General features: G+C 41.5%; 3 protein-coding genes across 3 annotated transcripts; 2 read left to right on the forward strand and 1 right to left on the reverse strand.

Moving 5' to 3' along the window:
• The first annotated feature begins 5,640 nt into the window (after positions 1–5,640).
• Positions 5,641–31,889, forward strand: LOC119720101. Its single transcript, XM_038189635.1, has 2 exons — positions 5,641–7,530; positions 8,065–31,889. Exons 1-2 carry the CDS (start codon positions 5,793–5,795, stop codon positions 28,494–28,496), a joined length of 22,170 nt encoding a protein of 7,389 aa, XP_038045563.1. The 5' UTR covers positions 5,641–5,792; the 3' UTR covers positions 28,497–31,889.
• Positions 31,890–40,141: 8,252 nt separating this feature from the next.
• Positions 40,142–49,661, reverse strand: LOC119720757 (TAR DNA-binding protein 43-like). Its single transcript, XM_038190588.1, has 6 exons — positions 49,269–49,661; positions 48,140–48,306; positions 45,578–45,715; positions 43,632–43,829; positions 42,618–42,717; positions 40,142–41,963 (listed from the first exon to the last, which is right to left on the reverse strand). The coding sequence occupies exons 1-6, from the start codon at positions 49,507–49,509 to the stop codon at positions 41,311–41,313; spliced, it is 1,497 nt and encodes a 498-aa protein (XP_038046516.1). The 5' UTR covers positions 49,510–49,661; the 3' UTR covers positions 40,142–41,310.
• A 907-nt stretch (positions 49,662–50,568) lies between these two features.
• On the forward strand, positions 50,569–52,601 carry LOC119719937 (macrophage migration inhibitory factor-like). Its single transcript, XM_038189421.1, has 3 exons — positions 50,569–50,684; positions 51,770–51,945; positions 52,051–52,601. Exons 1-3 carry the CDS (start codon positions 50,583–50,585, stop codon positions 52,169–52,171), a joined length of 399 nt encoding a protein of 132 aa, XP_038045349.1. The 5' UTR covers positions 50,569–50,582; the 3' UTR covers positions 52,172–52,601.
• Positions 52,602–72,089: the final 19,488 nt, after the last annotated feature.

Raw genomic sequence — 72,089 nt, forward strand, 5'->3', positions numbered from 1 at the left:
AATCAAACTTGCATCAAAGTTCGAAACCTGGGAAACTCTTGGAAGAAAGAACAATTAATGAGTTTTGTTGCCAAATGAAATGTCCAGTTTGTCAAACAGCACAGATTGAGAAGAATCGTTGTTTTGGATAATCCGCAGAAGTTTTCAAAGTCTAAACTTCTTAAGTTAGTGGAATCTTGAAACGAACTGTGTCAACGAGCGCTCAGCGAGTTTCATTTTTGTTTTCTATATTCAAATGTAATAAATTGAACAACATCTCTTATCTGTGAAGTTATTTATATATTGAGCTTCATTGTTCAAGAATAAGAACCGGCCTACCATGCATGTATCTTGTATATTTTGGGATCATTGCGGTTTTCTTTTTTTTCGTTTACCATTATACTACGTTAAAAAAAAAACATGTCCTACTTTTGATCCTCAATAACTCTGTTGTTTACCAAAGGAATTCAACCAAAATGTTCAGATCATGCAAACAAGGCGTGACAATTTTACGGAGCGAGTTCATCAGCTTTGTGCAAGAGGGTGAGATTTAAACGCCTTAAGAAGAAAATTCGCACTTTTCGATACAAAAATCACACAGCGCGCGCTGGAGACGGTAGTGGAAGGCGCGTGTTGCGGCCGAAAGCTTCTGAAGGAATGCAGGTTCACCCCTGATGTTATTGCACACCTCCTCGATTGTATGTTGCACGAAGCGATTGAGGCGGTGTGCAATGGCATCAGGGGTGATCATGCATTCCTTCAGAAGTTTTCGGCCGCAGTATACGCGCCTTCCGCCACCGTCTCCAGTGCTGTATCGGCATTGGAGGAAGCCAAGTTGAAGGTGGCAGATTCTGAAAGTGAGTATTCTTTTCGTATGCCGTTTATATCTCACCCTCTTGCACAAAGCTGATGAAACTCGCTCCATAAAATTTGTCGTTCGTTTGTTTACATGATCTGAAATTTTGGTTTAATTCCATTGGTAAACAACAGAGTTACTTAGGATCAATAGTAAGACATGTTTTTAACACGGCCTATACAGGTTGTCCCACAAAAAACCGTCGAAAACCAATTAATAAAGGTGTACTGCATGTGAGTTTTGGAACATTTTCAAATCACCAATCTACTATACACACTTCATTTAATTCAAATGGATGCATTGAAACAAACGCTATGCTATAATCGAACTCAAGGGTTGAAAACCGTCTTGGGCCACTTTCCTTGAAAGTGAGAAAGCGCAGTTACAGAAACACACAAAGGATTTATTTTTTTTGTTCAAGAGCAACTTGTGACTTATTCTACCGGCTTCTACCTGTAAAGTTAATAAATAAAAAAAGTGGCCCAAGTAGTTTTTCAAGTCCCGCATTGTGATTGCTGTGTTAAACAAAACATCCTAATGAAACCAACTAAAAAGCATTTGTAAGACCTTATTATTCTACTCAGCAATACATTAGACACGATGTTGAATACATGTACTACCCCCACTTTTCTGAAAACATGCCCGATTCGACAGTTAGTTTTTTTGTGGGACTGTATGTGCATGTTTCTCTCCTCACAATTATACATGTACCTGCAATTCAAGCGGGAGAGCCTCGGGGAGGGGACTTGGACACAACAACGATTACAAGGAAAACCGAAAAGTGCATTGGTCAGTGCCCCCTGTAACACAAATCAGTGATCTGTAAACCCATTGTCGTACGACGCAGTGAAAAAGCTCAAATACCCCAACCCAAACCCCCATCAATTCATTTGTTAATGGCTGCCGTGGTTGGGTTGTTCAGCCTTTCAACAGTTTGTTGTCCGAGCGATTTAATGGGGTCGACTCTATGGTCAGAAGAAGAATTACTGAGGGTCTTATTAACCAAACACTTGGGGCGCAAATATTTTGAAATGTAAAACTTTTCATCAGAATTCAGGCATTCTTGGCAGTTCAAAAGAGGGCGGTCACTTGTCAGATTGCTGGAAAGCTGCGTCGTGTCACTTTAGATGAAGTTGGCGTGGGCGAGGTGGTGCGTCATACATGTATACGTGTATTTGGTAGGCGCTCGGTGCAAGATTGCATGTTTGTGGAGAATGTTCACTTATAGACGCATCTGGGCAGCGATTTTTTTCCCTGGTGTACGCTATGACGTTCTGGACATTACTTCCCTTAAAAACATGAGAAAAAATATAAAATTAGAAGAAAAAAAATAATTCGAGCGTAATGAATTCGGACTTTATTTCCCTTTTAAAATAAATCCGCCTAAGCCTCAGGTTAGAAAAGAAAAATAAATCGGGTAAAAATGGTGTTTTGAACCCACGTCGCGGGGATCCCTCGCGGTACAAAATCACGACCCTGTCGACTGAGCTATCGAACTGCTCGGCAAATTCTGGAAATTCATGGTAATACCTGCTTTCGAATCATAAAATTCGCATCCGGGCACCTGGTCACTGTACAGTCACAAGGTCCCTTCAATGGCGAAACCATTGGGCACGCTATTGTACAAAGCAACTGCCCCTGATTATCTGACTGTTTTAACGCTATTATAGCACAATGCTTTCGCCATTGAAGGGGCCTTCGTGGTAAAATTGTTAGCGTGCTTGCATTTGTCTTTAGATTTTATACCTACATCTGGTCAAGTTATTAAAGTTTGTCATTTTATTGTAGGGTGCAGGATCAGAAGATAACTATCCAGTCCAACTTGTGTGCTCTGTGTTAATATATTTTGGTTTCACTTTTAGGCAATATATACATGTACTGGTATAGATTATTTTGGTTCAACACTGAGTATACAGAGTTAATACGTCGGTGAAGGGCAAAACCTAGTATTGAATCTAGTATTGAATCGTTTGTTTCAATTGGGAATATGCTCCAATAATCGAACTGAGATTTCAGAGTTTGGTACGGTGCCAAGAGACACGAACACAAGCGTTCATTTGACAGGTTTCTGAGGCCGTCTAGTAAAAGTACAAATGTATGTTCCGATCCGCCTAACAGCCGGGGTGAATGTTTACACAGGGGGCATGGATGAAATGAATTCCCACACTGAATTGTACATTCTGGATATCTAAACCTAAGCCCGCCGGTCTTATTCTTAAACTTCCAGAAGCGTATGACCAACATGGGGCAGACACAAACAATGACCCAATTGTTGTTCTATTTGGCGACTGAGATTCGTTTCACACCCAAACTCAGTGTGGGCCTACCGTACATGTACCAACGCACCGGCGTTGAAAAGAACAACTCAGGGCTTGTCAACAAGCTTCAACAATGAACCAAATCCTGCCTGAAGGCAAATATGAACTAGGTCTGTACTTTCAAAGAGACAAACTTTATCTTTTCAAAAGTGCTTACGCCTGAAACGTGACTAGTACGAAACAAATGAACTTCGAGTTCAAAGCCATCAATGCGTTACAATTTCATGGCTATGTGACGAGTTGGTAAAATGTGGACCAATAATGCAAGGCATTGAAAACGTTATACAGCACTGGTACTGTTTACTCGTACATTACAGACAAACTATATATGGACGCGTTTCTAGTGAAAAGTTAGGAATCATGACTTAAAAATATCTTTGTATGTTTCCGGCTATTTAAAACAATTTTGATTCCAATGGGCCTTATTCACGAATTGGCAATTTTTGTCGTGTTCCCTGAATGTAATTCATTAATTGTTAACTGTTGAATGGGATGGCGCCGGACTATTTATGCAGGCACAATGAAGCCTAATTATTTACCCTCTTTTTTTAATCTGGCTTTAAACATTAGGGAATGTTTAATTACAAATTTTAATTTATTCACTGAAGCAGACTGGAATTAATTAGAAATTAACTTGGTTTAATTTCTCTACACAAGTTTCAAAAATACAGATTTTACCTCACTCTCAATCCAATATGGCCGACTCGTGAATAAGGCCAATTCTCTAATTCTAATATGATTCAAATTCGTCCGAGAAGAATTTCACATGCTGTAGTATAATCAGTTTAGTCATTTACCATTCACTTTCAATTTCAAAGTTCGGCAACCTATTTAAATACTTAGTTAAGAATGTTTGTCAATACAAATATAATGACTAAGCTATTGCCAAATGACAGCATTAAGAGATTGAATTCATCGTATATTCTTAACTTTAATACTTATGATAAGTAAATTAGTCTGGGTGTGTGCTTAAACATTTTTTTTACGTGTCTTAAACACAATTCCGCACATTCGTTCGCATGATGTTACCAAATCACCAATTCTATTTCATGTATTCAAATTCGTCCGAGAAGAATTCACGTGCTTTAAGTAACCCTAACTCCTTAGGGGGCGTGCTAAATCATATTACAAATAGAGGATTCACGACTGTTAGGATAGGTAAAATCAAAGCAGTTATGTATTATTCATTTACAAAAGTTAGTCAACCTATTTCAGTACATGTGTGCCTACTTGGAATAAGAATATTCGTCAATGCCATTGTTGCCGAATGACAACATTCAGAGATCGAATTCGTCTTACATCAATCAATTTAAATCTTGTGTTCATTAAATGAGTCTGGTGTGGACGTGCTATAAGGCATTATCCTTGTGTCCTTCAGCACAATTCAGTACAGGATCGTTCGCATGAAAAGTGTAATGATTACCAAGAATAACAAAACAAATTTCTTTTGCAGCAGAAGGGTTTAAGCCGCTGAAAAGAATAAGTTTTTACTTTTTTATTTCCCTGTTCTTTTATAAATTTATGTTTTTTTATTTTATGTTTTTTTTATTTTCTGAAACATGTTATAAAATAGGCAGAAACAAATGTTACACGGGGAATCAATGGTCATAATAGTTTCTGACATTTCCTTCTGTCATTTTAACACTTAGTTTATTCATTTCTAAATGTAAAAGTGCTTTAGGTTTTGTTGCTCTTGGTAATCTTTACTCTTTTCTTTTGGTATTAAACTGTCCTCTGACTGTAGTACACCTACTGACATCATGCAAAACGAATGTGACGAATTGTGCTTGAGTACACAAGGAAAATGCTCTAGCACACACCAGACTAATATACTTAACACAGGTTTTAAATGGATTGAAATAAGATGAATTTGATCTCTAAATGCTGCCATTCGGCAAGAGCTCAGACGAATGTAATCTGTATTGACGAATATTCTCGACCAAGTGCCTAATAGGTTGACCAAACTTTCAAACTGAATGAAAAAAGACTAAATTGACATCGAAAAGACTAAAAACGGCATCTCGTATTATGCTGGGACAAATTTGAATATATGAATATGTGAATTAGAATCAAAAACGTTTAGCAAAGAAACCTATAACAAAGACTTGCCATATGTTTTACTACAAACATTGTACTTTTTTAGTTTTGCTGGAAAAAAAATAGTTTAACAAAATTACATGTACATGTGTACTTGACTAAAACGGTATAATCCTAAAAAAATACGGCTTTAACTAATAACATTTTTTGAAGGTCTTCAAATGTCCTTGTGTTTTTATTTTTGAACATTTAATTGATGTGTTAGTCACAGAATGAGCATCTGGAACTTTTACTGAAAACCCTGATTTACCCGATACACCCCATTTTGGGTCTGTCTTGTTTCTTTTGGTCTAGCTGTCAGTTGCTTAGCCACGTTTCATTTCAAGTCCAGTCCAGGCCCTTCCGCAAATAGTATTGGGTTTCCAAATAGTGTACATAACCTCTCAGTAATTTTTCTTCTTCTCTTTTTCAGATCCTTGTTGATGGTGAAACGGACTTTCCACTGCCAGTTGCTGCAATCACTGTGATAGCATGACATCAACTCCAAACTAGTGACAGTTCACGCTTTTCTGTTTGCGACAACTCCCCAAGCAACTTCCAAGATGACTTCCATAGGCAATGCGACTCCGCTGGTTTGTTTGGTGGTTCTCATTCTTGCCCTTCTTGTACCACCAGCAGCACAGCAAGGAGGAGCTAGCCCACCAATTAACTGTCCCCAAAACACAGTTAGTGTTGGGGTGCTCATTGCTGCCTGTGTGGCCGTTCTAGTTGGGACGTTAATCTTTGAAGGCCTTGCCATCCTATGCTATAGGAGGTACTGCAAGGACCGCGAGAAGCCGCAGAAGGTAGCTCATCGGTTCATGATCTCACCCGATCAGGAGCTGGTTGTGAAGGAGAATCTTGGCTACGAAAGTGATTCTGATGCTCAGGAGCGGTCGCTGAGGGAAGCAAAGGAGAAGAAACGAGCATCTATCTTCAACATCAGTGAGACTAAGGATAACATGATGTATGTACCCGCACTCTACCGTAACCCTATCACCAAGGACCGTGACACCGGCTCTGCCATCATGAATGGTTACCATGACTATGAGCCAGACTATGGCATGGACACCATGTTCACCTATAATGCCGGTTGGGGCTCCCGTGTTCCTAACATCCTCAGTGGCAAGGGCAACACTAACAGTCTTGAGTCCCTCTACACGGATGCTGATGAGTATCCCATCTTGCATACCCCACATGGAGTTGGCCCTGTGAACTTTGCATCCTCAAAATTCAGGGATGGCTTTGGCCGAAAGAGCATCGACATCCATGAAGATGATGGCGACGTAACCACCTATACATACACCACTGGTTTTGGGGGAAAGGTGCGGCGTGAGGTTGCCACGGTAACATCAGAGACAGGTGACGATATTGAGATCGAGGGAGACAGAGTCACCTGGCGGAAGTGTAAACTCCCGGACGAAGTCGTATTGGATATGGACGAGGAAGAAGCCAAGCCTGAAACACGCATTGCCATTGATGACAATTTCACAATTGGCAAACCAACATCAACCAGACGCCAAGAATACACCACAGCAGAAGTCCACAGCGATTCACAAGGAACCAGTTATGATCCATCTGGCAACTTCATCCTTCGTGCAACACCCTCCACCTCCCGCTCAGACAGCAGTGATGATGACCTATACGATTACGGAGACAGCATAGAGAGACAGCAGCAGACCCTGAACATGCCGAAGCACTCACCAGGCACAATTGGTCACGGTACATTCCGAGCAACCGTCGGTGGAATCCCCCTGGACCATGGATCTTCAGAAGAAGAATCTCCGACTGAACTTTTCAACAGCAGGTACCGATACAGCACCGGACTCAACAAAGCCAAATTGGTTGCAATGCGTGCCGCTGCTGCTGCCCATGCCCGAGAAGGAATCCTCAATGAAGAAGATCCGCCAGAAGATCAAGGCCAAGACGGCATGCCGCCAGTCATGGGTTACATCAAGCTTGTCAAACCTGATGACTCTTCCCAAGATGGAAGCAGTGAAGAACAGCAATATCATGTAATGCCAAGAAGAGATTCAGACAGTCCAAACTCAGTACGGCTGTATCCAGTTAACTCAAGAGGAAAACCAATTTCAATTCAGACCCAGTTACCCGGAGGTTTCTCTCGAGATTCATACATCAGGCACCGTCAGGAGACCTACATTGAGGTTTCAGATGCAGGAGTGCAGTGTGAGATAATTCCACGAGGTGGCAGACCTGGTCAGGAGAAGACGAGTATCTTGAGGAAAGAGCGAACATCCTATGACCAAGAGATGAATTCCGTTGATGATATTCCAACCATCGGTAAGTTTGAAATCTAATAAAAAGGTTTAACATGTACACGTATTCTAAAGATCATGTGTAAACACATATCGTCACGTCGGTGCAACAAGGTCGTATCTCCCAAAATGGTTTAAACGCAAAACACAAGTTTTAGAATGTCAAAAGGTCGTATCTCAATGTCAATGGACGCCGAGATATGACCTTGTTGCAAGGAGCATATTTGCCCGAGATACGACTTTGTTGCACTGACGCGACTATATGTACATGTATGAAATTGTATCTTTTGGACTCTTGTATGTTCAGTGTCACGAAGATAGTCTTCAGTTCAAATTGACAAATACATTGTACAGAATATTTTTACATATCATTTACAACTGAACGATCATTTCAAATTTGAAACTGTAACATCTGCATGACCACATAAATTACACAAACCTTTAATGTACTTGGCTACATATCAGAAATAGAATTGACTGGTGAGACTATTAAGGCTATGCTTGTTGTAAGTATTACAGTTATATTAAGGAGGTACGTATTTTTTTTCTTGGTTTATAGGTGTGATCCGACTGATGCATCCCAAGTCATCCAAGCATGTAAGAATAAGAGAGGATCAGACTGATTATTCAACCATGACATTCAGTGAGGAGGATCTTACCTCGGCCTCTCTTGAAGATGTCAGCTACCGCTCCACAAGCCGGTCAAATGAACGTATGTCCCCAAGACCTCGCCGTGCAAGATCAGCCCCAGCCAGAAGTGAACGTGCCCCCATGACAGAGGATGACCAGCGTCCCTTTGAAGAAGTACCAACGATTGGAGTCATTCGGCTTGTTCGTCCAGACAGTGCTTCTGACACCTCTGGTGTGGATAGTGAGGTTACAAGTGGGGAAGAGTCAGTGCCCGGAGACAGATTTCATGGACCAAGGAATGACAAGTGGACACAGCATGAAGTTCCCATTGTTCGGTTGGCTCAGCAGATACTTCAAGAAAGTGTCAATGAGAGGGGTTCATCCCAGAGGTCTCTACATCGATTAGATCAAGACATGGGTGACATACCAACTATTGGAGTTGTAAGGTTGGTGCGCCCCAAATCAACAACTCATGATGTGAGACCGATGACAAGTTCAAGAGTGGATGAGCGCTTTGATGAATCCGAAGAAACAAATAGGCAGACATCTTCCAGAGTAACTCCTGTTTCTGACATGCCAACCATTGGTGTCATCAAATTGTTGCAGCAAGAGTCCAGAAGGGAGCCTACTTCAAGGTTCCCGGTGTCAGTCATAGACAGAGGAACCCAACCCATTAATACCTGGGCGCAGTTGCTGCGTGAGATGCATAGCATGGTGGAGAGTGAAATCTTGCGCAAGATGAGCAAGAAGCAGCATGATCAACCAACCGATGAGACCGATGCTCTACCCCGTACAATCAGTGTCATCAAACTGAAGCGTGAGGAAGTACAAGTACAGCCTCAGGTTCCATATAGTTTGATGGATCAATCAACTCAGAGCAGTGCTGAAATGAGAGATGAAGCAACAATGCCAACCTTTGGCTGGTCACATCTGATCCATGAGGTTGAAGACCAGATAGAAGAACGGTATAAGCGAATGTCAGCCCCTGCTCCAAAGGAAGAATTCCAGGCTACCAAGTCAGTCCAGAAACTTGGAGTAATCCAGTTGAAAACAGCCCCAGAAAAGATCATCAGGGACAGTTTCACCCAGGTTTCTGGTCCAGACACATATGAGAAGAGCACAGGGCCTGCATGGAGCTTCAAAGAACTAGTTGAAGAAGTGGAAGAAGAGGCTGTCCAGAAATTCAAGAAAACCTTGAAACAACTTGACCGATCAGCTGAACCACAGGACTTCCATGAGCCAGTCCGTTCTGTCAGTGTAATCAAGCTGAAGAAAGAACCAGGTCAAGAAAAGCTGGTTCGAGATTCGGTAACTCAGATATCTGGACCCAACACTTATGAGAAAAGTACCGGATCCACCCTGACATTTGCAGAAATCAAAGAAGAAATAGAGGAAGAGGCTGTCAGGGAGTTCAAGAGAACCTTGAGTCAGTTAGATCGCCCGGCTGTTGTATCTCAAGATGGTCCACAACCAGTCCGATCTGTCAGTGTGATTAAACTGCAGAAGGAACCAGAGGCTGAAAAGCCAACAGTAACAAGCAGAGGGGTTCAACCAGATCTACCATGGCGGGAACTCAAAGAAGAAATTGAAGATGAGGCAATTGAGGAGTATAAAAAACAGATGCGTCGATTCCAGCCAAAAGAGGCTGTGCAACAAGTCCCAGAAACACAAGCTCCTACAGTGAGTGTTATCAAACTTAAAGGTCCGAAGACCAAACCTGCACCTGAGAAATGGGATAACATCACTCAGTGTGATTTGATCGAACCAAAACCTGTCATGGCTGATCAGGTGACCGAACCAGCACGACCATGGTCTGATGTCCTGCACAATGTACGCAGAATTTTGGAGAACGAGTACAGACGTACCATCACTGAGCTTGAAACAAGACTGACATCCTTACCCAAAGATCAGCCCATTGTCGAGACAGTTCCAACTGTTGCGGTCTTTAAACTGAAAGGACCAGATGTGCATGTGCAACCAGAGCCTGAAAAACCAAAAATGATGAATGAGAAGACACAAGCAGCACCACGCACTTCTGAGCAAGAAACTGCCCCAGAAAGACCCTGGAAGAATATCCTCACAGACGTCAGGAAAATTCTTGAAAACGAATACAGGCGAACCATTCGGGAGCTGGAAGACCAGTTGAGTGGCAGAGATGAACCTGACTCTGGGAAGACCATGGCCTATTTCAAGCTCAGTGCCCCTGAGGTGCCCAAAGTGCAGACAGTGAGTATGTACACACAAATTGATGCACCTCAAACTGGAGACCAAGGAACACTTCCCGAAAGACCATGGGGAGATCTTATTCAAGATGTTCGCAGTTCAGTTGAAAATGAGTATCGAGTCACGATCAGAGAGCTTGAATCTCAACTTGCTGAAAGACCTAAAGATGTGACTAAGGAACCTACACGCTTAGGAATCTTCAAGCTTAAAGGGCCAAAGCAACAAAAGGTGAAGAAACCAGTGCTTCATGACACTTTTACTCAACCAGCGAAGCCCTGGTTGACACTGATGAGTGAGATGGAAGAAAATGTAGAGCGGAGACTTTCAATGAAAAAGATCAAGCCAGTTGCTGTGGAACCGGAAATTGTCCAACAGACCCAACAAGTGGTGGAAATGACACCACAGATAAAGCCTACAACAGCTGATGTTATGACACAAGCTTCTCAGCCAGCAACTAGTTCTAAAGCTTCCCAGAGTGTGTCTGTTCAGAGATCCTCAATGTCCACAGAAGCTAACATCCAGCCAAATGTTACTGAGCGAAGCACATCATGTGATCTACTTAGACCAGGGATAAGTGAGCAAGTACAAGTGAAACCCATGACGGCAATAAAATCTACTGTGACTGAGGTCACCAAATCTTCCGATTTCTTCCAGCTTTTCAAGCCAGAGTTCTCCATGCAAGAGACTCAAGCTTCACCATCGAAAACATCAACAGCTACAATGCCTCAGAAGTCATTGTTGCAAGAAGTGGGTATCCAAACTCGTCCTTCAACTGAAGATCTTGAGGTTATTACAGATCTTGTGTCTACTTCTGACTTGAGCATACAGGTTGAAATGCAGTCAACTCCAGAGATTCCTATCATCACACCAACAATCATGCAGCCAGTTCATGCACCCGTAACATTCAAAGAACCAGATGTAGAGAAGATCGACTTTGCTGTTCAGGTTGTTCCTGAGAAGACCAGCAGAGCTTCAGCTACTGAGCTAAGAAAGTATGTGGACAACTTTGTCCAGGTTGCCAGTCCAAAGCCAACTCAAGAAGTATTCGGTGCTCAGGTACAGCCAGATGTCACTGATGGTCATTCGTCTATAGTGATTGAAATGAAGGATGTGGGAACTGATAATTTGCAAGTTCATTCGACTGAAAAGTCAACAGAAATTAGCATCGTAAAAGAACTGCTTGACCTCGCAGTCCAAGTTAAACCTGAAGTAAAATCCAGGGTGGCTGCTACGGACAAGAAGAAATACTCTGATGTATCTTCTCAGGCGGATGATGCACCAATTGAAGAAATGGCTGACACTCTTGACTCTTCCATTCAAGCTGTACCAAACATTAATGTGTCATTCACAAGCATGGACACTCCAAAATCGACTGATGCCTTCACACAGCTCAAACCTCTTGTAATTCAACAGGGAGACAAGTCTATTCAGGTTAATGCCAACATGGCTGAGGTGGGAACAGAGACTCCAGTGGTAAGCTATGTGGACAACAGCTCACAGATGAATATCTCGACATTAAGCCAACACGTCCAGGCACGAACACTTCAAGCAGACGCTACCACAGGAAAAGAGCTTCTAACAAATGAGATATCTACACAACCTGACATTGCCACAAAGCAGGAAGTTTCTGTACAAGTTTCCATGGAAATTGAGACAGAGCCAGCAATTATTAAAGCAGTTGTACAAAGCGAGCAGTACTCAATGCCGACCCTACCTACCCCTGCTGAAGTGACAGATTTTGCCATGCAAACCATGTCACAAACAGCAGAATTTTCCAACCAATATGTGCCTCAAACAACTGACAAATACACAGAGAAGAAAATGGATGGACACAGCTTTGCATTACAGGTTTCTCAGAACAGCACAGACTCTTCCACAGAGACTATGGAAGTTGTGCAAAAGACTGTTCCGGTACAAGTACGCCCTCGCACAGTAGACAAAGCAACAGAGTATTCTGAATCTAAACCTGATGGTATTGACATTGGCATTCAGTACAGCATTGACAGCAATGAAATTGGTGTTAGTGCAGAGCCTCAAGTGATTGACGATGGTACATTGATGGAGATCAAACTTCAGCTGGATGTTGGCACTCAGGCAGACTGTGAAATTACAGTAGAACCAGCAATTATCCAAGAAGTGATAAAAGCTCCTGAAGAGTCTGTGGCACTGATGAATTGGGATGTAGAGACATCTGATGCAGATACACAAACTATACAAGGAGAGACCACACAGCGAGGAACGTCACCAGATGGCATCAAGACTGCTGATGCAGTAGTGCAGCATGTTCAATTACGAAACATCAAAGATGGCAGCGTCCAGGCAGATCCTGATGTCACAACAACAGGTACCTTGGCGTTTACAGTAGATCACATTGTGCATGCTACCCAAGTTAAGCCACAGACTATAGACCGTGGTATGACAACAGTCATACGAGGTTCCGTGGAAAGAAGTAACATGGCCAATCTGCTTCCAAAGGCTTATGTCAAACCTCCATCTAAGGATGTGTCTGTCCAAATGCAACCGGTCTCGAACTTGAAGACACAAAGTACCTTGACAGACAAGACTGAGATGAAATCCATGCCAGTTCAGGCTTCACCAGCAACTAGCACCCATGGACAGACATCAAGACCAGATGTCATAGAGCAGTGGAGTATGACAGATGAGGCACCAGAGAAAGAAGTAATTGAGCTTATCATTCCACAAATAGAAAAACCAGTTGAGGCTCCCATTCCCATCCTGAAAGCAGAACTTCTGGACAAAACAACCCAGGTGATTTTGCCAAGCACGAATGACATGTTCTCCTCAATAGAGATATCTCAAACGCAGACTGCTACTCAGTATGATCATGACAATGATGAAATGTCCACTCAGACTGATGTGGAAGCTGAACCTGAACTTACAAGCAGCAGCACTCAAATGGATGTTCATGTGGTTGACACTACTGCCCAAACGATACCTGTCAAGAGGGAAACAATTGGCCTATCTACTGATGTCACCCAATTCAGGGCATCATTTACCCAGTATGAACCAGAACAATTTAAGTCGTCTGCCTCCAATCAAACATCTGTTAATACATGTAGCACAGGGTTCTCCCCAGAAAAGATTGTGCTTAAATCGACTGGCATTTCCCCAGAAAAGAGGGATGTGACGACATCATCAACTCAATATCAAAAAAGTGTTACTGAAGACAGCAGTATGCAAACTGAAGAGCAGGAAGAACTAGAAATCATTGAAGAAATAGTGTCCTTGGAAAAGATTGAGACACTGGAGTCTGCTCCTATATTCCCGGAGGTAGAACTGACGAATACAGACACTCAAACTGAAAGGGAAGTGTTACCGATAATGAGCGATGTTGGTTCCCAACATGAAGTCGGCATTAAAACATCTGTTGTTCAAACTATTCAAGTGAAACTTGAGTCAAAAGCTATGTCAACAACTGGGCCCCAGCTAAGGGAGTCAGTAGTCCAGTATGAGCCTGAACGTTTCAGGACAGCTGTCTCATCTCAGACAACAGTTCCAACACGCACTACCGGGTCTTCAACAGAGAAAGCATCCTTCAAGACAACTGGAGTGTCTCCTGTTAAAGTTGATGTGAAAGCTTCATCTACTCAATACCAGATTGCTGTCTTGCAGGACAACAGCATGCAGACAGAAGACCAAGAAGAACCAATTTCAATTGAAGAATTCATCACTGTTGAGCGAGCCCCAGTTGTCGAATTCATGCCTGAATACCCTGCAGTGGAGCTGGCTGATGCAGAAACACAAGCCGAATTGGTTACAACTGATAGAGCAATCCTTACTGACCCAGAGACACATATAGTCATGAAATCATCAGATGTTCAAACAGTAAAGTTACAGCTTAAAAGCAAGTTTACATCAACATTTGGCCCGCAGCTGAAGGAATCAGTTGTCCAGTATGAGCCTGAACGCTTTAGGATGGCTGCCTCGTCCCAGACAACAGTCCCAACACGTACTACAGGATCTTCCACTGAGAAGGCATACTTCAAAACAACTGGAGTGTCTCCTGATAAAGTTAATGTGAATTCTTCTTCTACTCAGTACCAGATGACTATCACCCAAGACAACAGTATGCAAACAGAAGAAAAGGAGGAACCAATTCCACTAGAAGAATTGGTAACTGTTGAACAAGCCCCAGTTGTTGAATTCATGCCTGAATACCCTGCAGTGGAGCTGGCTGATGCAGAAACACAAGCAGAGTTGGTTACAACTGATAAAGCAATCCTTACTGACCCAGAGATACATAAAGTCATGAAATCATCAGATGTTCAAACAGCAAAGTTACAGCTTGAAAGCAAGTTTACATCGACATTTGGCCCGCAGCTGAAGGAATCAGTTGTCCAGTATGAGCCTGAACGCTTTAGGATGGCTGCCTCGTCCCAGACAACAGTCCCAACACGCACTACAGGATCTTCCACTGAGAAGGCATCCTTCAAAACAACTGGAGTGTCTCCTGATAAAGTTAATGTAAAAGCTTCTTCTACTCAGTACCAGATGACGATCACCCAAGACAACAGCATGCAAACAGAAGAAAAGGAGGAACCAATTCCACTAGAAGAATTGGTAACTGTTGAACAAGCCCCAGTTGTTGAATTCATGCCTGAATACCCTGCAGTGGAGCTGGCTGATGCAGAAACACAAGCCGAGTTGGTTACAACTGATAGAGCAATCCTTACTGACCCAGAGACACATAAAGTCATGAAATCATCAGATGTTCAAACAGCAAAGTTACAGCTTGAAAGCAAGTTTACATCGACATTTGGCCCGCAGCTGAAGGAATCAGTTGTCCAGTATGAGCCTGAACGCTTTAGGATGGCTGCCTCGTCCCAGACAACAGTCCCAACACGCACTACAGGATCTTCCACTGAGAAGGCATCCTTCAAAACAACTGGAGTGTCTCCTGATAAAGTTAATGTGAAAGCTTCTTCTACTCAGTACCAGATGACTATTACCCAAGACAACAGCATGCAAACAGAAGAAAAGGAGGAACCAATTCCACTAGAAGAATTGGTAACTGTTGAACAAGCCCCAGTTGTTGAATTCATGCCTGAATACCCTGCAGTGGAGCTGGCTGATGCAGAAACACAAGCCGAGTTGGTTACAACTGATAGAGCAATCCTTACTGACCCAGAGACACATAAAGTCATGAAATCATCAGATGTTCAAACAGCAAAGTTACAGCTTGAAAGCAAGTTTACATCGACATTTGGCCCGCAGCTGAAGGAATCAGTTGTCCAGTATGAGCCTGAACGCTTTAGGATGGCTGCCTCGTCCCAGACAACAGTCCCAACACGCACTACAGGATCTTCCACTGAGAAGGCATCCTTCAAAACAACTGGAGTGTCTCCTGATAAAGTTAATGTGAAAGCTTCTTCTACTCAGTACCAGATAACTATCACCCAAGATAACAGCATGCAAACAGAAGAAAAGGAGGAACCAATTCCACTAGAAGAATTGGTAACTGTTGAACAAGCCCCAGTTGTTGAATTCATGCCCGATTTCCCACCAGTGGAGCTTGTTGATGCAGAAACACAAGCTGAACCAGTCACAACTGATAGAGCTATCCTCACCAGACCAGAGAGCCGGGAAAAAACAACTTCAACGTTTGTTAAGAAGTACACCCAGGCTTATGTGCAGAATGTTCCTAGAATGACTTCTGTAAGTCAACAGATGACAATGCAAAGGCCACAGTTAGTCTCGCAAGGCACTACCATGGTGAAGATTCAGTTGACTTCTATACCAACACAAGCCCAACCTTCCACTAGGGCATTTGGCCAGATGATGGAGCCCATGGTTAATGACCACTGGAGCATGACAGATGAAGAACCAGTTGAAGAAATGATTGCGTCTCAGGTAGCAACTGTGGTTGAAAGCATGCCAGAGTTGCCTGTAGAAACACAAGATGCGGATGTCCAAGTTGAACCCAAAACATCAAACATTGCTATAGAAACTTATCCTGAAACAGCAGAGCAAGGCAGCCTTGTTCAACCAGAAACACGCGAAGTTCCATCTCAGATGTCAATTCACCAGGCAACTGTTTCTGCACAGGCAACTGTTAAACACTCAACCATGTCTTCTCAGACTGATCAAGAGGAGAAGAAACGCTTGAAAAATTCAGGGGTTCAAACTCAGCAATATCTGGTCACAAGCAGCAGCTATGTCCCATTGAAAGAGAAGAGCTACAAGTCTGTTGAGCATATGGGCGACTTGGTGGGCATACAGCCACGTGGACCAATCAAGACACAGCATAAGAACTTGCAGGCGTCAGTTTCCACTGCTACTATGATGTCGCAGTCCACTGGACCTGAACAGACAGCAACAGGCTTCCAGACAGAGGAGATGATTGAGGTCACTGATATGGAGGTCCAAACGAACCCGGTAACCATCATAGACTTTGTTCCTGTGCTTAAGGATTCTACTGTGCAGTATGAGCCCATGTATTTCTACAGTGCATCCACACAGGCAGAAATACCCACAATGCATCAACACGTAAGTGCTGTTGTACAAAACCGAAACCAAGAAACAACCACACACATCATTAAGGTGCAACCTTCATCAAGTCAAACAGAAGCCCATCAAGGTGAGGATAACAGCTCACAGACGGATGCGATGTCTGAACCAGAACCTCTCATTGCACCCATGAAGATTGAACCAGTCCTCTTTGCTCCACCTGCACTGCTTCCCGAGACACAGGTTGCTGAATCTCAAACTGATAATGTAGTATCAACAGACCAAAGTACCTCAATAAAGCTACCTAAGCTACTACACACCTATGCTCAAGTCGGTCCTCGGATGCAGGATACCAACACCATGACACCTGTGAAGCAGTATGCTCCGGTTGCTGTACAAAATGAACCCGAAATGTTGTCTCAAATGATGCAGACCTCACCTGATGTCAGAGAGGGAATGACACTGACGGAGAAACCAGACATCACTGATCAAGCTTCCCAGCATGACACTGCCTCTATGCATATATCATCACAGGCAGCCCCAGAGTCCTATGATGCCTCAACCTCCTTTGATCTGGTTGTTCAGGAATTGATCGAAGCTGGAACACAGCACATCATAGAACTGAGAAATTTTGAAACTCAGACACACACAGACAAACGTGATCAAGCCTCATTCGTTGACATTCAGATGCAAGAATCTGACTGCCAGACAGAACTGACAATAGAGGACCTGGAAGAAATGCTGGCAACTCTGAAGCAGAAACTTGATGAAAAGCCCATGGTGCAGGAATTCATCATTCCTGAACAACTCAATCCTGTTGAGTCTCCCATGAGTTTCCCTATTGATACAGAGGACTCTGGAATCCAAACCTTCCTAGAAACTGTCCAAAGGAGCACATCACCCATTCTCCTGGAGGTTAAGCATGCCATTACCCAGTATGAAGCAGAACTGAAGGAGTTTGGTGTACAAGTGAAGCCTGATGTCATTGACAAAGAAATAGAGACCTTTATAGTCAAAGTACATGATGCAGCGATTCAGTATGCTTCGCTATATGGCAAGGACAAACCTACACAATTTTCCCCAGACGTCAATGATGCTGAGTCACTCACAGATCAGAAAGAATATCAGCACAGTTATACAAATACCAAGTCAATTTCACTTTCATCAAAAACAATGCAGGCTAACCCACAGAACATGGACAAGGCAACAACTCCTACATTACAGCAGTACGACAAAAGAGCAACCCAGACATCAGCTGCTGAAACGGTTACCAGAGGGACGCAGAGAGAGTATGCTCCGGTTGCTGAACAAAATGAACCCGAAATGTTGTCTCAAATGATGCAGACCTCACCTGATGTCAGAGAGGGAATGACACTGACGGAGAAACCAGACATCACTGATCAAGCTTCCCAGCATGACACTGCCTCTATGCATGTATCATCACAGGCAGCCCCAGAGTCCTATGATGCCTCAACCTCCTTTGATCTGGTTGTTCAGGAATTGATCGAAGCTGGAACACAGCACATCATAGAACTGAGAAATTTTGAAACTCAGACACACACAGACAAACGTGATCAAGCCTCATTCGTTGACATTCAGATGCAAGAATCTGACTGCCAGACAGAACTGACAATAGAGGACCTGGAAGAAATGCTGGCAACTCTGAAGCAGAAACTTGATGGAAAGCCCATGGTGCAGGAATTCATCATTCCTGAACAACTCAATCCTGTTGAGTCTCCCATGAGTTTCCCTATTGATACAGAGGACTCTGGAGTCCAAACCTTCCTAGAAACTGTCCAAAGGAGCACATCACCCATTCTCCTGGAGGTTAAGCATGCCATTACCCAGTATGAAGCAGAGCTGAAGGAGTTTGGTGTACAAGTGAAGCCTGATGTCATTGACAAAGAAATGGAGACCTTTATAGTCAAAGTACATGATGCAGCGATTCAGTATGCTTCGCTATATGGCAAGGACAAACCTACACAATTTTCCCCAGACGTCAATGATGCTGGGTCACTCACAGATCAGAAAGAATATCAGCACAGTTATACAAATACCAAGTCAATTTCACTTTCATCAAAAACAATGCAGGCTAACCCACAGAACATGGACAAGGCAACAACTCCTACATTACAGCAGTACGACAAAAGAGCAACCCAGACATCAGCTGCTGAAATGGTTACCAGATGGACGCAGAGAGAAATCTTATGGGCTGATGCTCCTATTCAGGTCAGACCTGTTCTTGATGATGCCACATCTCAAACGGATACAATAATAAAAGAGGATATTGCAGCCATTCTGAAACCAATAGAGAAGAAAGAAGTAAGACTAGAGATGAAGTCATTCAAGGAGACCAACACAGTCGAAATTCAAACAGATCCTGTCATCATCAAATCTGCTAGACCTGATGATGATGATGAATCATGGCTCGACAGTGGAATTGACACAGATGTTCAAACAGATCCAGTTGTCATTCTTTCTGATTTGGATTCTGAGATTGAATTGATGGATGAGGACAGTCAGACATGTCCAATTGACATGATTGATGCTGATATCCAGGTTGAGACCAGAAAGGAGGTAAATGATACAACTTCGCAAACCTCTCCTCAGCCACAGGTCGACAAAACAGTACAGACGATGCCAAAGCAGATTTCTTATGCTAGTACTGTAACAACAACTCCCATGGTTAGACCAATCTCCTCTCAAACTTTCCCCACCAAAACAGCAACAAAGGGATTCCAGTTTGAACCAGTGCCATATTTGACCAACGAAGACATTGACACTCAAACTCCAGGAACTCTGACCAAGGAACAAGGGACACACGCACTGGAAAGCCAGGTGGAGACTTCAACTACACAAACTGATGAGATGCCAGTAATTGAACCTGAGATTATTCATGTCGCCAACCTCCAACCTGTTGAAGCACAAATGACTTTCTCTGCTCCAGAAGCAGAAGTCATAGATACCGGAGTGCAGGCAAGTACTGAAGTAACTGACGAAGATTCACAAACAACTAGAGTCTTCACAACAGACAGACCCTCTTCACCAGGAATCAGTTATGCTGTAGCTGAATCACAGACTGTCTCTCCAGCCCATCGGACGAAAGATACACAGTATGAACCAAATGCAGCACAGAAGAAAACTCAGACAGAAGCAACGGTTACTGTTAGCATGGGTACTGCCACTTATCAGGTGATTTCACAAGATATTTGCCTCCAGACTTTCTTGGAAACCAAGCCAGAGATTGTTGACAGATCAATGCAGCATGCTGCCGTGGTCTTCACAGGATACTCTCAGACTGAGGAGACTCAGCATCAGCATGAAGAAACACAAACAGATCAGGTTGATGAAGAAATCCAATTCATCACTCCATCTCCAGAATTCCTTGAAGCTTTCACACAGACAACTGACAAGAGGTCCAATGCAGGAGCTCAAACAGAGGGTCTACATGTTGTGGAGAGTGGCACTAACGCACCTTTAACAAAAAAGCAAGTTGGGGTGACCCAGACACTAAGGACGAGTACATGGAGCGAGGGCACAGTAACAGAACCATTGAAGTCTGTAAGTATGGCAGTGCAGACAGATGCCATTCCAGTTCGTGTTGTGGATGAACACATCTCTCCAGTACACCTGCAACCAGTACATGCACCTCTGAAACTTCCTGAGTACAAACCAGAGCTAAAGGATGCCTCTATCCAGGCTGATGTAAAGACTAATGAAAGGTCAATGCAACATGAGAGTGAAAACACTCAATTCAACATCTTTTCAACGAGAGTGGTCAAGGGAGAAGTGAAACCAACGGTCCTGAGTGAATTTTCAATGACACCACAAAAGAAACACTTCATCAGTCATCTTGAATCATCTGCATACCCGAAGGAAGAAACGCTTACTTACAAACATTTTGTTCATGCACACACTCAAGTCAAACCGGAGGTGGATGAGGTACCAGTCCAAGTGCAGCCTCTTCAGGATGACCGTTCAACAGCTACAGAGGAACAAATCTTCACCAGTACTGAGGTGCAGACAGAGTTTGCTGAAGAACCGATGAAGGAAGTCATCAGAGTTAGTCAGGTTCCTCTGCAACAAACACCCTTCCTTGACTTGGGTCCGATTCTCATGGATTCTGGCGTACAAGTTAAACCAAAGACAACTGACCATGGTATGTCTCCCATTGAACTTGAACGTGGACCGATGCTACTTGACACCGCTGCCCAGCACGAGATTTATTCAGAAAATGCTTTCAGCCAGACCTTTACCTATCAGCAGGAAAAAAGTACATACACCAGCATTGATGTCCGACAGGAAAGCTCGCAAGCAACAACAGAGAAGAAAGATTCTGGAGTGCAAGCTAAGACTCCCAAGCATTTTGTTCATGCACGGACACAAGTCAAACCAGATGTCGATGACATACCAGTCCAGGTACAGCCTATTCAGGATGACCAATCAACAGCTACTGAGGAAATTATCTTCACCAGTATTGAGGTACAGACAGAATTTGCTGAAGAACCGATGGAGGAAGTCATCAGAATAAGTCATGTGCCTGAACAACAAACACCATTCCTTGATTTGGGTCCAATTCTTATAGATACTGGCACACAAGTTGAGCCAAAGACAAGTGATCAAGGTATGTCTGCCGTTGATCCCGGACCAGTGTTGCTTGATGCTACTGCTCAGCATGAGATCTATCTTGAACATGCTGTCAGCCAGACCTTCATTGATCAGCAAGAAAAGAGTACCTACACCACAGTTAATGTAAGACAGGAGAGCTCACAAGCAACAACAGAGAAGAGAGATGCAGGGGTACAAGCCAAAACAGAAAGAGAGGTTAGCCTGATGACATCGGGCATCCAGACTGTTGTCATCCATGAAGAAAAACCACAAATGATTGACATGGCAATGCAGTTCAGGCCGCTAAACACCGACCAGGCTACTCTGACAAGCATCGTTGCGACAACCAGCTCTCTCAGCAACACTGAACCTGTCAATATGAGGCAGGCCATGGTCCAAGTTGGAATTAAACCAGATACAGAATCCAGAGCTACCCTGACTACACCTAAGTACGTAAGAAACATCACCACTCAGGCAGAGACAAAATGTTATGATGCATGTGTCCAACATGATGATCTCCCTGATTTGGCTGACAAGGGTCTTCAGATCAAGCCAGTGATGGTTGATGATACATCAGAGACGGTTCAATCAAGGCATGTCGATAGGCCAACCCAAGTCGACATGGATGGCATGAAACCAGAAACAACTGATGTCTCCATTCAGCATGGTGAGGAAAAGGATATGAGAGACAAAATCTCCCAAGTTAAGCCGATATCAACCGAGGCGGGAGTGTTGACAGAAGTTTTCACAAAAGACAAAGGCAACCAGGCTAATTTTGCTCCAGAAGTTTATGAAATCATTCGTCCTGATGTCACAGAGCTACAGCACGCTCCTGTTCCATTCCCTGAAGTCATGACAACAGACAAGTCCATTCAACATCAACCTTCAGTTGATATACAGACTGTGCAGACCAGCATCGATGTCAGTGAGCGAGCATCATCCCCAGTTGGTCCTGATTACAGTGATGTCTCATCTCAGACTCGAACAGACGCCTCTAACATAGGACTGCAGACAAACTTCCAAGAAACCTCAACAGCTGAGGTTCAGGCTGTAATGTCCTATTTCAGTGAGGAGTCTTACAAGATGGAGTCTGTTGAGGAAGACTTGATTAGTGCACAGGTAGTCACAGAAGAACAGCACATTGCACCTTTACCAACAGTGCAGTATCAAGATGCCGAAATGCAGTATAACCCAACCACTGAGGATTCAACAACAGAAACTGTATCAACTGGAATCGATTTCGCGAACCAGTCACAACCTCTGACCATTGAGCAAGGAACAACTACTGACATCACTAAGCACTCCCAGGCTGAGGTTCAAGTTGATATTGGAAACAGCTCGGTTATAACTCATGAAACAGCAGTACAGCATGAGAGGATGTTTAAGCCAGTGGATGTGTTTACACAAGCTCATCCTCTGACTGTGGAGGAAGGAACATCCACAATGCCACTGAAGAAAACTGAAGTGTCTGTTCAGTACATTGCACCATCAGACAAAAGGCCATCCTCTCCACGGATTGTCACGCAAACTTCTGACAAAGGAACATTAGCTCAGTATGTAACATCCCAATCTTCAACACAGACAATCCTGTTCAAATCGGATGTCGGTATACAGTCTAAACCAAACACCAAGTCGGAGCTGACTCATGCTGCCATCAAACCTGATTCTCACGACCAATCTACAGCGACCAAACCTGATGTGCGAGTATTTGAAACCCAAACATTCTTCCCGAAGAAGAGTGAGGGCTCCCAGTGTGACCAAACTACTCTTGTGCACAACACCTCTCAGTATGAAAGAATGTTTGTTGAGGACAACTCTGTCCAAGTCAAGCCGGTCATCAGAGAGCAAGCAAACTCTCCTATCTTCAAGAGGAAAGAGGTTGACAATGCTTCTTCCCAGACAGACACTCTACCAGAGGACATGGACAGCTCCATCGAAGATCTCATCAGATCAGCTCCACATCAACCCTTCAAACCACAGGCTGACAGTGACTTCATGCACGACTACTCAGACCGACTCTGTGAGTACCTCGACCGAGATGAACAAATGCCAGTCCATGTTGAGCATCCCATCGAAAGGATCAAGGAATTATCTCAATTTGTACCACGCCAGGAAAATTCCTCACCTATATGGGACTACGCTGGTGATTTCTCCAGCCGCCTGTATGATACTGAAATGACTGAAAGTATAGACATCATTGACAGACTTTTCACATCAAATCAGAGCACCTTCGAATTGGAGGAACCTATTGCAAAAGATGAGACTGACCAACAGCTGTCTGCACCCAAATATTACATTGAGTCTGCTGTTCAGACTGGTCCCCTGCGAACCAAGGAAAGGAGCACATCACCCCTGTTTCCTCCAACAAAGGAAGCCCAGAGCCAGTTTGATAAAGACATTGGCCACACAGACACCAATGTCCAAGCTAGCCCAATTACAGCCAGTGAATCCAGCTACACTGCCCCAGTGTTCAGTCAAGATGTCTCTGCACAAGTTGACTTTGACATTGAAGAGGTTCCAACCAGTGATGCAGCAACACAGCATTACACACTTGGCCAGGATATCTCTGCTCAAGTTGAACCACTGATGACAGATGCTGGCATGACTTGCAAGGTAGACAGCACACCTACTTCCACTCAAGCCAAACCTGAAACATTGGAACAAGGGACATCAACTCTGAAACAATCAACACCAACTTCAGACATGCAGACTCAGGCAAAGCCAGATGCAGTTGCTAAAACGACCTCGCCACTGGCCATCCGAAAGAACCAAATGGCAGTGCAAACAAAGGTCGACCAACGTCACATCCCAACTCAGTATGACAGGGTGAGCTCTGCTGATGCAGTTGTTCAGATGAGCCCACAGTCCCTGGAGAAGGGGACATCAACCAAGCCTGAGAACAGGGATGTATCAATCTACGTCATTCCTACCCAGCGCCATGAGTCTACACAATACGAGCAGAGCATCAAAACTATGGACTTCATGGTACAGTATCGTGCCCAGCATCTTGACATCTCAACGCAGTCTATTGAATTCAAAGCTACATGTCTAGATCGGGCCAGCTCCCCAATTAACATGACACCTGAAAAGATTCTTCAGGACATCAGCCCCATCACAGAATCTCCAATCCAGCCAGTGATGGTCCAGCAGGTTTCCGCATCTCCAACACGATTGCAACCTTTCAGTCGAGTTGATGATACAGAGCTCCGTCAAGAAATCCGAAATGAAATCAGGATGAAAGTGATACATGAAATACGAGAGGAGATACGGGAGGAGGTACGAGAAGAAGTACGAAAGAACCAGATGGCAGTGCAAACAAAGGTTGACCAACATTACATTCCCACTCAGTATGACAGGGTGAGCTCTGCTGATAAAGTTGTTCAGATGAGCCCACAGTCTCTTGAAAAGGGTACATCAACCAAGCCTCAAAACAGGGATGTATCCATCCATGTCATTCCTACCCAGCGCCATGAGACTACACAGTACGAGCAGAGCATCAAAACTATGGACTTTATGGTACAGTATCGTGCCCAGCATCTTGACATCTCAACTCAGTCTATTGAGTCCAAAGCTGCATGTCTTGATCGGGCAAGCTCCCCCATCAACATGGCACCTGAAAAGATTCTTCAGGACACAAGCCCCATCGCAGAATCTCCAATAAAGCCAGTTTTGGTCCAGCAGGTTTCAGCATCCCCAACACGGTTGCAGCCTTTCAGTCCAATTGATGATACAGAAGTCCGTCAAGAAATCCGAAACGAAATCAGGATGGAAGTGATACGTGAAATACGAGAGGAGATACGGGAGGAGGTGCGACAGGAGATATGGGAGGAGGTACGAGAGGAACTTCTGCATGAAGTCCAACATGAGGTAAATTCAAGGGTTGAGATGGAGGTACGCGATGAACTGAGGACAGAGCTTGAGATCACAGTTCGTGAAGAGCTCCGGGAGGAGTTCATTGAAGAATACAAGGAAGAAATCCTGATTGAGATCAAAGAAGAATTAAAGGTTGAGTTTGAATCTCGAATAAGGCTCGAATTTGAAGAACGTACAAGAGATGACTTGGAGTTTAAGATCAGAAGAGAAATTGAGCCTCGGGTACGAAGTGATTTAGAGCCAATAATTCGCAGAGAGCTGGAACAAGAGTACATCAAGGAAACAATCCATGAGGTAAGGACCGAGGCACCTGTGATGTACCAGCCTTCTGAGTATAAGGCAGAACCAGTCAAGCCACTAATGCTGGACCGTGGAACCTCCCCAGTCATGAAAAACCTACATGATGCTCCTACTCAAGTAAGCACAGTTACTAAAGATAGATCGTCACAGTATGATAAACCAAGCAAACCGGTTGATGGCATCACACAGACCAAGGTGTACACAGTTGAGTGTGGAACTACGCCAGACAATGTTCGAACTTCAGATGCCCCAGTGCAAGCCCAGCCAAGCATGACCCATCGTGGGACAACACCAAGTGAAAAGCCAAGTCGTGAGTCTGGAATTCAAGTTGTGGTGCAGAAGATGGACAAGTGCGATCAGTACGAAGCCAAACCAAGCCAGTCAGATGTGTCTGTCCAGTTCTCTCATGATCCTCAGACAGTTGGATTTCTGTGCCAGGTACAACCAGACACTGATGAGCAAGGTACATCGATGGAAGTCACGAAGATACATCAAACATATGTACAGACACAAAATCCCCTCATAAGATCTGAGAATACACAAACTGTCACCGATCAGATGGATGCAACCTGCCAGTCTGAACCTGTATTCCACAGAGACACTACAATGCAAGTCAAGCCTGTGACTTTTGATAAGAGCACTTCTACTCAACCTCAAGAGACAGGTGATTATTCAACTCAGGTGGAACTCATTGAACCGTATGAAACCACTCAGAAGATCTCTGTCAAGCAGCAAGACAGTTCAGTACAATACGAGCGAAGCATGGACGTGACAGACAGGAGACTCCAGGCCAAACCAGTGGTTAGAGAGCAGGCCAATTCTCCATTGTCATTCCTCACATTTGATATAATCAGCCCTCAAAGGCAAGATCCAGTCCATGCACCATTTTACACAGTCCAAACGAGAGATGCACCTAATGAGCGTGCTTACATTACAGAAATAATAACAGGAGAGAAGGTTCCACCAGCAGAGCAAACACTACCAATGTTCACCTCGCCCAATACTTCAGCAGAACCCACAAGTTCCAAATTCTCATACAGCTTCAATGATAGACCAGGCTCCACTCATCAAGCCAAGAGTCCTTTAGAACCACTGGTTGCAAGGTTGGACTATGTCCCCATGAAGTCAACAGACCTGGACGCAATCAGACCAACTGTGTCAAGGACCTCATACAGGAGCTCCTATGAGTCATCGTACGAGTCAAGTAGTCGATTCACGAGAGACGTCCTACAATCCATGCCACCAAGGTGTGGGATGATTCTGCTCCAAACAACTGCAGCTGGTACAACCTACACCAGTGCGTTCAGGACATCAACACCAACGACTCGTGTTTCAGATCCTTCCACATCACTCTTTTCTCGCACAAGCATTCTAGAGCAAGGGAAACCTGTAGAATCCACACCCCCAATCACATCTCCAATCTTGTCAGACACCGAATCTGACAGTTTACCAGAAATGTCAGAGCTGGAGAAGATTCGTCGTGACCTCCGACTTTCCAAGGTGATTGTGACAGATGACCAGGCTACTTTGGTTGGCTACTTTGTAAACAGGGATGATGAACCTCAGACACCAGACCTACCAAATGGTTCACCATTCAGCCCACCGGAATATGCTCATCAGTCCTCCAGGTTTGAATACTCCAGCCACTCAAAATTTAGCCACATTCCACAAAGCCCTCATAGAGGTCGTCAACACTTCATGAATCTTGAGCATACACCAACAGAAAGCATTCCAAATATTATAATGGATGATGAAGATTTCCCAACACCAACTGAGGAAGGTGATTGGTTCAAGCGGGAGACCTCAGCATACAGGCTGAATGTTCCATATGACAAGAAGGGATCACCAAGACCTGGTGCCCGCATTGTCCATTCTTTATCTCCATCACAATCCCCATCACACACACCTGGTAGGATGTCACCAGTTTTCCTGTCCTCTGAGGATGGTCATCCTGTTGAATTGCTACCAATACCACGAGGTATGGTAACCCGTCTCTCTGATCTTCTGTCAGATGGGATCCCAAGTGATGACGAATCTGTACTGCCAATGAGCAGACTGTCGGAGATGATCGAGAAGCATCGTGAACTGAGCCAACCGCCAAAGTGGTCCCCGAGAAGTGACCTATCAACATCCACATCCCAGGATCCTGAGTCTGAAGTAGACACAACTGATTCAGACTCTGACACTGAATCATTCAGTGCTGTGATGGATTTCACTGATCCATTCCTGCACGAGAATCCAAACTTCTGGCGAGGAGGTCCCACCGACTTCACAACTTCATCTACCAACTCTGATGTCAGCTCTGATGACGACGATGTCACTGTGTATGGGGACTGCGATGTCTACTCATTTGACCTGCCCTTTTTTGCACCTTCCAAGCCAAGTAGGTCCCCACAAGATGCATCCTGGATGCCTGGTGAGCCACCTCGCAAGAGGCACTCAGTCATCAAAATCGACCGTCAGCGAGTCAGGGAAGAGTTGAGTATGTCTGAAGTCGTCCTCCCCGATGGGCCCCCTCGTCTCACTGGCTACAGAATTAACATGGACGATGGCAATTGGCAACGAGACAGGTACAGCAATCGGCTTTCAAGATCGGAGCCGGATCTCTACAGATCCACCACCAGCAATACCACTGTCACATCGCCGCCATCTTACTCAACTGCATATCCCTACACCAAGCTGGGGAGCAGCAGAAGACACCCTGCTCCGGAACAGCTGATGGTGGATGCTGGATCCATGCCAGCTCTCTCGGCAGAGATCAGGTATGCCAAGCTGGTGAAGAAGCAAGAAATCAGCCACACCCAGCAGTCCAAGTACAGCAGGCTTTCACACTCAGACCCTGACTTGGCCTCATGGCAAGAAGAGCTCTTTGATGTTGGGCACTTTTAGATGGACAAAAAGAACTGATTTGAGTATTTAATACTCCAAGCAGCATGTAGTTTATTGCTGCTAGTTTCAAGTAGGCAGTTGCCTCCAAAAATGTGCACTTTATAACAGCAAAATGATAGAGCCATTGGCAATGCGATTGATAATCCATCTTTATGCACCTGAAAAAAAGTTCAGGATCGTTGTGCCCTTGTATATATTGTTAACATGATTTGAAAGTTGTACTTAGTTAACTAAAAAACCTTAACAAACTACCAGACTGTTTTTGTTTAGAATTGTGTTTAAAATGGTAAATGATTTCCATTTAGGTAGTATTGCCATCTCAAGAACTGGCTTAAAAAGTTTATTGAATCACTGCAAATTTGTAAATGTAAGTGCCCCTTTTGTAAATTAGAAATTACTTTTTATATTAAGGTTGAGTGGTTTCGCTGTATATATATATATTTGTACTTCATATGTGTAATGAGTAACTAAATCACAAAGTACATATACTTTTACCGACTTTGTAACAAAAACTGTAGATTTATATCACAAAAGTAATTCACAGGGAAATCGTCAACATACATAGCCAGCTATATTGTAACGTTGTATTTAAGTATAGATATTTCTATAATAGGCATACAAAAATTGGTGCAAGTTTTTTTTATAGAGATATCATTGAAGCAAAGTGGCTATAAGCATGACTGTGTAGTTAACTTTTTCAAATACAGTTTTAAGGTAACAAATGTAAGTATCTATGCATTGTACATGTAATTTGGAAGCGATTTCAATTAAAAAAAAAAATAGGGCTATTCCAGCTTGCATGCCAGATTCACAAAACTCCACTTACAAACTATGGTAGTGTACAATGTACACAACCAGTGGGGCCATAGAATGTGAAATTATTACACCGATTTCTGTAAAAAAAATATTATAATGCAGGTAAAAGCACTAGCCAGAACCGAATATAGTGGACATTTAGAGTGTGATTGTAATTAAGTATGCGAATGAAATATGTAGCATTATCTGTTGAAGTGGCGTAGGATATAAAGCAAATTAAAGTAATTCATATGTCTGTGATTCAACTGTAAAATTTTGTTTATGGGAAAGTTACTAGGTTGATCTTGTATTATTTTTTGGAGAAAACACAGCCCAACTTGTAATTTTCAGATTTGTATATTTCAAACAATAAGTAATCATTTATATACTGAACTGAGGAAACATAAACTTTTGAAGGTTATGGTGCATTTGACAAAAAACTATAGGCCTAAAAAATATATATTTTTGAAGTATTGCTTTGCAGTTAGTTTTTACTTTTATATCTCTTCATAATGTATGTAAGGTTTTTATTATTTACTCACTTAGTAACTTGTGCAAAGTATGAGAAAGGTGCTTGAATCTTAATATTTTTAGGGAACAATCTTGATTTTACTCTGTAATTAATGTTGTTAGGGACAACATATGACAGATTCACTCAGCATGTATTTGATGTCAGATTTAGGTAATGCTTTGTCTTTGTTAATGTTTTCTGTATGTGTAACAACACTGAATCTCTGCTTAGGTTATTACGTCTGTTTGTACATAAATTCTTCCAATAATTATCTGCAGCTGCCTCATGTATTGTTAACACTCTGACTAAACATTGCATCTTTCTGTATTAATCTCTCCTTTATATTCAATGCACATGTATACTTCTATAGCATCTCAAACACAAATTGGGCGTTTTTTTTTGGTGTAAAGTAAGTAAGTTACAGATTTGTTATCAATTATATGTATAGGTGTATTTATTGAGTTGTATTGGAGTATGTATTTATGTGACCAGTTCTTGTATGTAACACAAGTTGAAAATCTTACTTGTTTGAGCACAACTTTGAAACAAGACATGAAAAAGGGAAAGCTAAGGAAAGTCAGTCTTTTATTCCACAATGAAACCTGTTAATATTCTTTGAATGCCTTTTGAAGGTATCCCAAACACATACACTCATTTTCTAAGATCTGGTTAAATATATAAGCAATGAACTATTACTTTATTTTGAAAATGATTAGAGTGATCATATAAATGAAATGATGTAATCAAGGTAGTAAGGGGAACAAATAAGTATTCAGGAGATATGTTTTTTTTAATAGAATTTGTTTATAAGTATGCACAATAGTGGTGTTTATAAGAGTGGGTAGAAGTGATGTCACATGGGATGGGTTACAAGTTGTCACTAATTGTATAGACCATGTCACATTTGTTTACAAATATGCAAACTTACAAATATACAAACTTACTGCATCTATATCAATTGAAGTGTCGGTGGTTTTTCAGTACTGATGCTCACTGTACAATAGGACGAAAACAGCATGAGAAAGTTGCTGGGGTAATTGTGATGACTATTTGTGCCAAGGTGACATGACAGAGAGATCATGTGACCTCGGCCAATTCCGATGGCGGTGCCGAATCATAAAGCCTTTTTCACACCCGTCTTGCCTGCCCATGTTGAAATCAACATGGGCCCACCATAAGTGGGGGCCACCTGCACTGCATACGTGGCATACCTGCATTCACCCTTAGGTGCTTGGGACTTTACAAATTACCTTGTTATAACAGGTACCTTGTATTATTCAGTAATGGAAAACAAAGGAAAACAAAGACTTGGGACCTAACATTTTTGCTTGTTATAAGCAGTGTATTGTATTATAATTTGCTTGTATTAACAGTGGTCTTCTTATCAGGGTTCGACTGTACAAGGGTCAGCTAAAGATTTTGTTTTATATCCACGTAGAGCCTCTCAACTATGGTCTTGACCAGGGTTTGATTTTACTCGTGTACAAAGCCTGACCTGTGTTCAAGCCATGTTTTGGATTCTTTCTCATGTACATGTACAAAGGGTTCCCAAAACCTGTGTTGGACCCAGAACACAGAGATTTTAGATAGTGTGAAAGGCATGTCTACAAAGGTCAAAATAATACAAAGTCTCTCCCCATATATGGCGTAATGAACAGGGGTAATAATTGTCATGATTGTAAAGCGGTTGGATACTTTGGTATAAAAGTGCTATCTATAAACATCACGTTATTGTTACAGGGGTTCAAAACGAAGTACATGTATACAATGACATCTATAGCAATGTGCACATTTTTGTTTTTAATATAACATTACTAGTCTGCATTATATATGACTTGAAGCTTTGCATGGCGGATGAGATAAATTAAAAAATGTGCGTGTAGTAACACCATTGGGAAAGATATCTCTTCTTGGAAGAAGTGTGGTTCTGAAAAGAACCGGTTCTTTTCAGAACCACACTTCTTTCAACAAGAAATATCTTCCACATGGTGTTACCCACAAATTTTATAATTTAGTCTGCATTACTAGTCTGCTGGCAAAGGAAATTGCTCTTGAGGAAGAAAGCGTAGTTTTTTTATATTTTGTTTTTAAATCCAACCCCCAACTATAGACTTTGTTTTTAAATTCATGTACCTGGATTTTTAAATAATATGTTTCCTAGTTTTCAGTGAAGGGCTAACAAATACAGCTTAATCCTTTCTCAATTTTAGTTTGGGACAACTTTGTTACGTGAAGTATATGCAACATTAATTTTAATTATGATATAACATGCATATTTAAGTCAGTGTATTGCCGGCTATATTCATTTATTAAGTATGTATTTGGTATTAATTAATGCAGGGAATTAAAACAATAGCAACGTAATATGAGAAATAATTCTGTCATTTGATGTCGATAGCTAAGTTATTTGCCAACAATCAGTATCAAGGTCCATTCTTTGGTGATTGCTAACAATTTTCAAATAATACTGAGCTTTAATAGCTCACTGTCGCATCATGTGCAAATTGAAGTACATGTGTATTGAATTTCCGGATATTGGCATATCTCCCAACATTTTGCCAATTTTAGTTATGTTTTAAAGGGAATGTACATCATTGGCTTTTGCTGTAATTTTCAGAAATGAACTATTTGAGGGGTTAGCATAATAGATCAAATATTATTTAACTGACATGTTTGAAGTTTTGCGTTCGAAAATGCTTGAAAACCAAGAAAAACACAACTGTTTATGTAGTCTGGTTCCCTGACTCCACTAAAGATAAAATGGATCAATTATATATGTCGGAAAATTTTAAGATAAGGGAACCAGTCTAGCTTGCCTGCACCCGTTCATGAACATGTAACCAATAGCAAACAAAATTTGGACTGAAAAAAAGTGTAAATTTGAAGCTGTAGTTGAAAAATAGTTAGGTTTTTCCAACGGTGGTCGGCTGACCACCGTTGGAAATGTATAGAAAAATATCATTTTCTTGAAAATGACTCGACACCAAGTGCCATAATTTTACAGGTGCCATAATGCTTTAGACTGTCATTTACCAACATCCTAGTAAGGTATTTCGTAAAAACTTTGTACTTTTATTTTTTTTTGTTTGCAAATGTTGTATATTCCCTTTAAGGAACAAAAGTGCAAGCACAACTGCCACTAGTGCTTTCAACCAATTACACTGTATATGCAACATTTTGCATTTTCCACACACACACAACCTGGATATGCCCTTGGTCACAGTTAAAGTTAATGTAAAACATTTGTAAACATTAAACGAAAAAAAAACTACCAAATTGTTATGAAATACTTTAGTTGACTGTAAGTGAATCTCAAGCATCCTGTGAAAATCCTGGCGCCTGGTGTGCTGTCATTTTCAAGAACAGTGGAAGTTTTGTATCAATTTCCAATGATGGTCTGGTGGCATATGTTGGAAAAAAGTACTGCCCCCAATTAACCAAATTTAGTTAGTCCACATTTTGTTTGCAATCTGTTACACATCAGTGAACGAGTGCAAGCCAGCTAGTCTGATTCCCTAACCTGACAATTCCCCGCTGTCTATAAATTGCTCCGTTTCGTCCGAAGTAGGATCAGGGAACCAGACTACAAGAACAGCATTTTTTGTGTGGCTTTTCCAGCAGACATGAACACAAAACTTTAAAACGGGTCAGTTTAACGATAATTGCTATAACACACTAACCCCAAAATCCATCCATTTTTGAAAATGATAGCAAAAGCAAATGTTGTACATGGTGTTTATTACCTTTAAACAAATTTTTTCAAAAGTCCCCCCCCCCCCAACAAGAAGAAAAAAAATAGTAAATCTAATAAAATACAAAGTCGCCATCACCAGTGTTATTGCATTTGGTACTTGGAAACATGTTGGTGAACAAATTGAACAGTTTTGAACAGATTGAGCTCCCATTCTATTTAAAGTTGCTCTTTCAGTGCTCTCCCAATGCTATTTTTGTCTTTCCCTTAAGCAAGTAGACGTTGTTTAAAAATTGCCATTTTCTAGCAATAGAAAAAAAAAAGTGATTCACTTTTGAATGCGACATCGAAAAAAAAATCCACTTATGTTTAGCTTTGGATATTTACATTACGCATTTTGAATTATTTGCAGCACAACAGACATATACCTTTCTCTGCGCGTTAGTGGACGCAAAGCACCCCAAAATAAACACATACTTTCAGATAGAAATTGAAACCAGTGATCCCGCGGATCGCACGTGTCGCCTTTCTTCGCGGTAGATCCCTATGTTTTGTGTTCTTTATAAAGTCACATTATCTGCATTTTTAAACAATGACCTCAATTGACCCCTAGATGACCTTTGACATCCAATTTTGGAAGAGTTGTCATGAACCCCCACCCAAGGATCACTCCATCCAAGTGACCTTAATATCCATCGAATTCTGTAGAAATGTTTGAAGCATATTTGAACAATGACCCCCACGTGACATTTGACCTCTGCAATCCGATGAAGAATTGTGTCTTCACACCGTGCACCCAAGGGTCACTGCATCCAAGTTTCACGGACATCCCAGCAGATGGACAATTTCGTGGCAAGAGCATGTTGTCCTTTTGTCCCCATATCTAAAGATTTCACTTGCGGGGTACCTCTACCTTTGTTCGACTCCCCCGCAAGTGGTCCATGGTAAGCACACGTAAGAGATACGGTCATATAGAATTTAGGACTGATGTCCCCCCCCCCCCCCTCCAAAAAAAACCCCTTCATTTAGGTGACACAAAAAGTAGCTTTTTCCATATAATACATAACAAATTGAAAAGTTGTTGGGGAAAATATGTTGAAGAGAATGGGAAGAGAACTTTAATCCGATTTCATCTGACTTAATAGTACATTAGGTCTAGCATGACAAAACAGGTTCAAACATTCTGACTTTGAGAATAAATAAAAACAAAACAATTTCCTTCAATTTTGATTCTTTTTTTTTTTATTCTTCATTTAAAATGAGACCTGCCAGTCTTATCAAACAGAAAAAGAAAAGGAAATTGACTGCAATATTTGCCAGTCCATGCCAAAACCAGGCACTTCCCAGCTAACAATCGTCTACTTCACTCTTTTGTTGTAAATTAAAGTTATGACATTATAAGTTTGATTACACAATCATACAGAGAAGACATGGTAAAATCTGACATTTGACATTATGAATGAGTTCTTAAAATTTGTGGGCTGCAGTTGAATGTTATTTCAACGATTCCAAGAACAGCCTAGTTTTGCCATGAACATCACATAAAACTCACTTTTAAGACTTTTGAGCAGAAAGAGCTTACTGCACAGAATTTCCATTTTTCATCCAACAATTTTCTCACACTTTTTTGGCATACAGTAGGAAAACTGTCTTCCAACTTTCTCTGTTCAGTTTTCCATTCAATAAAATATTTAGAAAAAGGGCATTTCTTATATGAAGACTGCATCACATACAATGTACAATACCATCAATATTAAAATTCATTATTCTTTGAAGAAAATGAACAGTCCTAAACCTTCTGAGAAATAAGAAATATTAGGCAAAAAAAAAAAAATATTCGGTCTCTGGGCAGACCAAAGTTCCGGAATTGACGCGGCCACGCGGCTTTTTTTTTTTTTTTTTCCTTTTTTTTTTTTTTCTTCAAGCTCGGATTGTACAGACAAGGTGGGTACTATTTTGCTTTTTTGGTGTCCTCATGTACATTGGTGTCCTCCATAATTTGCCTTGGTGCTTTCGATCATTTGCCTTGGTGCAATTTCCCATTCCTTGGTGCTCTTTGGTAAAAAAAAATTGAGGTGCGGAAATAGAGGGCGCTGTTGGAGCTACCGCGGAACATTTTTGAAAAAAAAAATCGACGCGCATGATTAAAATCGACGCGCGCGCTGACCAGAGACCGACTTCTTATTTTTTTTGGCCTTACAATGAAAATTTCACATAAAATATAAATACATAAAATATAAATATATAACATTTATTTAATAAAGACAAAAACAGAGAAATGAACTTACCTGTAGTCTGCTACCTGAAAACAAAAGCTTACATTCGAAAGTTAAAACCAAATCACCAACGATTAAAGCAATTCCACATCCTGTACATTGTATATCAAGAATAAAATAAAAAAAAATTTCACTCCTTTCGAGTATGGCAAAAACACTGTAAACTGAAACGTTGCTCGCAGAATCCCACAGCTCCAACCCTTGAATACTCACTTGATGCTCATGCAGTTCTTCACTCTAATCGGTCATCGAAGCTCCTTCACACCTAACCTCAAATCCAAAATCCTTTATTTCTTTACCACACTGGAAATCGCCTCAAAACCAGAAAATACTGAATCGCACACTAATAACACAAACTCGCAGTAATGGTCACATGACAGCGTCGCACTGATTTTATTGGTCATCCACACTGACAGCATGGCTTTCTAGTTCAGACATGTTAACACTGAAGCGAAAATTGAAATACATTCTTTACGGATGCTTCTCACTATTGCAAGCAGGCTTTACTAACACATCAACTACAATTCTGACAAACTCATCCACAGCCTTTTGATTTAAAATGGCAGTTTCTAGTACATTGTGTACACAACACAGACTTTTAAGGCTGAGCAAGTTTTTTGGGGGAGAAAACTCAAACGAGGCAAAAAATCTCCAGTGCACAAATCCATACCCTGCAGAAGCGTCAGGCTCACGTCCTCAACAACGGTTCACGCTAGGGCTGTGCCAAATATACTGAGTACCCCAGTACTGGATCATCCACCGAATATCTGAATTAGCATTTATTTGATAAAAATGTGAGCTGTCTCGAGAAGCTGATAATAAAATGTTAGTGATGTAATTTTGCTTGTGTATTACAGACAAATGGTTTTATTGTTTGTCAAGTGCCACGTTTGTGGACAGCCTCTTTACATGCATGATTTGAGAGCTCCAGTGAGCTGAGGAATATTGGCTTGAATTTGCATCTTTAAAATCTTTCAAAAATCAGTCAGTAAGCGATCTTGGAAAAACAAATATCAATACATACACGACAGTTTTGGAGATAAAAATATAATGTAAATTAATTTTTTGGCCTGGATAGTTTCTGATGTGTGTACAAAAGCCTGTGTGTATGCCTGTGAGCACGCTCCTGCCCGGGCCAGAATGACCAGCCATAAATCTGTCTAGAAGTCAGATTTTCCAGGAACATTTTTACATGGTTAAACAGCTGGATAGTAGGGCAATCTCGATTCAACAATCCCCAAGTTTCTAGACCAAACAGTTTAACACACATGATCACTTTCTCAAATTAGTACCTGAAAATGGTTAAGCACATTGCAGCAGACTGCCAACGCACAAGTTAAAACCACAGTTGAACTTAGTTTCTTATCCCAGAGGTCATTCAAAACAATCATAAAACCTGGGTTTACAACCGCCATAGCGATACACTGTGTTCATGTGGGCCATTGCAGTGCGTGTTGAATTATGGTTGCACCGAGCTGGCCTGTGTATGTGTGAAGTCGTGTCTTTGACACATATTGGCAAATTCCAGCTCACATCCCTTTACAGATACTTTCAGTGTATACGGAAATACCTTTGATGAGACACAGGCTGAGCATTAACATACACGAGATTTCTTTTTCACCCTCTTTCGAAAACTGTCCTATTGTTTTCAACAGGACAGGCCGGAATGGTCAAATAAAGGCAACGTCCATTTCCATACATACATGTACGTGAGGCAGTGGCTATTGAAAATATATTTCATGATTCGTTAAATTTTGCACATGGTCTCTCACTGATCAGGAAGTATTAAATGCACCAACCCTCAGAATGCTACACTATCTACACTTATGACAGCTGCATAAGAACCCTATCAGAACCACGGAGGGAAAGGGGGGGGGGGGCGGTGGTGGTGGTGGGGGAGGGGGAGGTGGTGGTGGGGGAGGGGGAGGTGGTGTTGGGGGGGGGGGTTGTGGTAATGGAGGGGGGTGGCAGTGGGGGTGGTGGAGGGGGTTGGCGGTGATGGTGGAGGGGGAGGGGAGGTGGTGGTGGTTGGGGGGGGGGGGGGAGCATGATGTGCCTCCTCCGAAACTTTTTGTAATAGCTTTCAAATGCTCTAGGCTCGTCGCTGCAGCACAATCAATTGACGTACTGGCTAGGCAACATTCCTGTTAAATTTTAGGAAAATTGGCCGAAGCATATCAAACTTAAGATGTGTACATTGTGCTCCCTCCCCTTCCAAGAGACCCTAAATATGCCGGTCCTAATAGGGTTAAGAGCCTTTTTACACTCATTTGATACATCCTTTTTTGAGTGAACAGTGCTGAATCTTTCTCTTTTTATAGCTTTGTTTCCAGACAGAAATGATGAAAAGGCTCAAACTAACACACACTACGAGCACCTGTTCAACATGGAAGATTAAACAAGCGGTAACAATGGGTTGAATCTTGATGTTACCGCCTTTTAAGTCACATTCTTTCATTAGTGTTTTGGACGCAACAGTTTTCACAGCTTACGTGTATATAATACTTGATGAGCACACACAACCATTTATTCACTGCCCTGGCTAGAAGGTTCTGTCCGAGCGAGATTCTTTCTCTGGAAGTGAACTTCACTGAAATCATCCAGCAATGATCATTCCACATACTACATAATCCCACAGTGTTATGCATAATACCACTTTGCACTCAGTGCCAAGATACATGTTCATGTAAAACTGACAATCTTCACATATAAAATTCTGGCGTGACAGCTTGGCTCTCGCTTTCAAGGCATTCCCATTGTCCCATCATTTCAAGTAAAACATTCAGTACCTTGATTCCGGATAACTTTCAGTTCCTTGAATCTGCATTAAGGCAATTCCACGGTTACTCACGTTACATTTTTGATGTACTTTTGAGATTCCTTGGGCTGTAATTACCTTACTGAAAAGGTTTAAGAACTGTTATCCCCATGGTAGATAGAGTAGACCTAGACCTACCTAAGCACCAAAGATGACATCCAGAAAAATGTGTTCTGTATGATAAACAAGACGCACAAAATCGGTTACTCACGTTATGAAAATGTAACTTGAGTAACCGATTTTGTGCGTCTTGTTTATCATACATAACACATTTTTCTGGATGTCATCTTTGGTGCTTAGGTAGGTCTAGGTCTACTCTATCTATCATGGGAATATAACGGCTCTCAAACCTTTTCAGTAAGGTAATTACAGCCCAAGGAAACTCAAAAGTACATCAAAAATGTAACGTGAGTAACCGTGGAATTGCCCATTACATTTTTCCCCATTACTTACAACAAGTTACATGAATGCAATTCCTCACCAATACATCTGCTAGTCAATCTTCAATCCATTAACTCTTAACCTATCACAATCTATGTGCCTCATACATACATACACCAATGTACATTCCGGTCCTTTACAATACAAGAGTTAGTGGGAAGATCATTTGAAATATGCCACGTCTCTCTGGTTGCCTTTTCATTAGCCCTCTTAACTTCCTTTTATTCTTGTCACTGTTTTTATCAGACCTCTTACTGGTTGTTTCTCACTTTCTAGATTACTCCTATCATCCATTCCACTATCTGCAAATGATTTCTGCCATCTCTTTATACAGTTATAGCGGAACACGTACCAGTACTGCATTCCTTGATAGCACACATTTCTACAGAACAAATACGTAATTAGACGGCATAATTTATATTATGTTAAAGTTAACGCGTGTAACATGGTACTGACCACAAGACATTAAATACATGCATCGCCGCCAACCCACCCCAATCCAGTGTGCAGAATCCCCCCCCCCCCCCCAAAAAAAAACCCACTACTACCGGTACCCAACCCACAGTCCCTGCTCTAATAGACCTTATTCAAAAGGACGCCATGCATTTTTGATTGTGTTCCCAGAACTTGATTTTCACATACGCAATTTTGTCGCGTGTTAATGTCACGCGTATTTATATACACGCACAAAATGAAGAGCACCTTTACATCTATGCGATGAAGTCGTGCTACGTATCATGCTAATTGCAAAAATCGCGCAACTTATCACTTATATGTTCGTGACATTACTGCGCGACACAGTTGTATCGCGCATGTGTTAATAGGCCTGGGTGAATGGGATGGTGCCAGACTATTTATGCGGTCCAAGCCTCGCTTTGAATATTTTTTAAAATGTGGTTTAAAAACATTAGCGTATTATTAATCACAATTTTTCTATAATTCACCAGAGTAGACTGGTATTAATTTGTAATTAACTGTATTTCATTACTTTGATTTCTATTCGCAAGTTCCAAAAATGAAAATTTTTCCTTGCTTTCAATTTAATATGGCCGACTCATGAATAAAGCCTATTAACCCCAATTTAGCCCCCTTCAGTTTCCCTCAAACCCCCCCCCCCTCCTTTCCCCTTCCACTCCCACCCTTATCTCCAGCAAATAAGATGCCATGAAAGATGAAACGCTACTTTTTGCCAAACATTGATAATATTTACAATTGTATTTACAACAATGTAGGTTTGAGTGTTACACTGCCCGATCGATATCAAAATAGAATGGTGCCTTTGCTGTCATTTGACACGTACAGTGAAGGTGCTGTTTGAAGGTACATTCCGACCTTCAAAATTCAGCGATCGTATTAACATTACATTTCAAAATTAGTTGTGCTACATGCTTTACAAGAACTTCATTGATTTCAATAGAGATCACTAACCTGAGTGTGTGTTTTAATCGCGAATTAACTAATAGCACAAAGCACCAAAGTAAGATGGCAAGATGCATGGGAAAAGTCTTCTGAGTTGTCTTTTTGGGATCGTTCATACAAGTAGTCTTGGTTTCAGACAGCTTTGGATCTGATTCTCCTAATGCTGCAGCACCCTGACTAATTTGGTCAAGTGAGACGCAGCAGTAGAAAGTACATTCAACTAGAGGAATCACATTCAGTCTTGGGAACTTTGGCGCCCGCACCCACGAAATTCACAGCATACCTTACATGCCATATATTTAACCCTTACCTTCCCAAAATGCTCCGTAATCCTCTTTGCAAAATGGCAAAAAAGTACGGCTGATTTTGGAGGATGCACTGTGTCAAGGTCTTGGGCCGGACCTTGTGTTGTTTATGCTCAGCCGTGCATAAATTTAGGCCCACATTGTACTTGAAATCCTCCGCACTGCACCGGGATGTCACTGGCTCTGCCTCAACATATTGACAGTGACTAATGGAGGATTCTGCAGCATTGAGGCAGTGGGCACCCCTCCAAGGACCACATTTAAAAAAATAACGGATGATATTAGAAGATTGAGGCTGTATGCAATTTTGCATGGAGGAACTTGGAGGATTTTGCAGGAATTGAGGTTGCATCCTAACAAAAATGCAAGGGAGGTTAGGGTTAATCTAATGTGTGCATGAGGTATGCTCAGAATTTGTTTGGTTCCCGGTGCCAAAGTTTCCAAGACTTTGTCCTCTGCCACCGCACAAACTGTACCATGCTTGCCAAGGATCTGACCAGCAGCATTCAGAGAAACAGAATCCAAATCCAGTCTTGGACCATGACTTCTGGTACCTCTCTACCAACCACTGCCTCCACTCTTACTTTCCCCCATTAAGTAACCAGGACTTCCTGTCTCCCCTACGCTAGACTGACTAGACCCCCATCCTAAGGATTGCTGCCCGGACCCGTACCCGCCGCTACTGTTTGGTGTCTGCATCACTTGATTTGACACTTGCGAGGACTGACTGCCTTGCGACAAGGAACCCTGAGATGGCTGTGACTGCTGCTGCGGCTGCTGCTGCGGGGGCTGGTTCCCCTGCTGCTGTTGCTGCTGCTGCTGCTGTTGCTGCTGCTGCATGCCTTGCTGCATACCCTGCGCCAGCATATTGCTCATCATGCCCCAGCCTGCCTGGCTCAGCGCAGCCAACATTGCCTGATTCCACGGAAAGTTGCCCATTTGTCCTGGACCTTGCCCGCCTGGGTTACCCCCCATACCACCCCCCATGCCCCCACCCATACCCCCACCCATGCCCCCACCCATGCCCCCTCCCATACCCCCGCCAACATTGGACGTATTGACCTGGTTCCCTGGTCCCCCTATACTACCTTGGTCTCGGTCCCGGTACCCGTCTCCGCCTCGTGGGACAATCTTGCCACCTCCCCGTCCTCGGCCCCGCCCACTCTGGGGGTAGTCCCCTCGGGAGTAGTATCTGCCTTGGTCCGAATATCCTTGAAGGGAAAAGAGACAGAAATCTGAGATCAGTTCTATTTTCCTTGAAATTCTTGCAATGAACCTTCCCAAGTCCACCGCCCCGTTGGTGATTTTAGTAGTAAGGTCAGTCTCAAGTTAATATAAGTCCCAAGCTGAAATGGAAATTATTTAATAATGCTGGATAACGAGAGCAACTGGGGTAATGTAGCTTGCCCAAGGACACAACATACGGTCAGCGGCTGGATTTGCATCCCTGAACCTCTGATTATGTGTCACAAACAGAACCATTAGCCCCACCCCTCCCCCATGACCTGGGTACACCCCATGCTGTTTAGATATTAAAAAGTACTACTGGGTTAACTGCCTCCTCTTCCCATACCCATGTCTTCAGTATCGCCCATGTTGCTTGGGGTATTGACAAGTACCTACATGTACTGGGTTACCTACCCCCACTTTTCCGTACCCATTTCCTGGGTAAAGCCGATGTTGCTTGGGTATTCAGGAGTATCTAATGGATTACCTACCTCCCCCTCCTCCATGTCCAAGTCCTGGGTATAACCCATGCCACTTGGGTATTCATGAGTATCTACTGTGTTACGTACCCCCTCCTCCATGTACCCATTTCCTGGGCACAGCCCATGCTGCTTCGGTATTCAGTAAGGAGTACCTACCTCCCCCTCCTCCGTACCCATAACTTGGGTAATGGTCATCTCCTTGCATTCTGATCTTAGGATTCTTGGGCTCAGCGCGATTCACTTGTAGACTGGTACCCTACACGCATTAAAAAATGGGGTCAGAATAAAACGGAGTTAAACCAGGGCCCAACTTCATGACAGAAAATTCTACTGAGAATATTTTTGTCACTCAGCAAAAATGAGCAGAGAAACAGTATGCGCAAATACGCATTGCCTGACATACAGTAGAGGCTGGTTTATCAGTTACTCCCTTTACTGCCCGAAACGCCCAGCACCGCATAGTTTAACCCTAACGATCCCCAACCAGCCAAACTCCAACACCAGGGTTTGTTGGGATCTGTTAGGATGAGTACTGCACTAGTAAACTGACTGTGCTTTATGTGGGGTTAGGCATACCACACATAAACAGAGTCCAACTGTTGATGTGCACAGTTTACCATATGGTGTTGGGATTTGCAAGGATGAGGAAGGTTCCTAGTAAATCACCCTAGGGAGTTAGGGTTAATGGATTCTTCAGGTTCGTACATGTACATTGTTTGGGTTAATTTCTGTTTTGCAAACCTTTCCACTACCATGTGGGGAGTCAGGTTGGCGTAGCGTTACTTTCCTCGCCTTCCACCGCTGTGACCGGGGTTCGAATCCCGCCTGCGTCAATATGTGGATTGGGTTTTCAGTCCCTACCTGATTCCGTGGGTTTTCCTCAGAATACTCTTCTGGGCTTTTCCTCCCACCTCTAAAACTGTAATTTCTTCACATTGTCTTCTCTTTACTGGGACTCATGGGAGATCAGTGGATTCCACTGAATGGGCTACCCAGTTAAAATAAGAATTGAATACATAAACTCTGCAATTTGCTTTTGCTCAGCAACAGATCCACAAAATTGGCCCAAGCACAATGTGTGTTTCCTCAAAGGTAAATGTCATATCTACAGTCTAAAAAAGATCAATACATATCCAAAGTTAGGAAAAGCAAAAATAAAAACTAATTTACCTTGTAAATGTGGTCTTCACTGGCAACAACTGTTGCCACATCAGACCTTAAGAATGTCACAAACCCGAAACAGCGATACGGCTTTGGGATGTAGACATCTGTGACTTCACCATACTTAGAGAAGTAGTTATACAGGTCTTCCTTGGTCATGTCTTGCGGCATGCGTCCAACAAACATCTTCTTGGAGTCTTGGGAATTCTAAAACAAAGAAAAAAGACTCAAGGACTCAATTATACCAATTTGAAGAGTGAATGGCAGTGGGAGGTACAGTGATTCTGGTGGTGACGATTGTGGTAATGAATGCTGGTGATTTTGAGGATGATTGGAGAAGTAGCTGCAATGATCTGGGTGATAGTTGCTATGGTGGTGATTACTGTGATGATGAATGGGGTGATAGTTGTTATGGTAGAGATCATGGTGATGATGATTTGACAGAGAGTTGTAACTGTGCAGCTGATGATATTGATAATAATTTGGGTGATACTTGCTACGGTGATGATCATGATGACAATTGGTGAAACTAGCTATGGATGAGTTAATGCCAGTGATTGAGATGATAGTGGTGATTCTAATGGTGATGATTGAGATAATGGCTATAGTGTTGATGAAGTTTTGATATTAATAATAGGGCTGTCTGGAATATATCGAATATTCAAATATTCAATTATCAACCGAGTATTCAAATAGCTTTTGCTGGTTCAAATATTCAAAACATTAAAAACTATGCATCTAAACACATGACCAAGATGTTATTTTAATCATTTCATTGTCAGATGCCACATTTTGTTGACAGTAACTTTTTTGGTCGATGGCATCGTATCTATCCTTTTAGCAGGTTAAAACCACTGACAGTTATAAAATACTGACTGCAAAACTCTCCTGCAGCCCAAAACATGGATCAGACCCCGCGCAAATTTTAACCGATGCGCTTTGCGCGTGCAGCTTTTGACAGGTGCCGCCTGCAGCTGCAGCTGGCATGTGTAAATTTGAGAGTCGAGTTTTGAATATTCGGATATTCGGTCCAACATAGTTTCGAATAATTGAATACTAAATTATTCGAAAATGGACAGCCCTAGATGATTATGGTGATTGTTGTGATGGTGGTGATCTTGGTGATGATAATGATTTGGCTAATTGTTGTGATAGTGGTTACGATGGTATACAAACAGTGAATGTTTGTGAGTGCAATGGTAAGAATAATTGCATCTGTCACCGAATGAAATTATTCTTTCCATTGCACAAACGTGAAACATTCATTATTTGTTTAATATAACACCTGAATAAATCCCCGTCATCTGATTGGCTGACTTTGGATAGCCAATTTATTCAAGTTTAAAACTGTTTAAAAGTTCGACAAGTCCCAAGCCATCATATTTAATTTATGTAAACTGTTCAACAGGTTGAAAACTATCATATTCAATTTATCTCAATTTAAAAGCTGTTCCACAAGTTCAGAACTCAAACAGGTCAACAAGTTCAGAACTTTTATATCCAATTTATGCAAGTTTTAAAGCTGTTCCACTGCGCCACCAACGGCAGCAGTCAAACCATGCAATGGAAGTTCTATTTACAGTGCAATACAACTTCCATTGCACTGTGCACTGAGCGCCGCAAGCGCGCTGTGCGTTGTGATGAATAATTCAATGACATATGATCAACGACCCACCAATCAGATGACGGGGATTTATTCAGGTGTTGTATAATAATGACTGCAATGATACATGTACATGTTTCTGCAATGGTGATCATAGTGATGATGACTGGGTGATAGTTGTTATGGTGGTGAAGGGGTGATAACGATTGGGTTGATAACGTTGTCTGAGTTGATGGTAGTGACGACATGGACGATGGTAAAAGTGACAATGCTATTAGAATAATTGTTAAAATGAAGACAAGGATTGTTCTATTAGGAAGACTCTCATCAATGAAGATACTCTGGTTCTTACCTTCGAGTCTGGTATTTTGACGTCACAGTATCTACCATCAATGTTGTGCCTCTGTGATACCACTGAGCTTTGCACTTTGTAATCCTTGAATCTCACAAAACCAAAACCTTTGGATTGGTTCTCCAGATTCTTCTTGATCTGAAACAAGAAAAAAAAAATCTTCAATGAAAAGTTGTTTTGAATCAATGCGTCTACCCAGGTTCAAATCTGACACACTGTATGTGGAGGATTTCAAGTATAATCTAAGTTTAAATGTATGCATGGCTGAGCATAAACAACAAAAATGGTCTGGCCCAAGACCTTGACACAGTGCATCCTCCAAAATCAGCCACACACTTTGCAATATAGCCTCAATCCTGCAAAATCTTCCAATTTGTAAAGAGGATTTAGAAGGTTAGGAAGTAACCTTGTCACACAGAGAGTTACTGAACAAGAAAAAATAGCACTGTGGAGAGCAGTGAAGCGTGACCCAATCTGCCTGATTGGGCTGAGCTTAGCTCTACAGAATTTGTGCAGGAAGTGTTAAGTCCGCCACACACCTTTTCACATTTTACCAGATCACCAATACTTTTATTTTTTAACCATTGCGGAGACTGCAACGCTACCCACACACATGCCCAATTCTATTCTATAATCGGTCACATGATGACCAGTCACATGATGACCAGTCACATGATGACAAAATGGCAGCCATCAATTGTGAATCATGTGAATGCCTTCGTAAATTTATCTGAATTGCTAAGATAAATATCGCGTCCGGTGAAATCGGAGTGCTGCCCGCACACTTTTCCGGTGAAATCAGATGTGAAAGAATCAAACATGTTTGATTTCATCAGGTCGCCCAGTGTACGGTCAAATCAGTCTGACTTTTTAGCACACACCTTTCCGATCTGTATGTGCGATAGCCTAATGAGCAGTGTACCAGTAGAATTGGAAATCTGTGCTGTGGGCTTTATCCATGCTTCACAGAAGATAACCTCAAATGAATATGAAGTGTGGGGCTAACTCTATTGGCAAAAGTGGTTCTGAAAAAATTTGAAGGATTGTTTAGAAGACTGTTGTGTACAAAAAATGTAGCTTTAGGCCTAGTGTTCATGAACAGAGTCAGCAGGCTTTACATTTTGCCAGCTAAAACAATGTTGCATTAACCCAAACATTCATTCTGTGCCAAGTGGTCCTTTCAGTCAAAATCAAACAAGTGATTGTTTTCAACAGTTAAGAATTCCATAAAAGCAGGATTGACTAGCTCGGACTATTTATTAATAACTTGATACAGCTATGCTTTGACTCCAGGTGAATGATAAAACAGCTGTGACCACAACTTGCAGGGGTCCGCTCATAAGTCCGACACCTCATAGCTCCGACGCCTCATAGCTCCGACGCCTCATAGCTCCGACGCCTCATTGCTCCGACGCCTCATAGCTCCGACGCCTCATAGCTCCGACGCCTCATAGCTCCGACGCCTCATACATGTAGCTCCGACACTTCATACCCCCCTTTTTCCGACGTCGTACTTACGAGGCGTCGGACTTATTAGGTGTCGGACCAATGAGGCCGAATAATTCAATTGTAAGCCTCATAAGTCAGACGCCTCATAAGTCCGAAACAGGTGTCGGACCTATGACGCGTCGGACTTATGATACGACCCCAACTTGCCTGCTTTGTCCCAGTTTGACTAGTCACAGTGCTTGCTTGACATATGATCTGACTGCTGGTGACTAGCTTTTGTTAAAACGTATGGAAGTGAAAGTGAATTTTCGACTGTCTGTGACTGCTTAGAAGGAGGAAGGTTAAGCAAGAGTGGTATTAAAAAGTATGTCACTTTGGGAGCAGGATTAGGAGTTGCCTAACCCTGACATAACCCACAGACCATCATCATGTCAACCTTTCCCAGGTATGTTTGTGCCTTCCACTTAGTTTGTCTATTGTGCCCAGGTATCCCACTCGACGCCATCAGCCTTTGTCCCTTAATAAGGCTTCAATGCGGCATGGCATAATCAGTCTTTTCTTACTCTAATTTTTGTTTCAATAGGTCTATTGATGCTCCATATTCAAATGATGTAGTAGTCTTTTCGTAGCAGTGATTTTCGTTGATTAAGATGTTTATTTTGTTTTCCTTAAAAATCTGAGTTTTTAGGAATAAGGGAGACCTATGGAAGTGAAGCCAGCAATGTCAAAATTCCTGTCCAGTTGGTAAATAGATAGCTACATTTTTTTTTTATTCACAATTATTGATTTGCTCTTTATCAGTATGATTCGGGTTCAATTTTCATGGCAAATAGAAAGCAACGAATATTCCTTTGAAAAAATGTAGCCCAGTTGATTATATGGTGAGTTTTATTGGAATCTTATTTTGAGTATATCTTTTCGGGGTTTAACTTTGGGAAAACTCACATAAGGGAAATTTTGGACATTTTATGCCACCATAGCGCCAGAGTATGTTGGTAACATGCGAAGACTAGTGGATGTCTCACACTGAGCATGTGCAGCAAGTAACCCCCAAGTGACTACACCGGCAATAGGCTATGAATGTATACGTGTTTCCACACAACATGCACATACCTCACACATGAGAACTTCACCGAAATTCTTCTCAAAGTATTCCCTCATGCTGGCTACCGTTGTCTTCCAAGCCAACCCGAGCACTATCAAGTCCACTGTTTTATTCTCTACGCGGCGGGTCTTAGCTGAGTTGTTCTCACTGCTGTCATCTCCTTTGCGCTTGTTGTCTGTGAATACCAGAAAAAAAACAAAGTCAGTATTCAGAATAAATGCAACACACACTCTTTTATTATGAGGTATTCTTGGCAAAAGTGCTTGTTTGTATACAGGTGTGACATACATGTAGTCCACCCAAACTGACAACTTTTAACGACACAGCGCAGCGTATTCAGCGCGCCAAAATGACATACATCATGATGTACATACATGTACAGGTACTGTTTCGCAATGCAAAGTTTACAATCTTCCCTCTATCCCAAATGGTCGAGCCGAATGTGGAGTTGACCTGCTGAGGTCACGCGAAGATCAGCGCAACGTACGTAAACACACATGAACATGACCGCTGCATTCGTTGGATCAGCAACGCAAGGCTGGTGAGTACAAATTCAGATTTTCCATCCCAAATGTTTTGTCCCATGATCCAAATGTCAATCGTTCTAAAACATTTCAGAGTTAAAGATCAACCAGTTCAACTTTTTGGTGGATTTGTGCTTCAGAAAGTGGAATTTCAGACAAAGGTATTTCATCTAGTAAAGGGCATTTCCAAAAACCATAGAGTGCTGACCCCCGAAAAATCACCATGCTAGAAGGCTGATGGAGAGAAGCCTTCTAATTCTAGAACTTAACGGAAAGAAGCCTTCTAATTCCAAAAGTAGTCCCCACCCTGTTCATCATGTTCATAATCATTCATCTTAATCAAAGAAATATTCAGGCATCAGTATTTTGTTTTTTGGTTACATGTTCTCAAATGTTTAACTTGTCTTTTAAATTTCGTTTACCTTGAGAAACATTTTCAAGGATAGGTTTATATTGTGATAAAACAAAGTAGCATTTAGGCTGTGTTCCCTTTCTCAACGACATTTAATTTCTGTTCATGTCTTGACTGTTTTGGTTTTAAAAATAAAAATAAATTTATAAAAGGAAAAAAATAAAGCAAGTTGAAAAAATGAAGATAGGTAGGTGGTCCTACCTTTGGGGAAGACTGCTATATAAAGGTGGTCTCCCCACACATCATCAGGCGGTTGTATTCTTCCCTCCACGACCCGTAGTCCCCTCAGACTCCGTGTACCGGGGTTGCGGTACTTGAGGCCCGAGGCGCAGGGGAACTGCGCCGTCAGCGTGCTCAGCAACATCGTGCCATCCGGCTCGACCGGCAGCTCGATCACTTCGGGGTCCAACTCGTCCTCAACGACACGGATATATGCCGCCATATCTAGGAATTTTACAACCAAGGGTTGCTATAAACATTCACAATTTATCCTCACCATGTAATTACATTGAAAAACGGGAAAAAGTGAAGAAATTAAGATTTTCTTGGCGACTTTGTCAGTCATTCATTTTTACAAATTTTGTTTTGATAGCTAGGTGCAATATTTTTTACTATGTGGACAACAGACTGCTTAAGTCAAGGCACCAGACTTAACTTCCACTGTTGAGGGCGCTCTATTCAATTTACGATAATCAGAGAACACTACATACACTGAACATTATCAGCCGCGTTGATGGTTTCATTTCAAAAAGAGGAGGATGAGGGCCTTTTTATTTTTTTATTTTTATTGAAAAAATAGGCAAAATAAATATTCATATTGAGCTGACACGATATGTGCCTTAAAGAGGAGGAGGTCCTTTATATTTTATAGTTCTAGGTAGTTAATGTCTGCTCACAACTTGAACATTCAGTAAAGCTATTCAGAAGCATCTGAACTTCTGAAACATCTTTTATAAAAAACCTGTTGCCTTAAATAAAAAAAAGCGGGGATGATCAACTAGCACTATTTTTTACTTGGCCTTAGTTTAGAGGCTCATCAAATTACTAATAAAACATATTGACAGTCCTAATCAGATAAAAATTTCATCGTACTAAGCCATGTCATAGTTTTTACTTTTTTTGGGTTAAAGTAGTGAGCACCTGATAGCTTGAGTAACTTTTTTGAATAAGATGGTGCATACCTTTAATTATTATAAATGATGGTCCAAGTGCAGGTTCACTGCTACACTGCTGGACCCACCCACCCGACTCGCTTCCCGACTGATTATTGATGATAACGGCCATCCCGATCGGGCTCGTGTTTGTTTATAACCAGCAGAATTGAAATTTAGCCTTGCATTTCCTTTTTGTTATCTTTACGATGTTTTCTTACGCTACAAAGTGTTACTGAGGCCGGGTGATTATCATAACGTGTTTTTCTTTCTAGTCACAAACTGAAACCGTACAGACCGTCTTCAAAGTAGAAAATCGAAGTTTAATTAATCGGCGATTAATTAGATGCAACTCGGGTGTAATATGCCGCTGTGTGACATACAAACCAACATCGACAATGGAGATATTAGTAAGGAGTTTGTGCTTCAATTAGGACACATTATATCACACCACACCTCTGGAAAGGTAAGACGGGATCGCAGTCGAAACTGCACGCAGTTATAGGCTTGCTCGCACCGCGCGCAGCGGAGCGAGTCGGCTACTGTCTACACTGTAACAACAGACAAAATGGGTTGATACGCAGACCAACTGGTCAGTATATCAACAGGTTAAACTCTTGGGCAAATTCTTCCCAATAGTTGGAAAATGTTTACTCAAATTAGGTTATTTCAAACCAATGTTGGATAAAATTATGTTGCCCAACAGTGTTTTTACCCATCATTTTTTTTACAGTGTGGCTACAGTGATGATGTAGATCGAGGAGGGGCTTGCACCCCCCACCACGTTTAGCCGCTGAATATATGTTATACTAGTAAAAAGGGGCCAAAAATAACAAATGGAATGATAAACCGGTTCCTAAATTTTATCTTAAAATAGCCTTAGAATACAAGAGAAAGCATCGCACAAGGCTGGGGCATGCCCCGGATATAGCAGGGCACGGGGGTACGCCTTCAATCGATCCCCCCCATTCATATCACCCCACCCCACCCCACCCCGCCCCGCCCCACCCCAGCCCACCTCAGCCCACCCCACCCACTTTCCTGAAAGCCCCCGAGTTGTTTACTAACCATAATTGTTTCCGACTATGATGAAAATGCACCATAATGTCTTACATTATGGAGAAAAAGTGTGTACAAGCATTACATACGCTGTGTGGACTTCCGAACAAAAGAGGTCCACATAAATAGCAGCGACGTTGCGTGGACTTGCCCACGTCTACACAGTGTTTCCCCATTTCTGGAAAACCGGTTTAGAGGCATTTTTGGGTTACGTTTATGTGTGGCAGAATGAAGAGAAACACTATGTAGAGTGACTGCCTATCCATGCGTATAATATACTGATATTATCAGACACAACAGCAGTCCTCCAATGTGACGTCAAATGCAAGGAGTCTATTTTCCTAAAAGCCATCAAATGATGAGATAAAACCGTAATTTAGAGCCAAAATACTTTGATATGTCAAAAAGCTGCAGCTGTTAATTTACACAAGGTTCAGTGTACGTGTATGACCATTCTATTGTTTTATATTTTGTATTTTTTGATCCACCAAGGCGTCTACAGTACGTGTCCGAGCAGGAGTGAGGATGTTCATGGGTGCTGGACCGACCTCAGCTCCCCTCATGTTGATTCAACTTCACGGAGGATTCACTGATGGTGACACCAACAAACAGATCTGCGAGGCCATCATCCAGTGTTCAACTAAGGAACTCGGCATCCGTGAAGACCGGTAAGATTCTCTGCATCTAGATCTGCCGAACTATAGAAGCGCCCTCATTGAAAAAAAATTGACCAATTATTAATGACTGCACTTTTATTAATTTCTTCTTTTCAGGATTAGTTTGGTGTTTCACTACCTACCCCCAACTCACGTAGGCTGGTCTGGGGGCCGACTGGTGGCAGATGTTTTGCCGGAAACCAGACTGAGGCAGCTAATGGGCGGTGCAGACTCCTGAACACTCAGTAGCAAGATGAACAGAGTACAGATGTCATGCATACAAACGACAACTTCATGGCAGCAAGGGACGTTAAAAAAAAATAAAGGAGACCCTCTATTATAAAAGTAGACATAGTGTACCATGGGCCTCTGGGTCATACTTTTCCTATTGGAATGAAAAACAAAAATAATATGGCCCCTTCTCGCTTTCTTTTATCAAATAACACCCTATCCCATCGACTTCGTTTTCGGCCGCGGCTTTAAGACTGTGAGCATTCGCTTTAACTGCCGCTGCAGAGAATCGCGTCGATCAAACATATTTCGAAGACATTTCATTAGAATACAATATATTAAGTTCGACGTTTGAAACAATAATAACGACCCTGCGCGAGCAGTTGCATAGGGGTCATTCCATGTCAGACCAACGCACTTTTTTACCTCATGTCATCCGATTTTGATAAAAATTGCTGTGCTTGTAGGTCCTGATGAGCAATGAATGCACACCAATTTTTAGCCCGATCCGACCTACCATGTGCAAGGGCGGATCCGGGGGGGGGGGGGGGGGGGGGGGGGGCAAAGGGGGCCATGCCCCCCCCCCAAAAAACGAAACCAATTTTTTTTTCATTTGTATGTAACATCGCAATAAAGACAGGCAATGAGTACACCACCATCTTTTCCTCAAAAAAACATTGGTTAAAGTGGTCAGAAATTGCCTCAGATCGCACCACAGAGCATCTAGAATCCACATTTTTTTCGGGGCCCTAAGCGGGCCCCGAACCCCACGCCGTAATTTGTTTGACCCACTTTTTTGGGGGACCATTTTTTTGGGGGCCCCCCCCCAAATATTGTGTTCTGGATCCGCCCTTGACCATGTGGTCAGGGCAGAAACCATGAAAAATTGACATTTTTAGAGTAAAATACCACCCTTTTGGTAGAAATATGTCAAAACCATGTCAATTTTCATCGAATATATGCAAATTTGGTATCAAAATAATAAGAATTGCATGCTCAAATGAACTCTTTTGTCAAAATTAAATTTTGTGAAAAGGAGGTCACTTGACCTTTAATATGTTATCATGACCTTTGACCCAATTTATGTACTAATGTATCATTCCAAAAATCAACGAAATGAAAATGACTTGATAGAGCATGTCTTCCTCCATCAGAATCTACTAAAAATCAATTGGGGTCTTCAAAATTTACAACTTTATGACTATTTTTGTACAGTTGGTGGGTTACAAATGGGTCAATTTATAGACTTTACATTAGTAATCTACCCACACAACTTACTATTCTGTTTCTAAAGCTACTTAAATTAATCTTGCTTTGCGAATTTCTCATGTTTAGGGCTGATGAGGTCTAACCAGACTCATAATATAAATTATCAGCAGTGGCCCATCCAGGATTTTGCTTTTTGTGTGTGTGTATGTGTGTGTGTGGTGGGGGGGGGGTGCCTCATAATTTGTTTGGTTTCAAATTTCTGTAGAAGATTGGAAAAAAGAATTACCCAAAAATCAAACAAAAAAATTGGCATTGGCAACCTTGGAGGGGGGGGGGGAGGGGTGGGTTCCAGCCCCTTGAGCCCCCCCCCCCCTCCCTGGTGCCACTGATAATTAGTTATCCCACGAGCACGCTTGGAATATGAAACAATGCAATGCTACTGTGACCCATATGCCACCCGACGCACTACGTTATTCCGTGTTCCACAAGCGCAAGTGGGCTAACGAATTTATCTTCAAGCAAACTTGACGTCGAATGCTTGAGAGTCGATTGTCATTAGCAGTTACTGTTTAGGGTACGCAACAGCTCTATGCTTTCTATCCAGACCCAGTACAGCGGACACACATCCAGGTGAAATTTGACTCGAAGGAAAAAATTGCCAAGTCTGTGAGACTCATTAAATTTCAAGAAGCGCAGTGATGAATGAGTAAGGTAACTTTGATTGCGATATTGAGTATTATCTTCAAGCAAACTTGAATCCTAGACCCTGATTAGTCCATCTATAGCAACGACAGTGTGATTTGATATAATATTGCACAGCTATATTGCACCCCAGATATCGAATGTATATGTACATGTATGTATTGTGTTCTTTTTATTTGCTGCTGAACGGTCCGATACACTATGCACCTACATCCCTCACCACGTACAATGTACGCATTCGACGTCAAGTTTGCTTGAAGAAAAATTCGTTATGGCTCGTGGAACACGGAATATTGTAGTGCGTCGGGTGGCATATGGGTCACAGCAGCATTGCATTGTTTCATATTCCAATATTCCAAGCGCGCTTGTGGGATAACTAATTATTAGTGGCACCGGGGGGGGGGGGGGGGGGGGGTCGAGGGGGTGGAACCCAACCCCTCCAAGGTTTTCAATTTGTTTGTTTGATTTTTTTTTCAATCTTCGCCAAAATAAGTAGTACTAGTAATTACAATCCCTCCTTCATCAAGACTAAACAAGATGCTGAAAATAACATCCAACTTAATAACAGCAATGATAGTGTTATTAATGAGCCTTTTAACATTGACGAGGTAAACCATGCCATCGATGCTTCTATGTGCACCACCCCTGGTAAAGACGGAATTAGTAATATGGTCATTAAACATCTCCCCATCAAAGTTCGTGAATACCTACTTATTATATTCAATATGGTTTGGCACACTTCCCAATGTCCCGTGCAATGGAAAGAAACTATTCTCATCCCAATTCTCAAACCAGGGAAAGATCCTGTCAACCCTTCATCCCACCGACCTATAGCCCTCACCTCCACCTTTTGTAAACTGATGGAACGAATGATTAATTGCCGTCTTCTCTGGTACATTGAAACACATGATCTTTTCAGCCAACATCAGAGTGGATTTAGAAAAGGCCTCAGCACCAAAGACCACATTATCAATCTGGAGTCATCGATAAATAAAGCCCGGGCGAACAAAGAAAGCACCCTTGCGGTTTTCCTAGACGTCGAAAAGGCCTACGATATGCTATGGCGCAAAGGGGTCATCATCAAACTTCAAGCCATGGGCGTATATGGTCGCGTTATCTGCTGGATTAACAACTTCCTCAGCGACAGGAAAATTCAAGTAAAAACTAATGACACCCTCTCCTCAGAAAGAATTCAAGAACATGGCGTCCCTCAAGGCAGTGTCATCAGCCCCCTTTTGTTCAATATTGCAGTTAACGATCTTTCCCACCACATACCAGATGTTCACATGTCCAAATATGCCGACGATATAGCGATCTGGAAGTCAAACAGAAACATCCCATTCATTCAAAAGAAAATCCAAAAAAGTCTCAACAATATCCTTTCATGGTGCGGAAAATGGGGATTCAAGCTCTCTCAACCCAAAACGATAGCGATCCTCTTCACAAACAAACAGAAATCTAATATTTCTCTCCTCCTTCACCATAATATTCAAATCCTCCAATCAGCTAAATTCCTGGGTGTCACCTTTGACAGCAAGTTAACCCGGAAGCACCACACTAACAATATTGTCACTAAATGTAAGAGAAAACTTAACCTTTTGCGTTGCATTAGCGGAACTACATGGGGCGCTGACTGTAAGACACTTTTCCAGTTATATAATGCCCTTATTAAACCGATCCTTGAATATGGTTGCGAAGCTTTTGATTCAGCTTCAGCCACTATCAAACAGAAGTTGGACAGTATCCAATACCAGTCACTAAAAATCTGCACTGGAGCCCTCCAATGTTCACCTTTGTATAAACTTCAACTTGAATGTGGCGACCCCCCACTGAATCTTCGTCGCCAATTCCTAAGTAATCTGCACAATATCAAAATAAATGCCCATAAAAAACATCCTAACCACCATCTCCAACAGGACAATTGGCAGAAAAACTACTTTACAGAGAAATGGAGACTAACTGCTCATAAAACCCCTTTGAAGCTAGAATTACTCAATACCCTATTGAAACGTTTCCTTTAATCAACCCTTTCCCATATTGGCATTATTATAAACCTAGTATATCTACAGAAATTGTCGCCCAGGTCTCGCATATAAATGATATCAACATCAGAGGCAGTATTAGCAAAGAAATTATTAACACTGTCCGGAACAATTCACTCCAAATCTATACTGATGGTTCCTTTAACCCCGATTTCAATACTGTTGGCTGTGGCCTTTATATTCCTCAACTCAAGTATTCCAAAAGCATCAGACTTAATAATGGCATCTCCATATTCACAGCTGAACTTTTTGCTATTCTTCTAGCTCTAGAATGGATTGAAGATGTCAAACCCATTCATGCATGTGTGCTCAGTGACTGTCTCAGTGCAATTCAAGCCATCTCGAGCCCCATTCCTCAGAATAAAATTATCTGTGACATTCGCCATACCCTCATAAATATACAGCACCAAGGCAACATTGTTGTCTTCGAATGGGTCCCTGGCCACTGTGGAATTCCTGGTAACGAAAAAGTTGACAAAGTTGCTAAATCTGGCGCAAAAAAGCCAAATGTCGATCACAATATCCCCTTTTCTGATACCGAAATCAAAAGATGCCTTAAAAATGACCTTATAGACCAATGGACGAAAATTGTCCCAAACCTCGATCTGACTAAACATTTCAAACTTAAACCCTCTTTCACCTTCACCAATTGGGGTAAAAGACGCCAACAAGAAATCCCCCTTCACAGACTTCGGCTGGGAACTTGCAAAGGACTTAATACCTTCCTGCATAACATTGGTCAACACCCCGACAAACTCTGCGTTACATGTGGATGCACGGATGACGTCGAACACTTCATGGTTAAGTGCACAAATTACAAAGTCCAAAGACAGTCACTCCAGAAGGCACTTGGATACTCTGATGCTCAAATGACACTCGAACAACTTCTAGGTCAGAAACATAACTGTGACGAAATTCTACGATATATCCACAAATGCAACATTAACATCTAATTGTTTTGCCACGCCTCCATTACAACTCTATTCTATTCTGCTTAGCCACGCCTCCTTGATATTGTAGATTTTGCGCACGTGCGGGAGAGGGGAGCGTCGACGGTTGGCTGGACACAGTGTTGCCCTCATCACCTGAAGGCGTTGCGGACCTGCGACGAACCCGGCGGGGCCCGGGCCCTCAAATTGCATGGTGAACGGTCTGGCCTTGCAGGGCACCAGCGACACTGCATGTTCGGCGGATCATTGGCGCTCCCCCCACTCCTGCCTCCATGCTTTACCGAACTGTCACTGCTTGGTTGTTTTTTTGGCATTTCCTTCTTTTTATCTCTCGCAGCTCTCACGAAGTGTCTTTGTTTTTCATGTCGTACGTCTTTTTTTGCTGATTAGCCTACTGTTCTGTAACGCAGAAGTATTGCTTATGGCACAAAGGGCACTAGTTTGCCGAACGTGCCATTACATTAACATCAACAACAACAACAATCTTCTACAGAAATTTGACAACAAAAAGCTATGACCCCCCCCCCCCAAAAAAAAAGCAAATTCCTGGATGGGCCACTGCTGATAATTTATATTATGAGTCTGGTTAGACCTCATCAGCCCTAAACATGAGAAATTCGCAAACCAAGATTAATTTAAGTAGCTTTAGAAACAGAATAGTAAGTTGTGTGGGTGGATTTCTAATGTAAAGTCTATAAATTGACCCATTTGTAACCCACCAACTGTACAAAAATAGTCATAAAGTTGTAAATTTTGAAGATCCCAATTGATTTTTAGTAGATTCTGATAGAGGAAGACATGCTCTATCAAGTCATTTTCATTTCGTTGATTTTCGGAATGATACATTAGTACATAAATTGGGTCAAAGGTCATAATAACATATTAAAGGTCACGTGACCTCCTTTTCACAACATTTAATTTTGACAAAAGAGTTCATTTGAGCATGCAATTCTTATTATTTTAATACCAAATTCGCATATATTCGATGAAAATTCACATGGTTTTGACATATTTCTACCGAAAGGGTGGTATTTTACTCTAAAAATGTCCGTTTTTTGTGGTTTCTGCCCTGACCACATGGTAGGTCGGATCGGGCTAAAAATTGGTGTGCATTCATTGCTCATCAGGACCTACAAGCACAGCAATTTTTATCAAAATCAGAAGACATGAGGTAAAAAAGTGCGTTGGTCTGACATGGAATGACCCATAGCCAGGAATGTTTTCGGGGTGTGTGTGTGGGTGGGGGGGGGGGGGGGGGGGGGAGTAGGAACCAGCAAATGTTTCGGTCGGAACCAAGGGCGGATGCACAACAAAATATTTAAAAAAAAAATGGCGACTGGCCAGGTAGTTGCTGCAAATTCGGGTGGGGAGATGGGGGGGGGGGGAGGGTCCGTCCAGAATTCAGTTGACGCTAGGGTATGGCACGCCAAAGCGGAATTTATTCAACCCGGCACGGCAGCTGCCAACATTATAAAATACATCACAACTTTTTTTTAAAGTATGTCAACATTGTAAAAATATGTCAACATTTTAAAAAATATTTCAACATTGTAAACAATATGTCAACATTGCAAAAACGTATGTCAACATTTAAAAAATATATGTCAACATTTCAAAAACGTATGTCAACATTTTAAAAATATATGTCAACATTTCAAAAATATACGTCAACATTTTAAAAAAATATGTCAACATTTAAAAATAAATTATGTCAACATTTTAAAAAATATGTCAACATTGTAAACAATATGTCAACATTTAAAAAATATGTCAACATTTCAAAAACGTATGTCAACATTTCAAAAATATATGTCAACATTTAACAAATATTTGTCAACATTTTAAAAAAATATATGTCAACATTTCAAATCTTATGTCACATTTAAAAAATATATGTCAACATTTTAAAACAATATGTCAACATTTAAACAAAAATATTTGTTCTGATTAATTAACTAGAAATTACATGTCAACATTTGCCAAAACTACCAACTACTTGTTGACAAATATATGTGTCAACCCATCCTGCGACAAAGTTCACTTAAAATACGTGTCAACATTTCGTCCAAAAATATGTGTCAACACTACCCGATGAAAAATATATGCCAACATTCACGTGACCGCCACGACGGAGTACATGCGCGAAGTATGCTGCGCTAGCACCCGGTGTCACGGTCTCACTTCTCCGGCGTACTGGATTCTCCGGGTGAATGCGGCGGATAATTGAGCACTTTACAGTGCACGTTACATGAGCACGATACATGCTCATGTGTCCGCTGTGCTTACTTTTCCTCGGGCGGTGCTATGGAGTCTACCAAATCCACCCAAGAGGGTGCAGTGAACTAATTCAAGTGAGAATTTCTACGCGAGCTGATTAGCATAAAAAAGTGACCCCACAGTTTCCTTTGAAAACGGAGACCGTTTGGCTTAAAAAACGGTGGAATTGTGTAAATGTAGCCAAGGATCAACTCTCTGGTTTTTGGGCTTCCATCTGAGGGCAGGCTTGATAAAATTACGGTTGAAAAATGGGTCCTATTTGCCTGAGAAAGTGGAAGGATGCCACTTGTAAAACGGCTACATGCAAGCTTGGGAACTATGACTTTTCGGGAGGTGATTTTGTACGGCGCTCCATGAGTGCCTTCCACTTCTTTATTTACTCCGACATATCGCCGAGAGTAAGGCGATTTAATCACATAATTGTATCGCCCATTCGACTTACCGAAGTCAACTTGTCCAGATGCATTATCCCTCTAAGTCGACTTCCAGAAGTCGACATGACGACTTTTCCAGAGGCATTATCTCATTTTCTCTCCAAGTCGTCTTCCATAAGTCGACATGAAGACTTGTCCTGATGTATTATTTCGTCAAGTTGACTTCTCGAAGTCGAGATGACGACTTGTCCAGATGTATTATCTCGCCAAGTTGACTTCTCGAAGTCGAGATGACGACTTGTCGAGATAAATTATCTTGCCAAGTCGACATACGATGTGAAGATGATGACATGCAAAAATCTCGTTCTGCATGGATATCCCGTTTTTTGAAGCATTGTCGTAAATTCTTTCTTGTTCGTCGGTGCTTTTGAGGTTTTCCCCACCCGTTCTTATATGAACAATAAACTGGCAAAGGAACAAGAGATAAACTGTAGGGTATTGATTTGATCTGGGTCGAAGTTGATTTGTGTTTTTTTATTTTCATCTTGTTTTAAATTACTCCCAGCTTCGTAGGAAATCACACCTCTGCCTTGTTTTCCCCTATTTATCCCGTTGAAAAGTAATTCACTTCACGTTAAACATTAACAATCATAAAGTCTTTATTGACAGGTTGCATAAAACTTGTTGCTTTCTTAAATGACACTAACAAATGCAAGATTTGCTTTTAATCATATTTAGATCATATTTAAGATAAAACGACTCTCATGGCTTAAATTGTACGGCGCTCCATGAGTGCCATCCACTTTATTATTTACTCAGATAATTTATCACGTCATGTTGACATATCGCCGAGAGTAAGGCGACTTAATCACATAATTGTATCGCTAAGTCGACTTACCGTAGTCAACTTGGTGACTTGTCCAGATGCATTATCTCTCCAAGTCGACTTTCCGAAGTCGAGATGACGACTTGTCCAGATGCATTATCTCTCCAAGTCGACTTTCCCAAGTCGAGATAACGACTTGTCCAGATGAAATATCTCGCTAAGTCGACTTCCTGAAGTCGAGATGACAACTTGTCGAGATAAATTATCTCACCAAGTCGACTAACGATGTGGAGCTGATGACATGCAAAAATCTCGTTCTGCCTGGATATCCCGTTGTTGAAGCACTGTCGTGGATTCTTTCTTGTTCGTCGGTGCATTTGAGGTTTTCCCCACCCGTTCTTATATGAACAATAAACTGGCAGAGGAACAAGAGATAAACTGTAGGGTATTGATTTGATATGGGTCGAAGTTGATTTGTGTTTTTTATTTTCATCTTGTTTTAAATTACTCCCCCATGCTTCGTAGGAAATCACACCTCTGCCTTGTTTCCCCCTATTTATCCCGTTGAAAAGTAATTCACTTCACGTAAAACATTAACAATCGTAAATTCACAAAAATGTCTTTATTGACAGGTTGCCTAAAAATGACACTTACAAATCCAAGATTTGCTTTAAATCATATTGAGATCATATTTAAGATAAAACGACTCTCACGGCTTAAATTGGAATATCGGTAATTTAGCAAAACTCTTGTCTGATATATTTAATAAAAAGTCACTATAAAAGCTCTTATTGCCAACATCAAATCTGGGGCACTAAAGACAAAGACACATTTGTGTTAATTTCAAGATTTTAAATGGGGAGCGCCGGGGGCATTTGTTGCAGGACATTATATTCTTTTACATTTCGTTCGGAAAAGAAAAATCGAAATTTTGAAAAAGCACGTATATAATTATACCAACAATAACCTTTCAAATTCCCAAAACTATACAATCATGCCGTTGCATGTTCGTCAAGCTTAATAGCTTCTCCATAGATGATAATACCCAAACGCTTTGCATCAAAGCAACAATACCTTTTCAATGAAAACAACTCTAATGACATCATTAATCATCCGTCTCTGAGCCGCTTTATGTGTGGAAAGGAAATAGACGAGCACATGGGTGCACACAATTTGTAATGGGGCACTGAAGGCAAATGACAGTTTTTTGTTCATTTCAAGATTTTAAACGGGGAGCGCCGGGCGGGGGGGGGGGGGGGGGGGGATGGCACGGACATTTGTTGGGGGGGGGGGCACAACCCAGTTACGCCACTGATAGCACCGGTATGTTTTACCTTTTTTCAAGAAATGAAAAGAATTATAACTGTAAATATATGTCAGCATGTTTTTTTTAATATCCTTCCTTTATCACCATGCAAACGCCGGTCATATTTTACAGCGTAACCGGCTAATTCGACAATATTATACTTTTATCACACCTGCCTGTGAGTTGCGCAAAAGGAGCGTTTTCCCTTTGGAATGTTGTTGTCAGTCTCTCTTTTTGGAAAAGCCGAATATATTGGTTAATAGGACATGATGCAAACCGCCATGCGAGTGGTCGGTCGGTTTCAGAGTACAGGTTACTGATGAGGCTACCGTGTATACAACCATGCATGCGGTGCTCAATCGATACCGATTCGCAAGGCTTTCTACCGGCTTCTTCTTGCAGGGGAGTCAAAAAAGAAAATGACTGAATTTGAAAATATTTAAAAATATTCGGCTTGCTCAATTTCATTATGAAAAAATGATAAAGTACATCTTATTGACTTTTAACTGTGAAAATTTCACGTCATTTGCATACTTTATTCCCTCGTTATGTCTAAAACAAGATAAGTTTGCGGTAGCACCATGTGAATAACTCTCTTTTGTGAGTATGTGTGGTTCTGAAAAGAACCGAGGGACTCAACGTTTCGAGCAGTATGCTCTGCCCGTCGTCAAGAGAATGTTATTCACATGGTGCTACCGCAAACCTTTCTTGTCTTAGTATCTTTCCACCATGCAAACCTTCAAATCTCACGTTATGTCTATTTGAATAAAAAAACTCGGCTGTCCACCTCTGATAATTCTACGAACTGGTTAATACACATTGAGTATTATGAAACATGGACGTTTTCCCACCTCGATGAATGAACGAGAACTTACAAAGGATTTTTATATCGTTAACAACATTTCAGAAGAAAAAGAGTTGACTTGTTCTTCATATGCAAACCATTACAACTGACAGTAAAAACAATGGTTTTGATTTCAATTATTAATATCTCATTTTAATGAATGCTTATGTGTATTATCACTACGCTCAATGGCACTCCAAGGAGAGCTATAAAAATGCTTTCTTTAAGTAAAACATGCATAACTTCTGTTGGCATAGATCAATATCAGTAACAGCTTTTTTCAGATGAGTGGAAGAACATGCTCTTATTAGACATACTTCATTGTATCAAATTTGTGTATCATATTTGATTGCATTTTGAATCACCTTGTAGACAAATATAATTGCCGTATATGCACAACAACAATCGGGGGTGGAACCAGGAATTTTTGTGGAGTGGTGGTGGTGGGGGGGGGGGGGGTTCATCAGCAAATCAATGCTAAAATGTAGACAGGTTTTTTTGTCCGGACACTTGGCTCCTTAAAATCAATAGGGGGGGTGGGGGTGGCTCGTACCATTCTTTCAAAGCGGTCGCTGTTCAAATCCGAAGATTATTAACAATATATTACGGGATATGTAAAAATACCCCCTAACCCAGCAGGTTCTGTTCGTATGTTGGGGAAAGGCGTATAGTACCAGTATAATTTCTCGGGGTGTCAGAGTAGGGGCGCTGGGCAGTACTATTGTACAGGAATACCCCGTAACGTCACACGAATGGGCTATTGTGTACACAGATGCATGCAAAAGCCTCAATTGAATAGCCATTCGGAACCAGTTGAACATAATTTTTTATGATTTGGGAAAAGCTTGGCTAGGCTTGACTTGTCTTTTTTATTGCCACAAGAACATTTAGTTTTACCTCAAAATAAGTCATCAACTATTATTTACATGTACATCATTATGATGTTATCAAAATATAAAACAACAAACCCAAAAAATCGACGAAATTTATTTCTTTGTAGATTGTGTTTATCCAGCTTACAAACTCATGGGGCATCGAACCGGGGACATCTGTGGTTTAGTCGAGTAAACACACACAAAAACATGTAAACTTAGAACTAAAGGAAAGTTGAGTGTCAATACGTTTGTGGTACATTTTGAAACGTGTAAATTATTTTCGCAAACGGGCTTGATATTTCTTAATTATTAAATATCATTCCTAGAAACTAATACCCGACGACACCGAGACTGAAAATTTGATCAAAATGCGGCGTGCAGAGGCAACTAATGGTTGTGTCTCTTTTGTTGATGTTCATTAAAAATGCAAAACGTTTGCTCGTCTATTTCCTTTCCACACATAAAGCGGCACAGAGACGGATGATTAATGATGTCATTAGAGTTGTTTTCATTGAAAAGGTACTGTTGCTTTGATGCAAAGCGTTTGAGTATTATCATCTATGGAGAAGCTATTAAGCTTGACGAACATGCAACGCATGATTGTATAGTTTTGGGAATTTGGAAGGTTATTGTTGGTATAATTATATACGTGCTTTTTCAAAATTTCGATTTTTCTTTTCCGAAAGAAATGTAAAAGAATATAATGTCATGCAACAAATGCCCCCCCCCGGCGCTCCCCATTTAAAATCTTGAAATTAACACAAATTTGTCTTTGTCTTCAGTGCCCCAGATTTAGTGTTGGCAATAAGAGCTTTTATAGTGACTTTTTATTAAATATATCAGACAAGAGTTTTGCTAAATTTCCGATATTCCGATTTAAGCCGTGAGAGTCGTTTTATCTTAAATATGATCTCAATATGATTTAAAGCAAATCTTGAATTTGTAAGTGTCATTTTTAGGCAACCTGTCAATAAAGACATTTTTGTGAATTTACGATTGTTAATGTTTTACGTGAAGTGAATTACTTTTCAACGGGATAAATAGGGGAAAACAAGGCAGAGGTGTGATTTCCTACGAAGCTTGGGGGAGTAATTTAAAACAAGATGAAAATAAAAAAACACAAATCAACTTCGACTCAGATCAAATCAATACCCTACAGTTTATCTCTTGTTCCTCTGCCAGTTTATTGTTCATATAAGAACGGGTGGGGAAAACCTCAAATGCACCGACGAACAAGAAAGAATCCACGATAGTGCTTCAACAACGGGATATCCATACAGAATGAGATTTTTGCATGTCATCATCTCCACATCGTAAGTCGACTTGACAAGATAATTTATCTCGACAAGTTGTCATCTTGACTTCAGGAAGTTGACCTAGCGAGATATTTCATCTGGACAAGTCGTTATCTCGACTTTGAGAAGTCAACTTGGCGAGATAATACATCTGGACAAGTCGTCATCTCGACTTCGGAAAGTCGACTTGGAGAGATAATGCATCTGGACAAGTCGTCAAGTTGACTACGGTAAGTCGACTTAGCGATACAATTATGTGATTAAGTCGCCTTACTCTCGGCGATATGTCAACATGACGTGATAAATTATCTGAGTAAATAAAGAAGTGGATGGCACTAATGGAGCGCCGTAATTTTGTTTTGGTGTGAATATTTAAAAATGTAATCGGCTAGTCTACCCAAAATCGAAAAGAAATGAAAAGATGAAGTACAAGACAATAATTTAATTTTTGTTTGAGAAACTCCAGTGATGTCGGCTTGCATGTTATTTGGCCCTGAACTTTGTTGATTTTACACTGTTTTCAATGGGGCTTGAATTGGTTCAGTGCACCCCTAAGCAGTGTTGTAGGTCTCGAGACCGGTCTCGGTCTCGGTCTCGGTCTCGAGACCACTTTTTGCCGGCCTCGGTCTCGGTCTCGGTCTCGGTCTCGGGAGCTGTGGTCTCGGTCTTGGTCTTGGTCTCGGTCCCCTTTGGTCTCGATATTTTGGCTGGTCTCGACTCGAGACCAGCCAAAATAAGAGAGGGGGCGGATTCCGCCCCCGGCGCTTTTAGGGTTAAGTAAAGAATCAGTTTAGGGCAAATGTGACTGCAGTGTGATGCTAATGGACATGTCTCTCTTCACTTTCTAGTGAGTGAGGCATAGTCCAATAACCATTGCTCCTCTTCTTATTTCTCGTTTTTATTGTGGGATGATCTATTGAAACAAGCACTTCATAGCCATCCTCATTGATTCCAAATACCACTGAGATTTAAATCTTATGAATCAAGACTGAAACATTATTTTTACAGTCAGATTTTGTATTTTGAATATGGGGAACAATTCAACTCTTTTTCCCCAGAAATATTGGTGATTTTTTTTTCTATTTTCCTTTTCAATTTTTCCTTGATAATTATATTTATTAATGGATATTCATCAATTCGTAGACCGTTAAATTGGTATTAGTGGTGGACAGCTGAATTTTGTGATCTCTTTATTAAAATAGACACGACTTGGGAATAGAGTATGCAAATTACGTGAAATGTTCACAGTTACTAGTCAATAACATGTTCTTTATCCCAATTATATTTTTTACAAAAAGGAGCGTGCCATTTTTTTTTGATCATACGGTCACTTTCTTTTTGACTCGCCATGTATTCATCTTTTCATCTGTGATAAACACAAATTGAGCTACTGCCATAGTCACGAAAAAATAGAGTCTAATTGCCTGCCTCGTCTCCTTCCTAAATTTCAATTAGATTGGCATTAGTCGAGAAGAATTGTATTCCATTAATCGCTATATGCTGTTTACGGCCTTCACAATAAACTATTAAAATATTGGCAATATGTCGTACTTGTTAATCACTAAAATATTCAAGTAAATTGCCCAGCAAAGTAGCTGATGCGGGCGATACGATGGCACGGTACAAAACACATAGAGGCGTGGGCACTGAGTCGTGAATCCTAAAAGTACATCTCGCCCACCACATTCAGTTTGTGACAGCGCCCTTCTATTGTGTCGGCCATATTCTCAAATAGGCTAATGACGATGATGACGGCGGGCAATTAACAGAAGATAGATCAGGCAAATATGGTTCATCAATCTTCTATAGTATATGTAACGTTATTGACATCAAACAAAAATAAAGTGGCATTACATTTCAGCCTTAGCCAGGCCTTCTTCAGAGGTAAATGACAGAGGAACAAGAAACAAACATGTAGGGGACACACAAACATGCAGGGTTGGAAGGAGAATCACAAAGAGGGATGGGGGGGGGGGGCAAACCAATCCATATCTGGCTACCATCTCTCAATTTTTTGGTCTACATGTACTATGTACAAATCTATATTCCATGACTGAAATTTTAAAAAATAAATCAATATTTTCTTGCTCCGATTTTTTTTCGAGTCAGGTTTACAAGGAGGTCCAATGTAAAATTAAAGTTGCATTTAAATATCCGTTAGTGGTCATTGCTGAAACCAAGGGGTGGCTGTGGAGTTTAGGGTCCAAGTTCCTATAACAGATGAAACATCCACCTTTAACTTTTTACTTTTGTCAAGTTTCAACATGTTCAGGTTTTGCAAAAACTAGTACAAATTGTCGTACTCCTAAGTTAGAGTTTCTTCATCAGATTTACACTTTATAGTAGTTAAACAATATAAAAAAAAAATATTGAAAAAAAAGTGGCAAAAATATAGAAGTTCATCAAATAAGGTTTTCCCCTTCTTTAAATTAGGTTGTTTCAAAATTTGTAATTGATTGTGACAATAACAAATTCTGTTGCCATGTTGTAATTTATGGCATGAAGTAAACACGAAGAGCACTCGCATGACACAATTAAGCAGGTACAAGTGATTCCTAACCTTCAATCACTTCCTTCACATCCCCATGAACATCAACATCTCAAGGACAGACTTGTTTATTTAGATTATTGTTATTTATTATCCGCGGTCTCGGTCTCGGTCTCGGTCTCGGTCCGCCTTGAGGGGCTGGTCTCGGTTTCGGTCCCGGTCTCGCAACTTCAGGTCTCGGTCTTGGTCTCGGTCTCGGACTATCCGGTCTCGACTACAACACTGACACCCACTCACACCACGGAACAGGTGTTCCGTGGGTCACACAGTTTCAGTCAGCGAAATCACGCGAATCGGCCACGCACAAACTTTTTCCTCCATTCATATAAGCTAAATAATAATAATAGACCAATAAAAATTCCTTGAAATCAGTGGCGTAGCCACGGCGGGCGTGGGGGGGGGGGGGGGGGGGGTGGCCCCCCAAGTCGCCCCCCACTGAGATGTTGAGTTTCTAAAAAAATTATCATTGATCTACATGACGCCGTGGGCGTCAATCCTGGGGGGAGTTTTTGAAGGGTGGGGGACACGATATCAAATGTCCCCCCCCCAGATTTTTGAACTCGTGTTTCATTTACCGGGCCCTATTATGTACTACAATGTATCTTTTGTTTAGAAAATATTGGTTAAAGTGGTCAGAAATTGCATCAGATAGCACCACAGAGCATTGAGAATCCAAAATTTTTCGGGACCCTTAAGCGGGCCCCGAACCCCACGCCTAGAGCTCAGAATTCTGGTAGCTGATTCAATGACTCCAACCTCGAAAACAATGTTCAAAATTTTTTCTTAATGCCTTTAGCTGAGAAAACCTCGAAAATTATGTTTAAATTATTATCTTTTGTGCTAAGATAATTATTGGTTAAAGTGGTAAGAAATTGCCTCAGATCACACCACAGAGCATCGAGAATCCAATTTTTTTCGGGGCCCTTAAGCGGGCCCCGAACCCCACGCTGTAAGGGATTCGCGCTTCCCGCTTGCATCAGTTCTGATCAAGGTATGCCCCCCCCACTTTTGAGAAGCGATTGACGCCCCTACATGACGCCCCCATGAAATGTTCCAGCCCCTCACTGAAAAATTCCTGGCTACGCCACTGGATCACACCATAGACAATGGTATACAAAGCACACACTGTCCAGGAGTGATAAAAGAGAACGCACCAGTAGTGTTGCAGCAGTCGATGCCGTTCACGTTATCACGTCAGGTTCACGCTTTGGACTCCCTTTGATTTTGGGTTCAGCTTCTTCGGACTTGAGCTCGATTGTAAAAGTTGAGCGCACCTGGATTGGACAAGTTTCACTGGAGGATATTCGGATCACACCTCGTCCGGACCAGAGGCCATTTGGACTTCGCTTTTTAGAGGACAATTGAGAGATTCTGAGGAGGGCTTGGACATCCAACTAAGCACTTTGTTTTGTAAGGTAAGTCTACATTTTTTTTTTTACATTTCGTAGTTAATCATTGCTAGAGTGAAGGTTGTCAAATTGGCATTCGACTGAATATCTGACCAATTGGTTTAATGATATTCTAATACTGTATGGGCTCTTCAACAAGTTCGAATGTTCCTTTTATGTGTATTATTTATGGTGGTTCTAAATGAACATCGCACTTTGTGAATATTGACGTCAATATTATATTAACGTCAAAAATTCACATCTCGCTCTCCGGTCGCAAATTGTGACGTCAATATTCGCAAAACTTTGACGTCAATATTCGCGCCAAAAACTTCACGTCTCGCTCTGCGGTCCCAATTATTGACGCGAAATATTCGCGTCAAAAAATGCACGTCCCGTTCTGGCATCCGCAAATTTTCGGTCGTGAGTTTTATCCCCAGCAAGCTTCGTATTGCAGGTTGCCGCGCGAGCGGCTGCTTTGAAAACCCAACTACAGACGACGCCTGATTAACACAACACAGCAAGCATCCTGTGAAATTATGGCACCTGGTGTGCTGTCATTTTCAAGAAAGTTTACTTTTTTAAATACTGTCCCCAATCACCAAAGTTAGTGAGTCCACATTTTGTTTGCAATTGGGTAAACATCCGTAAACGGTTGCAAACCACCTGGTCCCCTGACCTGACAATTCCCCGACGTCACTAAATTTCGTCTGAAATAGGATCAGGGAACCAGACTAGAAGAGCAACATTTTTATCTTAGTTTTTCCAGCATATATGAACACAAAACCATTACACAGGTCAGTGTAACAATATTTGCTATGAAATACTAACCCCCCAAATCCATCCATTTCTGAAAATTTCAGCAAAAGCAAATGTTGCATATTACCTTAAGCACGCCCACAATACTGTTACATCCATAGAGCTATATTAAATTAATTTGATTTAATATAGTTCTATGGTAGTCTGAGTTTTGCCCGTGGTCGTTCATATTGTAAGCGAGAAAATACAGAAAAACACAACGGACAGTCTTTGGTGAAATAATTATAAAGCACTACAGAATCGAAAAATAAAGTGCATCTTTCCATGTCAAATTTCTTTGGCGTTTCTTTTTATGTAATATTTTTTATGAAACGAATGATGTGATCGATATCTTGTGCTTTGGTCAACTCGCCCCCTGACCAACTCGCTCCCTGGTCAATTTGCCCGACAGTCTTGCCTCTTCCGCCCCAGCATCTAAGTCTCTGAAACCTTTTTCCAGGCTTATGTGTGAGGGTATTCAGGTTATCTTTTACTTTTGTCCTTTGAAGACTATAACATATACAATAAAATAGTCAGGATCTGTACAAAATTCGTTTTAATTTCAACAAAGCAAAGAAGAAACAGTTGCAAACAACTTCAAAACGAAAATCTAAATTTAATTCAAAAGAAAAATCTAAATAAACTATTTACACAAATATTTACAGAGTACTCAAGTTAAATCAGGAGTTTCCTTAAATCAAAAGAAGTCAACAAACTCAAGAATGATCAACAAATTTAGGATTTCCTCAAAATATTAAACTCAAAAGTGAACGCAATGAACAGCAAATATAAATCATGCAATTTCTCAAGTCAAACCGAATTAAACAAGTTCAGAGTCATTTCGTGTAAATACTTCATATAAGTGTCCACGCTCAAATTTTTTTATTTTATACTTTGTGGTATGAAAGGACTTGGGGAGCAAGTGACCAAAATATACTTTTTTAAACCGATATTTTACTCGTTGCCATAATAACGGGCCATTATGTGTTTTGGCCATTTTGGGGCAATTTTGAGGCTACAAAAATTCATTTTTTTTGCGTTATTTCCAAAGGTCATCAAGCCAAAATGCGAAGTAATGACACAAAAGTCGATATATCACAACAAAGTATCATCCTTACCCTTACAAGAAAACAATAGAAACGCTTCTGACAAATCAACTTTATTTTATTTTTAGGCCTACAATACAGCATGTTTTTACGACTGGCAAAATTGCATTTTTTACCCCATTTTTATCCCTCCAAAATGGCACTTGCCAGGGCATTCAGAATAATTTTCCTTCGGCTATGGTTAGTTCAGACATTGGTCTTTTCATATCTGGTGAGAACATCTTGGGTTATTGTATATTCTTTGTGCAGTGGCGCTCCAAAAATTGTAAATTTCACAAAACCTTAAAAAGTGTATTTTCAGTTTTTTCCTTAAGTTGGTTTGAGTAATAACTTGTATAATTGGTATTGTTCTTGAATCTAGCACATTTTCACAAACAGAATCACATATCATTTTAGACCAGTGGATGAATAGTAGGTCGTGTAGCCCCCCCCCAAACCTGGCTAGGCCCCGCCCACTTCCCCTTTGCTACCGAATTTAGAACTTGTATGTTGTATAACGAAACAAATGTTAATAAATAATATGCAAGTGAACACTTTAGAAATTACATAGACTTCTTTTTCTCAGCCTCCCCTTCCCCCACCTCCGGGGCATTGCTTGGGGTTGAGGGTGGGGTGTGACCACCCACCAATAACTTGGTTTTGTCGGTAAAATCATTGTCACATGGGCAAAACTCATGTGTTTGCAAGTCGCAATGAATAAAAATTGCCATATAGATTGTCCTCTGATTGAAGTGCACCATTCTTCAAATGATGTCCAGTCCTTCCCGCCCAGCTAGGCCCCGCCCATTCCCTTGCCACCAAATTTAGATTTTGATTTCTACATGTATTTGCCTAAATTAAATTGTAAAATATATATCAATTTGCAAGTGAACCTTTTACAATCTACACCAACAGCCGTCTCACAGCTAACCCCTTCCCCTGCCACCCCCACTCCCAAAGCTCAAAAGAGTACCACGCCCTCCCCCAACAAGTCAACAAGTTCAATTTTGTTCAGATTACATACATGCATATGGCCTCTGGGAAAGTCTGAACTATGTAAGGTGGCTTTCTTTACAACACGGGGCAGTTTGGAATATCCGAAAAGCGAGGAGGAGAAGGGGTGTGTATGTCTCGGGGGGGGGGGGGGTGGGGTGGGAAGGGTGATCTGGACACACGCATGTACACTGCACATATTTTTTTTATATTGCATGTTACTTTTGGAACTACAGCAAAGGTGTGAAAAGCAAAATGACTTAATTTTATTATTTCCAAAACGGAAGAGATATGGCGATTTAGAGAGCAACTAACTTTAATTTGTTTATATTGAAATACATGTACTTTAAAACAAGGATCACTTCAGTAAAAACCCAAAGAGAAAACAGCATCAATTTGATTGCATGAATTTC

Source organism: Patiria miniata, unplaced genomic scaffold (genome assembly GCF_015706575.1).
Source record: "Patiria miniata isolate m_02_andy unplaced genomic scaffold, ASM1570657v1 HiC_scaffold_9, whole genome shotgun sequence".
Lineage (NCBI taxonomy): Eukaryota > Metazoa > Echinodermata > Asteroidea > Valvatida > Asterinidae > Patiria > Patiria miniata.

Bases quoted from the DNA above. Each gene is read 5' to 3' on its own strand.
- LOC119720757 (XM_038190588.1), bottom strand. From the start codon at position 49,509: ATGGCGGCATATATCCGTGTCGTTGAGGACGAGTTGGACCCCGAAGTG. The intron at 42,718-43,631 runs GTAAATTAGTTT...TAATGCGTGTAG, and splicing joins GTGAAGACCACATTTACAAG to GGTACCAGTCTACAAGTGAA. The intron at 41,964-42,617 runs GTAGGTACTCCT...TTTCCCTTCAAG, and splicing joins TGGGTACGGAGGAGGGGGAG to GATATTCGGACCAAGGCAGA.
- LOC119720101 (XM_038189635.1), top strand. From the start codon at position 5,793: ATGACTTCCATAGGCAATGCGACTCCGCTGGTTTGTTTGGTGGTTCTC. The intron at 7,531-8,064 runs GTAAGTTTGAAA...CTTGGTTTATAG, and splicing joins TGATGATATTCCAACCATCG to GTGTGATCCGACTGATGCAT.
- LOC119719937 (XM_038189421.1), top strand. From the start codon at position 50,583: ATGCCGCTGTGTGACATACAAACCAACATCGACAATGGAGATATTAGT. The intron at 50,685-51,769 runs GTAAGACGGGAT...TGATCCACCAAG, and splicing joins CACACCACACCTCTGGAAAG to GCGTCTACAGTACGTGTCCG. The intron at 51,946-52,050 runs GTAAGATTCTCT...TCTTCTTTTCAG, and splicing joins CTCGGCATCCGTGAAGACCG to GATTAGTTTGGTGTTTCACT.